General features: G+C 37.1%; 2 protein-coding genes across 4 annotated transcripts; both read right to left on the reverse strand.

The window, feature by feature from the left end:
* Positions 1 to 15,209: 15,209 nt before the first annotated feature.
* LOC115918447 lies at positions 15,210 to 20,695 on the reverse strand. The gene is made up of 6 exons (XM_030978864.1): positions 20,532 to 20,695; positions 18,484 to 18,687; positions 17,814 to 18,020; positions 16,512 to 16,693; positions 16,052 to 16,169; positions 15,210 to 15,214 (listed from the first exon to the last, which is right to left on the reverse strand). The coding sequence occupies exons 1-6, from the start codon at positions 20,602 to 20,604 to the stop codon at positions 15,210 to 15,212; spliced, it is 789 nt and encodes a 262-aa protein (XP_030834724.1). The 5' UTR covers positions 20,605 to 20,695.
* Positions 20,696 to 23,147: 2,452 nt separating this feature from the next.
* On the reverse strand, positions 23,148 to 55,915 carry LOC115917872 (probable serine/threonine-protein kinase DDB_G0281745). 3 transcript variants are annotated; one of them, XM_030978389.1, is made up of 19 exons: positions 55,768 to 55,915; positions 54,340 to 54,511; positions 50,736 to 51,002; positions 45,931 to 46,112; positions 44,641 to 44,734; positions 41,580 to 41,924; positions 41,048 to 41,158; positions 39,407 to 39,475; positions 37,375 to 37,479; positions 36,359 to 36,618; positions 35,619 to 35,789; positions 34,166 to 34,370; positions 31,804 to 31,917; positions 31,225 to 31,415; positions 30,764 to 30,886; positions 29,717 to 29,828; positions 27,780 to 27,876; positions 26,822 to 26,921; positions 23,148 to 25,320 (listed from the first exon to the last, which is right to left on the reverse strand). In XM_030978389.1, exons 1-19 carry the CDS (start codon positions 55,780 to 55,782, stop codon positions 25,243 to 25,245), a joined length of 2,811 nt encoding a protein of 936 aa, XP_030834249.1. In that variant the 5' UTR covers positions 55,783 to 55,915; the 3' UTR covers positions 23,148 to 25,242. The 3 variants fall into 3 exon arrangements, with proteins under 3 accessions (XP_030834249.1, XP_030834247.1, XP_030834248.1); XM_030978387.1 differs by having other exon boundaries at positions 34,184 to 34,370; positions 55,768 to 55,892; XM_030978388.1 differs by lacking the exon at positions 39,407 to 39,475 and having other exon boundaries at positions 55,768 to 55,892.
* Between the last annotated feature and the right edge of the window lie 16,174 nt (positions 55,916 to 72,089).

Genomic DNA, 72,089 nt, shown 5'->3' on the forward strand with positions numbered 1-72,089 from the left:
TCTACCTCTCAACACCTTTTGTGATATACCTCTCTCCCTCTCTCTTACATTCTCTACCTCTCAACACCTTTTGTGATATACCTCTCTCCCTCTCTCTTCCATTCTCTACCTCTTAACACCTTTTGTGATATACCTCTGTCCCTCTCTCTTACATTCTCTACCTCTCAACACCTTTTGTGATATACCTCTCTTCCTCTCTCTTCCATTCTTTACCTCTCGACACCTTTTGTGATATACCTCTCTCCCTCTCTCTTACATTATCTACCTCTCAACACCTTTTGTGATATACCTCTCTCCCTCTCTCTTACATTATCTACCTCTCAACACCTTTTGTGATATACCTCTGTCCCTCTCTCTTACATTCTCTACCTCTCAACACCTTTTGTGATATACCTTTCTCCCTCTCTCTTACATTCTCTACCTCTCAACACCTTTTGTGATATACCTCTCTCCCTCTCTCTTACATTCTCAACCTCTCAACACCTTTTGTGATATACCTCTCTCCCTCTCTCTTACATTCTCTATCTCTTAACAACCTTTGTGATATACCTCTCTCCCTCTCTCTTACATTCTCAACCTCTTAACACCTTTTGTGATATACCTCTCTCCCTCTCTCTTACATTCTCTACCTCTCAACACCTTTTGTGATATACCTCTCTCCTCCTCTCTTCCATTCTCTACCTCTCAACTCCCTTTGTGATATACCTCTCTCCCTCTCTCTTCCATTCTCTACGTCTCAACACCTTTTGTGATATACCCCCTCCCTCTCTATTACATTCTCAACCTCTCAACACCTTTTGTGATATACCTCTGTCCCTCTCTCTTACATTATCTACCTCTCAACACCTTTTGTGATATACCTCTCTCCCTCTCTCTTACATTCTCAACCTCTCAACACCTTTTGTGATATACCTCTGTCCCTCTCTCTTACATTCTCTACCTCTCAACACCTTTTGTGATATACCTCTCTCCCTCTCTCTTACATTCTCAACCTCTCAACACCTTTTGTGATATACCTCTGTCCCTCTCTCTTACATTCTCTACCTCTCTCTTACATTATCTACCTCTCAACACCTTTTGTGATATACCTCTCTCTCCCCTTCTCTTCTATTCTCTACCTCTCAACACCTTTTGTGATATACCTCTGTCCCTCTCTCTTACATTCTCTACCTCTCAACACCTTTTGTGATATACCTCTCTCCCCTTCTCTTCTATTCTCTACCTCTCAACACCTTTTGTGATATACCTCTGTCCCTCTCTCTTACATTCTCAACCTCTCAACACCTTTTGTGATATACCTCTGTCCCTCTCTCTTACATTCTCTACCTCTCAACACCTTTTGTGATATACCTCTCTCCCTCTCTCTTACATTCTCTACCTCTCAACACCTTTTGTGATATACCTCTCTCCCTCTCTCTTACATTCTCAACCTCTCAACACCTTTTGTGATACACCTCTCTCCCTCTCTCTTACATTCTCTACCTCTCAACACCTTTTGTGATATACCTCTCTCCCCTTCTCTTCTATTCTCTACCTCTCAACACCTTTTGTGATATACCTCTGTCCCTCTCTCTTACATTCTCAACCTCTCAACACCTTTTGTGATATACCTCTCTCCCTCTCTCTTACATTCTCTACCTCTCAACACCTTTTGTGATATACCTCTGTCCCTCTCTCTTACATTCTCAACCTCTCAACACCTTTTGTGATATACCTCTGTCCCTCTCTCTTACATTCTCTACCTCTCAACACCTTTTGTGATATACCTCTCTCCCTCTCTCTTACATTCTCTACCTCTCTCTTACATTCTCTACCTCTCAACACCTTTTGTGATATACCTCTCTCCCTCTCTCTTACATTCTCAACCTCTCAACACCTTTTGTGATATACCTCTCTCCCTCTCTCTTACATTCTCTACCTCTCAACACCTTTTGTGATATACCTCTCTCCCCTTCTCTTCTATTCTCTACCTCTCAACACCTTTTGTGATATACCTCTGTCCCTCTCTCTTACATTCTCAACCTCTCAACACCTTTTGTGATATACCTCTCTCCCTCTCTCTTACATTCTCTACCTCTCAACACCTTTTGTGATATACCTCTCTCCCTCTCTCTTACATTCTCTACCTCTCAACACCTTTTGTGATATACCTCTCTCCCTCTCTCTTACATTCTCAACCTCTCAACACCTTTTGTGATATACCTCTCTCCCTCTCTCTTACATTCTCTACCTCTCAACACCTTTTGTGATATACCTCTCTCCCCTTCTCTTCTATTCTCTACCTCTCAACACCTTTTGTGATATACCTCTGTCCCTCTCTCTTACATTCTCAACCTCTCAACACCTTTTGTGATATACCTCTCTCCCTCTCTCTTCTATTCTCTACCTCTCAACACCTTTTGTGATATACCTCCCTCCCTCTCTATTACATTCTCAACCTCTCAACACCTTTTGTGATATACCTCTGTCCCTCTCTCTTACATTCTCTACCTCTCAACACCTTTTGTGATATACCTCTCTCCCTCTCTCTTACATTCTCAACCTCTCAACACCTTTTGTGATATACCTCTGTCCCTCTCTCTTACATTCTCAACCTCTCAACACCTTTTGTGATATACCTCTCTCCCTCTCTCTTACATTCTCAACCTCTCAACACCTTTTGTGATATACCTCTCTCCCTCTCTCTTACATTCTCAACCTCTCAACACCTTTTGTGATATACCTCTCTCCCTCTCTCTTACATTCTCTACCTCTCAACACCTTTTGTGATATACCTCTCTCCCTCTCTCTCTTACATTCTCAACCTCTCAACACCTTTTGTGATATACCTCTCTCCCTCTCTCTTACATTCTCAACCTCTCAACACCTTTTGTGATATACCTCTGTCCCTCTCTCTTACATTCTCTACCTCTCAACACCTTTTGTGATATACCTCTCTCCCTCTCTCTCACATTCTCTACCTCTAAATACCTTTTGTGATATACCTCTCTCCCTCTCTCTTACATTCTCTACCTCTCAACACCTTTTGTGATATACCTCTCTCTCCCTCTCTCTCACATTCTCTACCTCTCAATACCTTTTGTGATATACCTCTCTCTCCCTCTCTCTCAGATTCTCTACCTCTCAATACCTTTTGTGATATACCTCTCTCCCTCTCTCTTTCATTCTCTACCTCTCAATACCTTTTCTGATATACCTCTCTCTCCCTCTCTCTTTCATTCTCTACCTCATTACTTCTTCTATTTACTGCATCTGCGTGCTAATTTTTAAAAAAGAGATATGTTGACACAATTTGCCTCTCAAATGTATTTTTGGTGGGATACTTCTTCCCGTTTAAGAGCACTGCGCGTGTCTCACTTCACGGATCCATTGGTAAATTTAAGCGCATCCATCGCAGTGTAGCGAGCGTGCCTAGCCCCCGAGAGACTAACTAATAAATGATCTTGTTTAATCTTTTCTTCTCGAATTTGTCCTCTAACTCTTGAATGTCAAGGATGCCGATTATACCATGTTTATATGTTATTCGTTTAAATCAAAGTATATGATTGGAATCAATGACTGCATGGGTGAGAGGTGTTTGTAGCTGTGACATGGAGCATACTGATAAAGACAAAAGAAAAACACATGTTTATGGACTAAGATTTTAGGTTCAACCTTCAAAAACTAAAATTCAATATTTATTCAATAATTACATCATTTTCAATATTCGCCACCGCTATATATATTACTGTTCTGATGCATAGACTAATTAATGAATTCTTAATCAACTCTGACTAATATTTCATCAAATACGAATAAATCCAACAGATTTGTATTGTTTGCTTGGGGACTAAATTATGTTAAAGGGATAGTTGAGTTCTGTTTTCAGACCGCAAATGCCTTCAAAGTGGATGGGTAATGCTTTTATTCCTGTCTATGTCATTTCTAGTGCCCTTTTAGAAACTCAAATTGTTATGGAGGTAATTTTAGACCCCAAAATGTGTACTATTATACCAATTCAGTACCACTTTAAAAAAAAAATATGGTGACCGTTAACTAATTATTTAATTAAAGAAGCTGAGCGAAGGTTTCAAAAGGCTTTCAACCTTAAAAACCTTGGTATCATTGCAAAGTTAATGTTACAATCTTTCTAATGGTTCAAATTTAGTTTTCAAAAATTGTTACAGATTTGACTTATCTGCTTTTAAAAGTGGTGAAATTACTATCCGATTATTCCGCCCTTGATCGACCCGCTATTGTGACATACGATTTGTGACGTAGGAGGTTGGGCACATATGAGCGAGAGTGCGATCCTCAAGCTCTGACACAACTCTCGCCTGCATGCATTAGAGGTATACAAACGCCACTCGTACGCTAAATATCTGATCAAAATGTCCGAGCTCGAAGAAGAGGTTTTACTTGATTTAGAATTCGAAGTTGATGAGCACAGCTTCACAACAGTGGTACTGGTAGTGATAGTGATGATGATGATGATGATGATGATGGGGATGTAGGAAAGATGGAAGAAAGAGAACAATTCGCAGAAGACGGCGTCGATGCTGGTGCAGGTCAAGTGAAAGCATATCAGCGCAAGCTGGCTGAGCTGCCAGCTGCCGCTCAGTTCCCCCGGCCCCGCTCAACTGGCGATCGATCTGTCATGACTGGGCGAGACATTTTCTAATTTTTCGGGATGTGTGGGGCTTTTTGGCAAATTTCACGGATAATAAAACAAAGATGACTAGATGTGAGATTATATTTGGCGAAAATCAATTACAAATTTGCACCATTCATAAATAGAACTGCAGCTGCAGGACATTAAATGCAAAAGGACGCTCGCGATTCACTCATCATGGTCTCCGTACATAATCAACAGCAATCACTATCACGCCAAGGCATGATGACCGAACATATACAAAACATCTCAGCAAATTACACAAAACGGAAGGGTATTTGGACAAATCGAATTGCATGATTCACCCCTCGTATTATATTACATAAATATTATTCTGTAATATTATATGTAATTATACATGATTTCTAGAGATTGTTATTCCACTTTCTGGTCAGGATATGAAACATGCAAAGTCTGGATAATGTATACGTATAGCTATGCAAAATACCGCACGCGAGCTGTGCGAGAGGCGAGCTTGAGGCCTAGAATTGCGATCGTGCCCAACCAGGGACGTCATAATCGGCCTACTGCGCGAACAAAATGTTCAAGCCAGGAATTGTAGTTCTGAGAAGGTTCTTGGAAAAAGCTTCTTACCGCGTTTTGTTTATATTTACAAGACTTTAGAGCAGAATGTGTGTCTTCATATTGGTCTACGCTATCCGGACATGTATAATTTGCCCATTTTGAGTGATTATGTGCAATTTCCTCGCCAAGCTACTTTAAAAAAAAACCGATGCATGGGCCTACTGGTTGTGCGTAATATAACCAACATGAAAATACCAACAAAAAAGCCAACATCGGAATTGGCTGAAATACAACGTAAAAGGCGCTATTTCGTTTTTTCAACGGATTTTTCAAATTATCTAATATTTGTAGTGGTACACAAATATTAGAAATCGTTACATTTATGGATATTTCAGCCGTCTCTGAACCGATTTTCATCAAACAAAGATGATTTTGTCATTTAAATTGTATGTTTTTCAAATTTGATACTCAGTTTTTCATTATCTCTCACAAAAAAATATTTTGTGTAGCGCCCTCTGCAACAGAACTCATCTACCCCTTTGAGTTCTAAAAGATAATTGCTAGGTTCAATCATTGTATGATTTAACTAAGTTCCAAAAGTATAGGGGGACTATCATAATTGACATAGAAATATATTTTTTTATAATAAACCAACACGCCGTTAATATATCTAAGTTCCAATATATCGATAGGGAAGTTATGTACTAGGGAAGTTATGTCTCTGATTTATGTTTAAAAGTAAGGGGAGAACCTCGTGCAAGCCTTTAAACGTATATATATATATATATATATATATATATATATTTCTATCCAGATAATCTAGTTTATGCGAACGTGTGAAAAACTTATTTAGCTTAACGATAAAATGACTGAGTAAATTCACATTTATTCCTCTAAAAATGTTTTATACAACAAATGAAATATCGCATACTCGAGGTAAATCCAATAAAGTCCTGGGTACTCAATTACAAAAGCAAATTCCCATTGGTGCGATATAGGATAGTTGTCAGGGGTTAGTTGTCCTAGATGATGGTTGTCGTAGGTGGTAGTTTTTACGGGTAGTTGTCCTGGGTGTAGTTTTCCGGGGGTAGTTGTCCTACTGAGTAGATGTTTGGGGGTATTTTCCGAGGGTAGTTGTCCTAGGGCAGGCCTTCTCAACTGGCGGCGCGCGAGCCACTTGTGGCGCTTGCGGTCAGTCGGAGTGGCGCGCGACTGTTGCAACAACAACACAAAAACAGAAAGAAAGAAAATATTTTAGAATTAAATACTCAGCTAAATCAAGAAGTTGCAAACGAATTTGAGCCCAAAATGCAAGAAGAAAGGGAAATTTATCGTTTTTTACCATTTTATACGAATCTAAACCTAAGGTCTGAACAACAATTAGCTTACGATGGGTTACCAATTTTAACATTGCCAATCTCTGGAAACATCTTGTTTTTGTTTTTTGATTTTCACTTTATTTTGTCATTTCCCGTGTTTATTGCAAACAAAAAACTGCATATAAATATACACCCAGTGTAATTGTCCCCAGGAATCGTACTGTTTTTTTTCACGGAGCCTAGGACCTACAAGCATTGCTTTCTATTTAGGCTCCATCATATTTCTTCCTTTATACAACTTAGTCTTTTGTATTATTCTTTTCGTTTGTATAAACGCATCCTAAAATGAGTACAAAATGTAAAACGCCAAATGTAATGATGTATTATACAACATGTGAAATATGAAAATAAACTGAAACTGAAACTGAAACATCAATATGAAATTATGATTGATTATATTGTGGAATGAAATGGTGTTAAAAATGCCCCATTTGGGCCTTTAGAAAGCCCTAAATCCACCAGCTTCAGGGGGCTCCGCCCCCTGATACCCCCCGTTAGGGCTTCGCCCCTGGACCCCACCCATGTTCGGTTCGATCGCTACGCTCACTAGTAGCACAGTCAACCATACAGGGTGGCACTTCAACTACAAATTCTTTTCGTTTTGGCACTTCTAATAAACTAGTTGAGAAGGACTGTCCTAGGGGGTAGTCGTCCTAGAGGTTGGTTATCCTAGGGGTGGTTATCCGGGGGTGGTTGTCCAGGGGGTAGGTATCCGGATACGCTGTTTTACATCAGATTGGAAGCATGCAATGATCCATCACTGCTGCAACATCCGAAAGTAATGTTCGATCAAATTATCCTGCAAAACAAAAGATATATGAATGGTCAACAAGATTTCAAATAGACTTCAAGACTTCAAATATTTCAATCATTTTTCATAATGACGACCGAATTGTTAAGATCATCATCGATACACTGCAGCTTTTTCTGGTCATTTAAACTGTTAGCAGTGTACGTGCAAGAAAGATAAATGATTATTCATTTCTTCAGATAAAATGATGTGCTTCCCTCTGCTCAAATCTAAATTAGGATTTTTGACTTACACATTTCCTCCGTTTTCTTCAGCCTTGATAGAATTTACTGAATTATGGAAATTTGGCGGATATTTAACATGTTTGAACTTTGTGATGTACCACTGTTCAATCAATTACCAAAAAATGAATGAACCAGTAAAGTGTAAATGCATCTATATTCATTTTGTATTTGATGTTACTTTATATTCAGTGTCGGCACCAGACGTGCAAATTGGCGATGTTCCTTTCAAATCTTAAATCCGAAGTATACAAATTATGAAAGAAAAAGGTATACATGGTAGTATTGTCAGTTATAAAACTGCAAACCACAATGGCCTTGGACAATACATTTTGAATTTGAATTTGAATCATGATTAAAGACTGAAATTATAGGAAAAATTATATGCATGTATATATACATGTAGATGAAGAAACCAAATACAGATGTCAAGGGAAACGATAATAAAGGCGCATTCAAAGACTTTTGTTGAAAATTACAAAGTGCCAACCTAAGAAAATAAGACAAAACTAAAAAGCAAAAGGCAAATAAATAACATCACACACAACAACCCAACAAACAGCACGGCAACAACAGAAGAAGAACAAATGTGGAGAGAAAAATGATTCGATTACTAAAAATAGTAAATGAATAGATAAATTAATTAATTAATAGATTTATAAATAGATAACCGAATAAATAAATTTACCATTTAATACAAATAAACGAATAAATTGAGATCATTTAAAGTCGTTACTATTTATTTTCTCGTATTGATCTGCCGAGGACCCATGTAAGCAGTGGCACATAAACGATCCTGTTAAGGGTCAGTTAAGGATTTTTTATAGCTTAAATCCAATAAAACATTGCTCATTGCGCTTTTAATGACAAATTAATGACAATGAAAAAGAACAGAATAAACAAATTAAAGTAATAAACATTCAGTTATTGAAGAGTTGAGTTTTATAATAAGCATACATCTATGCAATTGGATTTTATAAAGCGTAAATCCAATTAAACTCATCATCATACCTGTACATACGGGAGGATCATCCGACCATTGACCCTTTTCACATGTGATTTCCTTAGATCCCACCAAGCGGTAGCCATCTTCACATTCAAATGAAACCGTTGCACCAGATGGAAAGATATATCGGGGCTGCTGTCTTGGACCATCTAGTAACCTCCCGTGCTCTGGGGCGGCAGGGACTTTGCATGCAGCTATAGAAAAACATAATTTCACTTAATAAAATTCTCTTTTGAGTTGTTGCATTCTTTAAGTTGCATGCTTAGGACATGCGTTCAATCACTTTCAAGCAATATCAGATAATTGTAATTACATTACACCATGGGCACAGTCTTAGTTTTATTCCAGGCTTAATTCTTCTTTATGTTTATGGCAATGTCTCAAAACGTCAGATGGAGTCTGTGCAGACTATAGAGTGCCCCTACCCGAATTCATACACATCTGCCCCGTGTACATGTACGTGCGCGTGTGCATATGCGTGTGTGTGTGTGTGTGTGTGTGTGTGTTTGTAACCATATACTACACTAGAACTGATTATTTTCCCATTGAAACCATGGGGCACATGATTATTCACATCTCACTAGTTAAAAAGAAGATTTGGGGTAATTTGGTTTGCAGGTTTTGTGGAGGGGAAAGTTTAAGCCTTTTAAATGAACCTTTACCAAATTTAGCGTATGGTGGTGGTGGTGGTAGTGCGGAGTCGCTCATTATCTCGTCCTTACTTATGCTCGGATGTAAACAGTTGTTTGCATTCTTGTTGTTTTTGTTTTCTTGTTAGTTCCTCTTAGTTCAGCTGTTTACCCAAAACAGCTAGAGAGTGAGTTTTTTTTTGTTATCTCTCTCTTTATGTATTTATTTACATTTTCTTTTATTCGAGGGTCGTCATAGAGAGGTGGGGAAGCCATGGGAGTTTTGTTTTAAGGTGTAAGGTTAATTACATGGGTCTTAGGTCTGGTGTGTGCAATGTAAGGTGGTTGTTAGTGTGTGTATGTTCCTGCTCACATCATGTTATAACCTCACTCCATGATTTTTGAGGAAAGCAGTCGTTATAGAGGACCGACTGTCACGTTCTAAAAGACTTTAGTAGACATAGTATTTTTTCAGGCAACACGTGAATTGGGTTTAGTGGTATTTGTGTATAATTATGTCAAATTCATTAGATAATCTAGTTTATTCTTGCAGTTGATGAAAATATAATAGGTCCACCACGGCCTTAGAAATCATCACGTTTTATTGTTACGAATGCGTCGTGTGCTTATAGTTGTAGATTTTGGCTTGGAATCTAGATGTACTTACTTCGATTTCTGACGGTAGGCAGTACCATTTGTTTTGTTTACGATGATAATAATATATCAACAACGAGTCCCTGGTTTATTTAAACCCGGGTTTAAACCTGGGTTTAACTAAACCAGACTTCAAAATACGGGCCAATATATTTTCATTTATGAGACCCAACAGATGTTACTTATCGATTCAAATTAGTACATTAAAGAAGTAAACATTTTATCAGGGTTAGATTAAAAAAAGGATTTAGACTTAAACTGTTAATTTTGCATGTTGTTGATATTTTTTCAATCAGTTTTAGACATTACCAATTTTGCAACTGAACCATTATATAAAGTTCCTGAATCGATTGTTATATAAAGGAATTGATCTATATATAATTGTGTTACACTTTACTGAGAATACGTGTTGGAGGATTTGTACAATCTGAAATTCGTTAAATGAATATGGCACAAATCTTGAATTGGCACTTCAGTCCCCAGAATTTTTTTTACTGGCAACAAATGAATACAATTTACAAAATTGATTGCAAAAAAGTATAATATATTCATTTTTTCTCCCATGAAATTACTCAGCTATTTTACATCAACTGTAAAGATGAGAAGTAGGGGTAAGGGCTAGATGAACAGATATTGAAAGCCTATTACTATTGAGAATCAATGAGGGCGTAGTAAACTGTGTTGGATGCTGTGTAGTTCCATTCCCAGAGGTGGGACATACATCGGAGTAGTCGTCACAACAGTTTCCATTATCCACACACATGCTGTCACAGTAGCAACCCTCAGCATTACACGAATGCTCGGAGTTCACACAGCAGCTGTCTGAACAGGATCCGTTTCTTGGTGCTGGGGATAAAATTATCAGAATAGTTGGTTTCCTACATAATACATGCAAAAAATAAAATACTGAAAATAAAACATGGGCCTACCATAAAAAGTGTGTATTGTGGTAGTCCAATATCATAAGTTTTAACATTTTAAGCACTATAAAAAAAAATTACACGAAAGAGACAAAGATGTATATGCATGTACACTTTATACAATTAATCCTATAACCATTGAAATTCCTACTACTTGTAGTGACTAAATATGTGTATGGGTGTGTGTGGTGCGTGGTGTGTCTGCGTGTAATTGGGTTCTTATGAATGTGATTTTACTTCTGGGAACTAACCTTTAGCGTTAGCATATAAACTCCGTTACTCGGAATCAGTTTAAAGACGAAGACAGACAACCGACCTTACCTCTAGCCTATCTCTTAATCGTTTTTAGACATATTATATTTATATTTTTTTGTTATATTCATACTATAAAATTTAGTTCATTGTACCTTGAGTGTTCCGAAACAGACATTTATATTGTCACTTACTGCGTTAACCGAGGACACGTTTCTTCGTTCTAAAATGTCTAGATTGTATGTAGCCTGTGGCACATTAAAGAAATAAAAAATAAAAATTATCTATGGACAGTTCAGGTTGAGACAATTTTTTTAGACATGTACTGGCAATGATCTGTTAGTAAATGTCCCTGTGTCACAGAACTATTTCATCAAATTCAAACCACATTGATAAACCTTTTCAACAATAATACCAGATGTAAAATATAAACAAAGCTTACCGCAGTACTCATCAGATGAATCTACACATTCGCTATATCCATCACATGCGGCAGACCTGTGAATACATTGTCCGTTCGTGCACTGAAACCGACTCCCATCACAATCTAACAAGGCAAAATATTCGAAAGAGATATAACATTTATTAGAAATTGTACAGGTCTCAAATGGTTTTAACTTCTTAGGCTAAATAGTACTTCTTTTAATTTCTGGCTTTTAATCTATATTGGTTTTTATGATGTAATCCTTCGACTTGATGAATCGAATGTCAACTAGACTTGAATTCGTCACTTGGACGAATTAGGTGATACGTATCCTCATGTTTTACATATTGAAGAATGTATTTTCACGATTTCATTTCTTATAAAATGCTCCTCCTATTATGGTCTATCCATATGTCTAGTTTCGACTGTGTAGTATTGATCATTATGGATCTATGGACGATAAACCTTGGTACAAAACCTCTTTGTACCACTGTTGTGAATTCGGGCCTATAGGTTGCAAACAAAAGCAGTGAGGTGATTTGTAAAATGCTTTTCCTTGTCTCCACTAAACCTTTATTTACTCAATTAATACTTTTGAATGTATTCGATTTGTATACATTAAGCCATTTTTATGTTTTCTTGTCAGAGATAGATCTTGCCATTATCCCTGAAACGCTATTATTCCATTAACTCATCCACTCCCACTGTCCTCGATCAAATGCATATTTTCACATCTGATATCCAAGAACTTCAGTTTCTCAAAAGACTATTTACTATGCAGGTCCCGAAATATGGAATGCATTGCCACCTAATCTAAAATCTGCATGCGCTTAGAACGTTTTCAAGAGACAATACAAAGAAAGGCTTTTGCAAACTTATTCACATTGAGTCACGTGTTGTTTGTTGTTTATTCCAATGTTAATTGTTATATCCCTGTTTTTTTTTAATATAAATATTATTATTCTGCTTGTATTAACTTTACTTCTCACCTTGCCTTTCTCTCCTTCAATTTACCTTCCTCTCCCCCCCCCCCAAACCCCACCCTCTCTCTCTCTCTCTCTCTCTCTCTCTTTCTCTCTCTATCTCCCTCTCTCGTTTCTCTCAGACCCAGCTGTTTATGTATTATCTCCCTCTTGTTGTTGTATATGCAACAGTATACAATGCAATTTATACATCACAATGGGGTCGAATTCACAAGATCTTTAAATAGATTTTTAATCTGATCCCTCTCAATTTGTGTTACTTGTGCTGTCAACTACTGAGTTAACTATGTCCATCTTTTTATACTTGACATACGTGTATGCGTTAATACGCAATTTTATGTATCTGTTTTTATATATTGAGTGAATAAATGATTTTAATTGAATTGAATTAATATTTAATAAAAGCATAGTCCCTGTTTCTCACCTCCAAATGAAGTAGACACTATCCAGATGGAGAAACCCTGGTCAGTACCAAACGCATCGGTGGAGAACTGCAGCCATATATTAGGATGGATTGACCAATAGTGATCCGGCAAATCATCAGTAGAGTTATACGTCAAGTAGAATATCTGCGTACTCTCTTCAAATACTTCTGAGATCCCCGTGTTAATGCGAACGTAATCACGGATTGAGTGCAGTCTCACATTCCAGAATGTCATGACGAACTGGCGCCCGTGGACACTTTTGACATGCCACAGAAGGTTCTCGAGATTATTGTAGTTATTAGGGTAGTTAGGAGAAGAAACACGTATGAGTTCACCCCCTCGCATATTGTAAGTTGTATTCGATGGAAACACGTCTGAAAGTGTAATGAAATAGGTACACTAAAAAAATACTGGTAAAATTGTTACGTATTAAAACTGGTTGTTAAAACAAATAACCTACTGTTGTGTAAAGTGCCGTGATTTAGTAATAATGTGGTCGGTTAAAGCTAGTTTCAGTTGGTTGGTTAAACAATTAACCAACATTTGGGTAAAATGCCGTGGTTTGGTGCGCTTAGTTAACCAAAATATAGAATTCCTGCCATTCGACGGTTGGTTAAAATTTATGATCATGTGACATGAAAAGTGCCAATAGACAACGAGAATCACGCGTCGCAGTTTGCAACGAATTTCATCAGTAGAATGGTATAGTAAATATTCGTTTAGCTTACCTTCAAACACCTTAACTATTCCTTCGAACTCCCAAGATAAACATCTTTTTGACTACTGACTCCATTATGACATCCCGAGATGAAATTTGTTGCAAACTGCGAGGCGTGGTTCTTGTTGTCCATTGGCTCATTTATTTTCACATGATCATTACTTTTAACCAACCATTGAACGGCGGAAATCCTATATTTTGATTAACCAAGTGCACCACACCACGGCATTTTAACTAAATGCATGTTAATTTGTTTTTTAACCAACCAACTGAAACTAGTTTTAACCAACCACATTTTCACCAAACCACGGCATTTAACACAACCCTTGGTTATTTTTTTTAACCAACAGGTTTTAATACATATACGTTAGGCTTGCGGTTGCACCATGCGGGAGAGGGGGAGGATTGTAAAAGTTTGAATACGTAAACATTTTACCAGTGCTTTATAGTGCAGGAAGGGATATTAAGACTTGGAGTGGAATGACAGTACAGGAGTGTTCTAAGGTGGCAGAAAACAAAGATGTTTTGGAAAATGTTGCAATCGATCTCCGAGCTGGGAGAAGTTAACCTGATAGATAGATAATAAAATGTCATGTAGCATCTTTCTTTTGTTGTTTGATGTCATTAAATAATACCTCTCTTATCATTCTATGTCCTAGCTTGTCTGCACATTTTCTTCTCGCATTAGTTCCTCCCTGCAAAATGGTATTTACCAAGTTATTATTCCACCTAGTTCCATGCCCATATGCCCAAACCAATACTAAAGGGTTCATGCTATGTGAATTGTAATCTCCAAATGCTGTGGTGCATTTGATGCGCCAGAGATTCCTTTTGATGATCTGGCACTATATCAAATGTATATATAGCATAAACATAACTAATCAAATTTGGAATAGGTAGTATAGTTTCTCCTGGCACTAGGTAGTAGATGAATGCAAGAATGAAGGAAGGATATACATACCTATACCGCCATCTATGCTAGGACACACGTCTTCGTAGTCATCGCAACAGTTGTCATTCCACTCGCACCAGCTATCACAGTAGCAACCCTCAGGGTTACAAGAATACTCAGAGCTCGTACAACAGCTGTTTAAACACGATCCGTTATTCTTTGGTGGTTCAGTAGATTCTGAAGAAAAAGCAAAACAACAACCCCATGACCCATATTCTGAAGTCTGATTTAACTATGAATCTAGGTTTAAGTCTAGTCTAAGTCTCGCCTAACTCTTAAATTAAACCTAGGTTCAAGTCAGGTCCAGGTCTATTAAACTTTGTACATATATATGTAGTTTAAGTCTGGTTAAGTCTTTTCCGCACAGAATTTGTTTATATGCGCTTTTGTATAAAAATATAACATGGAAAGAACACACAAACTTTGTTTAGTTTAGCGATGCTTGTCGTGATAAAAAAAATAGTAAAACCTGACGAGAAACGTCTATTTAAAGTAATTTCGATTCTTAAATCTCGAAATGCCATCTTTCATGTTACAAATCCTAAACTGCATGTAAAGTGAATGATAGAGTGCGCATACTTGGTCAAAACTACACCGCCGCATTTTCTTGTGAAAATGACACAGTCCTTAATCGGATTTTGATGAGATTTCAGGCACACTTATTCTTTAGAATATAAGAATCGAGATCAAGCAGTAGTGTAATACGACAGAAAAATATTGTCACTTTCAAGTAAAATGATAGATGTGCAGAAATAAGGCTCCACATCGTACCTGTACATACGGGTGGATCATCCGACCATTGACCCTTTTCACATGTTATTTCTCTAGATCCCACCAAGCTGTAGACTTCTTCACATTCAGCAGCTATAACACGGTATGGTATGGTATGGTATGTATTCTCCAAATAATTTTTGTTTATAATTTCTTTTTAAATACCAAAAAAATGAAAAGTACATAATTATACAAATCAAGAATATAGTGAATGGCTAAACAACCCACTCAGCTTTGTCAATATGAAAATTGAATGAAAAGTAAACTAACAATAAAAACAAAATACAGCAATACGGTGAAGTGAAGGACAGCATTTTAATCAATTATGTCTCTTAATTTAATTAATTAAAAGCTCCAGTGTGGGTATATGTGCGTTTGTACGTGCGTGTATGTACATGTGTGTGTGTGTGTGTGTGTGTGTGTGTGTGTGAGAGAGAGAGAGAGAGAGAGAGAGAAAGCGCGCACATGTATAAATTTTGTTCTGTATCTTATTTTTAAAATCCTCAATTAATGTATTGAAATGTGTCTTTTATTTTTGTCTACTCGCTGTAATTATTGAATTTTATTATGTATTAATTGACTAAAAAGTGTCGGTGCTTAAAATTCACCTCCTTATTTCTGTTTCTGTTCAATAATTTGTTATAATTCACATATTCAATTGGAATATAATTTATGTTGAATGGAATCAAATACAAAAATCGCGGGGAAAAAATATGAAAGGTTAGCATACCTTTAAACAGCACATGTACGCTGTGAGATGATGACGACCCACTGCATGTATACATGCCAGAGATATCAGTAGACATTGGACTCAGCTCTATTTTATGAGTATTCAACCTGTGCCATTGCTGAAAGGTAATAGGGAGATATGATCAACTGACATACATGTACGTATACTCAACTCACATGAATTAAGGCGCCGAATTTAGAACAGGATCCATGTTAATCTTCACAAATGGGTAGATTGTATTTGCCTTTTCTTGTTATTCCCTCTCCGTTTAAACTTTGGTATATCTAATAGATCGACAGCCCACAATAAGACCGAGAATGTAGGTCTTGTATGCTGTCGGTCTGTGGCCTTAGTATACTTTCCTGAAGTCACTAATGGTGGTGTTTCGTTGTCTGATCCCCAAGCCTAATGTTAACCATGTTGCTAACCCTGAAAACGCTTATATGAGAAATGAATTTACCGGTAACTCTCCGTCATTCACGAGAGGGGTTGTCAGCCGAGGAGGTCTTAAGCTTAGACTTGTGAGTCTGCAGAGTACATTAAGATTCAAAGGATTTCCACGATGCACGTGAACCACGACTGTCCCATTACTAGCAACCTCATGCGATGCGCCGTAGAATAAGACTTGTGTTTGTACAGGTTCTACGAAGAAACAACATTGAATCATTGATTATTAATCGAGCAATTGGTACATTCTTATTCTTCTGCAACATAAATGAACATAGGCCCACCGCTTTAGTGCAACAGTGATCAAAATGGTCCGTAGTTATGCAGTAAGATCCCCTTGTTAGATCCGACCTTAGACCTTAAGTCACATTTAAAAGGATAACTAAGACATCACACTAACTTCGATTGTTTTCTCTCACTCTCTCTCTCTCCCCCTTCCTTTCTCTTTCTCCCTCTTTCTCTTTCTCACACATACACATTCAATTAGTCTCTATACCTCTCTGAGTCCTTCACTCAGCACAGCCTATATCTCCCCCTTCCCCTCTCCATAAACTATCTTTAATACTCTCTTTCTTTCTCTCTCTCTCTCTCTCTCTCTCTTTCTCACATTCTTTTTTTTTTCTTGCTCTCTCATGTTCTCACCCCAGGAGGTGGCTTGACCAAGTGGCGGATCAGGATTTTTCAAAAAATCGCGCCGTTTTACTGTAATTTTTTGTTTCTCTTTTTTCCCCTCCCCCCCCCTTTTTTTTTACTGGCCGCCCAAGGGGAGAGGGGTTTTTAACCGCCGAACCCCCCCCCCCCACCCTAGAACCCTGCACCCATTCTCCTCTTCTTCTTGCTTGCCTTTCATAATACCCGTTACACACTCGAGGCATCATGCTAATCAATCCACGATAAATTAAAGCAAAGTTTCCACTACTAATTTTACATTCATCTTGTGTAGGGTGTCATTATCATTTGATGCGTCAGGTCCAAGACTGCGCCAGTCGCTGACGCAGCCCCATGTCTGATGTCTCGCGCCCGCAACGGGCAGATGAACCGGAAGCTGTAAAATTGCATTAAGGGTAAAACCAAATAGGTGAGACCCTTTTTATTTTCTAAGAGGGCCTGAAGTTTGTTACTGCAAGGTCTTCATAGAAGAAACAAATATGTTTAATTACTATTTATTGTCAGACTTTAAAGACAGGGAACTAACGCTGTTTGTTGAATATTACGCCTTGCTGATACCCAAGAAACAAAGACGCGATTTTTGTTTCATCCTTTTATTCTTTCCTTATTTGCTCAAAATCTTCGGTTGAAGCGCGTTGATACTCACGGCATATTGGTTCTTCCCCGGTCCACTGTCCTCCTTGACAAGTTCGTCTTTGATCACCAATCAATCTATGCTTTCCAGGGTCTCTACATCTAGCAACTATCTGGGTGCCATTGGGCAAGGCGGGACGGTTATAGTAGCTAGTCATTCTTTTATCATTCAAAAACTGGCGAACCTGTCCTATGTTCCTTGGTACCGAACAAGGTTTTTCTGGAGCAGGACGCCACAAAATACAAACAATATTGAAATTAGTCGAAGGGCCTTAAACATTTTGCTCTAAATTGTTTTTCTTTCTTTTTGTTATGCAATATGCAATTGTTTGCAATAGTTTATGAAATATATACTCGCAGTTCAGCTGAGGGGATATTTTTTATCCTTGTGTTGGGTAAAAATGTTCCAAAATTCATCTCCTTAGAGCCGAGAGTAAGAAATGATAGGTGAGATAAATTTGTAAGATATCCTTTTCATAAATCAATAATATTTGGATGAAAACTTTAATTAAATTCACTTTAATTTTCCTTTGAAATGCTCTCGAAATCTAAAGAAAAAGGACGCTATTAAACCTGATTAAGCCTCACCCTACCCTGCCCCCCCCCCCCCACACACACACCGTTCACTAAAATTCGATATCAGTCATGGAATTCCAAAGTAAAAGAAAAGAAAAAAAAATTACCACATCGAGGCCAGGGAGGGATCCATGTTCCATTAGAGCATTGTGACGTCACAGATTGTTGTGCGACAGCACCCGAATCGCATCTTACTGAGACTTGAACCCTAGACCCACTAGGAACACCCGCCGACGAGGTGTTACCGCCACCACCTATGACCGTGTAGCGCCCCAAACGGTCGGTTTCAGGCATGCATGGCGATGAACCAACTAGGAAGGATATAAATAGACACATTTATTAACAAACTTAATTCTCCAAAAAAGATATAGGGCCATGTATGTCGAGGAAGTTCCGCCTTACTATATGTCATGGCGTGTTCATACATAAATTTATCACATAGAATTGTTGCCAAGTATTGGTGTGGTATGAAATAAAACACAGATTGTGTTGGATCACATACCTGAAATCACACTTGTACGGCATCATGCACACACACACACACACACACACACACACACACATACACACACGCACTCACACACGCACCCGCAAACACATGCATTTTTTTTTTTTTAATTTTTTTTTATTGACTCAAAACAATACAAATTAATGTTATAAATAAGTTGTTATTCCTTGACATAATTCAAAACATTTTCATTACATAGATTGTACAATTGATGAAAAAAAAATGAAATCAGTTGTAACATAAAACAAATAACCCCTTCAAACCAAACACATTTCTCCCCCCCCCCCCTCCCCCCCCCCCCACCAAACGACACACACACCACCCGTCCACACTTCCGCCACACACGGTTCCTAGCCTCCTCAGAATACCACACCCACATACACATACCTCACACCCACACCCCGTCACACACGCGCCTACCTTACACACCCTCACACACACACGCACACACACACACACACGCACACGATCTACGTACTCAAGAATAATAAGAGCATTCATCATATGAAAAGCTTGATTTCAAAAGGAGCTAAATCCATATTTTATAAAAATTGATTTTTTTTTTTTTTTTTTTTTTTTTTTTTTTTTTTTTTTTGTCTTAAAATAATGATTTCTTACATGGGGACAAAATGCACGATATCACATTCTAAAATTTCACTGGGAAGTATGAAAAAATGTAGGTACACAATCATGTTTCATTCCAAAAGGAGATCAATCCAATTTGGTTTCATTCCAAAAAGGAGCTAAATCCACTTTGGGTACTTCTGAGTAAATCCCCTTTTTTATTTCTCCACTTTTCCTTTAGCCATGTACCTTCATGATGTAATATATATTAAAGTTGCCGCCAAGGACCAATGATATATGATAAGTAAAAATATCTACTAGTTATTTCTATTTTTACCATTTTTTTTTAGATTTTGTGGATTTAGCTCCTTTTGGAATGTAACATGGATTTAGCTCCTTTTGGAATGAAACTGTGATATGTTAAGTTACTTTCTTTTCAAAACTTTTTTTTTATTGTGCTTTCACTATTATTATTTAAAAGGAAAGGTTTTCTGATAAATTTGAATAAAATTTCAGTGACTTTATTGAAAAAATATGAATTTGTTTAGGTACAATAACATGTTTTATTCCAAAAGGAGCTAAATCCACACAAAAAAAAATCAAACAAATTTCGTAAAGATCTGAAAAATGGTAGATTTTTTCTAATCATATCTTATTGGTCCAGGGTGACACCTTTAACATATATAACAACAGGAAGATACATGGCTAAAGGGAAAGTGGAGAAATAAAAAAGGTGATTTACTCAGAAGTACCCAAAGTGGATTTAGCTCCTTTTGGAATAAAACCAAATTGGATTTATCTCCTGTTGGAATGATTGTGTACCTACATTTCAAGATCGTAGAGAAGGCCCAAAGGTCTAGCAGAGGCAGATACCATAATCATCATCATCATCATCTTCTAGTGTGCTTTCTTCCCCCACATGAACATTTAATTTAATGAAATATCTTGGATTGTGTTTTTGTTATTAGCTTGTTCAGCTAATATTTTATTAAAATGTCGGATGATCTCATGTGCACACCCTGAAAGTATTGCATGAAAATTCACTTCTTTAAAACAGATAAAACAGATAAAACTTCTACTTACCGCAAACTGAAGTTAGGAATAGTTGAACATAGATCAACATTCGGACAATGTCTTCAAATCGCTTTCCTTCCATCGTGGCCAACTGGTTTGACTGCTTCGAGGTAAATTGTGAGATTATATCTTTTGTTAGTGAGACCTACTTGATGGCATCGTGCTTATCAACGTATTATGTTTATTTATGTTGTGTTTCATTTCAGGATGCCATTGGCATGTAACTTTTTTGAGGTTCCGGTTCACTTTCCGATTCTTTGAGGAAGCGAAATGAAAAAGTGATTAACCCTGAAACCTTTCACCACCTCCATGACGCAATAATGTAGTTAATAGGGACTTTTAGATTTGCGTGGACTGATACGTGTGACGTCCATTCAAGGCAGTGCATTAAAAGGACGTCGATCGTAGCATAGACCTATTGTCTTGGTGCGAATCTAAAAGTCCCTATTTTAACGCGTGAACCGTCCCTATATATTTCATGCCTTCCTATGTTATGGTCTACAAACACAGACCCTGTATTTGACACTCTATTACAATCATTAATGTGTCTTGAGTGAGGCCTATTTTTAATTCAGTGCCTATGCATTAAATAATCATATGTGATTGATACACGTCTGTAAAGATTACAATACACACACACTATAGGATATACTAGGGTGCTTTGGGGGCTAAAGCTCCCCTCACGTGCGGACCCAAAAACAAAAAGAAGAAAGAAAGAAGAAAAATAACGATGAATGCTGAACAAGAATCAGTAGATAATTCGTATCTCGGTAATCCTGACTTTACTTGAAACAAAGCATCAAATGAGATCAATAGGTACCCTAATGTCAGAATAAATAGGTAAATAAAGAAGAATTGATATTAACTGAATGGGGCTTTACTCCTTAGCTCGCGTGTCTTTTTGTTTAACCATGAGGTGATTTTTTTTTTCTAGAATGCCGACCAGCTAAGTTTAATTTAGCCCCTAATAGCATGATTAGAACGTATTCTATTTTCTTTAAATACTGTGGAATGCTTTCAATAGACTTGAATGTGAAAGACCTTTTGTAGTCCCTCATGTGAATTGGAAGGCGATTTTATATGTGATTTAATTTGATTCGTTTTATACTGGTGCGTTGATTTAAACAAAAAGCATACACTCAAAAAAGTGGCGAAAGGCTGAATCAAAATGAATTTTCAAAAGATTAAAAAATTAAATATAATACATTAAAAGTTTGATAGACAAAATACAGTAATTTGCAATTCATTAAAAACAAAGCAAACAAATTGTCAACAAGAACATGGAATAAGACAGGGACATGAAAAAGGCTAGACGAGATAAATCTTGAGATAGAAGAGGGAGAAATATATTTCGTGATAAACTTTCCGAACTTGGTCATAAACGAACAAACAAGCTCTTCCTATCTTGCTAGCCTATTGTTCATTATATTTCTTTATGGATAAGTAATACTGCATTACTGCATGTGTACTGCACAGGTCCATTGATAAGGCCCAAAAAAATTAATTTGGTTGTCCTCGATTGCTTTTTTTATATTCTTTATAATTTCATTTTATGTGTGTCTTTTTTTTATCCCCCCCCCCCCCCCCCATTTCGTTTTTTTTTTTTTTTTTAATATATATTTGTCCATAGAAAAATTAAAAAATCATTGGGATGTCAAGCATTTAAACAAACAAATTAAATTAAACACTTTAATATGGTAAAAGAATATTTCAATGTACAATGAATATCAAGACCAACACAGAAAGTATTTTTGGCTTTGAAATACAGTACCTTTTAAAACCCCACTGTACTACTTATAGCTACTTGCGCCCTCTATATAGCAAACAATGACAAATGCTAATTTGATGAGATAACCACCTGTCTAGTGACCTTCCAGGGTGGTTTAATCCCTCCTGTAAACTAATACAGGTGGGCTTTAAAATGAGTTTATGAATGCTCAGAACCTGATTTGAATGAACTGCATTTTGACATAGTAAAATAAAAATGGCAATGTTAATAAATACAGAATTGCGTACTGAAAAGACGAAACTGGCAACGGGACGTATTTTGATCCTTGCAAATTGCAAAAAATGGTATTTTGGGCATTGAACATTGCTCCCCCCCCCCCCCCCCCAAAAAAAAAAATAAAAAATAAAATAAAATAAAATAAAATAAAATAGAATAAATAAATAAATAAATTTAAAAATAAAAGAAGAAAACAAAATATACGAGCGGCCCGAAAATGACAAGCGGGCGGACGAAGACAACCAATCGATTTTTTTTTTTTTTTTTTTTTTTTTTTTTGGGGGGGGGGGGTGCTAAATTTACGCACAGCCAGTGCGTTCATGCATTAATTGCACGCCCGAGTAAAACTATGTCCGGTCAGTTTATTCTCTAAACTGTTCAGCAGTCTGTAGGGAAATTCATGGATGCTGCTTCGAACCATCAGAGGCCTAGAACCTTCATATGTTGGATTTTATTTTTAAAATTCTCATTTTGTACATCGGGTCGCTCTCACCGTAATTACTCCAAGTCCTTGTTCCATCTAAAAGGACCGAATTTCTATGGAAACACTAAATTTGTCTTGGTTACTCTATTTTCGAAAGCAAATTTCAATTGTACAATAAAAAATGAGCTCAAAACGATTTGAATTGAAAGACTTTATTATATTTTAGACTTTATTCATCACATGATAATAACACTAATCATGTAACAGAGCAACGAGATGACTGCCGTCGTTCACAAGACAAATTACTTTCATTTAATACTGTAACAATAGCACATTTATACAACATTGGGGCAAACTTCAGCTCGATATGCATTCATCCTTTAGCTTTGAAAGTTACAAAATATAAGGGTTAATTACCCCCGCGGGAAGAATCTATTTTTTTTGTAAGTATACCTTTTTCTTAAGGGCTATGTTAAATAGTCATTTTTTTTGTAATAATTAATATGAATAGAACCTTTCTGTACATCATAATTTAAAGAAATGTTGTTCATAATTATTAAGTCATTACGCTGAATGAAGTGGTGTAAGGAGTTACAGTGCAATGTTCCTAAAGGTTATCTGCAGGTTAATGAAACAGCTTGCTAGGAACAGTTATGCGCTTCAATTTTAGAGCAATTTCTGAGCAATGTTCAACATATAGTCAAGTCCACTTTCTAACTGTATTATCATGAAAGTTGCCAAATTAACTAACTTTTAACTTTTATATTCATGTAAAGCAAAATCCAGCGGGCAAAGATGTCCTTTTACAGCCGAAACTGTGCAAAACCATAGCCATAATTTATTGAAACATTTTGTACATAATGGGGAACGACATTTTGGGGGCTGACATGGACCCTGGACTGGACCCCCCCCCCCCCCACCCCCTCACCCCTCTACCTTAAAAACACACCGAAGCGTGCACAATAAGCCAGTTCGTAAATAATATCTGCGCATGGGCAGATAAAGGTCATTTGTTCCCAAATTGTAAAACCCATCGAGACGAATACTGGTATCGTGTTCATGAAAGTTATGTAATCAGCATTCATTTATGCATCGACAGAACATTTATCTGATACACAGGTGGAACTATATCTCAAGAGGCAAACAAAAGGTATTCATGAAGCACCTCTATCACTTCGGCAGTGATTATTCTAAAATGCAGAAGTGGGATGGATCCACCGTGTAAAAGATCTGTGGATGTTTGGGGGTTATGCGTTCCGAAGCTGTTTACGAACTGGCTTGTTGAGAGCATTAATACTATAACTGGGCAACAGGTAGTAGAAGGACCTTGATTAGGGACTTTTAGATTCTGCACGACGAGAACGTGGACTGCCCTTTTTAAGGCAATGTGACGTCCTTTTAAGGCACTGGCAGTGACGTCACATTGCCTTAAAAGGCAGTCCGAGTTCTCGTCTTGCAGAATCTAAAAGTCCCTATTATCGATGTTGACCCTTATTTATATACACATTTTATACCTTTCAGTCTCTAATAAACAAGGTTTGGTTTTACAGCTAGATAATCTTGGATAGTTGTATAGCATAAACCATGAACATTCAAATAAATATATACATCTTAAAATACTTTATAACTAATTTGTATGGTAGATACTACTTTCGTCTATCGAGCCGGAAGGACATTGGTTCTATGTAAAAGCACGAATATACACTATTTAGGCTCCCAACCTGACGATTACGTAATGCGAATTAGTTCTATTTACATTTTGTTAGATCTTACATATTTACACTTTGTTAAATACATTATAAACTGTACAACTATAAAATAGATAATAAATCTGTTTTGAATACTTGATATTGCACATTCATCACGTTATATTGGGATGCTGAAAGCATAATTTTAAAATCACAAAGTAATCATTACTTCATGAATTAGGCTACGTTTCGTCAAAAACTCGGGTGTATCCTTTTCCTCTTCAGATGAAAATTAGGTCATTTTATCGGCTTTTGATTGGGTGACGAGGATGACGCATGTGTCCACGTGATCTGGTGATCAAGCCACTGACTTCCATTCACTATAATTCAGCACCTTGCACGCTCGTCCAAATAACTTTCTTTCTGGTAAGGAACCTTGAAATCTATGACGTCGCAACATAATAGTTTCGATATGACCAAGAACCGTACGAATTGGAACTTTGCGTTCGCCCGCTGAAGGGTCCGGTTTCCATTTAACAAAAAGGAGCATGACGATAATTCTTTCATTGTCATTAAAGCTGGTTATCTTAATGTTGTCATTGTTCACTCGTCCGGTGTAGAGTTTCCATCATACGTGTATTCATATAGACGCTCATCAAAATCGTCAAGTACGAGGTAGTTCTAAGGAGAGAAAAGATGACATAAATTATTAGAAGGGGTAATAAAGAGCCCTCGCGCAGAATTTCCTCATTGAGGCCTCTTTAACTTTGTAATAAGTGCCCCTTTTTATATCTGATATTATGTGCCTCGTTTATTTTTACACGTGCCCCTATCCTTTCTAATTATTGCCATTTTCCTTCTAATAATTGTCCCCTTTTTCATTCTCATAAGTGCCTTTTTCATCTCTGGCGAGTGTCCCTTCTCAGAGGCGAGTAGTGCCCCCTTTTCGCCTCTTTTAAATCCGATTTTTACTTTGGCAAGTGCTCATTTTCTTTTCAAATAAGCATCTTTTAACATTGGATATGTGTCCCCTTTTCCTTTCACTATACAACGTGCTCCTAAATTAAAGCGACTAAGAGCAACTTTTTCTTCAATTTCACCAAAAGCTTGCTAGCTACATTCGCTCGCATTTTAAGTTAATATAATTTTGTTTCTTCTTAAAGGGAATCCAACCTTGATAGCAAACTTGTCCAGAATGAAACAAAAAATCAGAGAAGCATACTGATGACAGTTTGAATAAAATCGGACACAAAATGAGAAAGTTACGAATTTTTAAAAGATGCAATTATTATAGGTATGGGGACTTCAAAGTTGGCTGAATTGATGATGTCTATGTGATGTAGTGGCGTAACACTTTCCCATTTGCTCCAATACACAAAAGGACCACAACTTTAACTTTTCTTAAATGTATAACTCGGGATGGTCTGTTCTTTTTAGAGGACATGTAATAATGTACTATCCCTGATATATTTTGAGTAGTGCCCCGAGGGTGAAGGCACTTGGAAGAAAAAACAGAAATAAGTGATATATTTGTACGCGGCAAACGGGAGAGTACTCCGTCACTGCGTCACAATCCAGTGACAAAATTGCCGATTTGAGTTTTGCACAGCTGTAGTGATCTCATATTTCAAACATTCATAACTTTCTTAATATTGGTCGGATTTATTTCAAACTTTCGCCATTCTGTTTCTCTGTTTTTACGCTTCCATTCAAATGAACTTATTAGAAGGGTTGGGTTACCCTTTTAACACCTTTTAAGTCTTTCATGATAAGGATTGTTTTTTCCTCTTTATAAGATGTAATTTTTCACACTGCGACCTCACAAATCTTAAAACTTTTGCTAACTCGCTTCACCCCCTCCCAAATGAATATTCAGATCATCACACCTAAATGCAAAGTATGATGCTTAAGCAATATATTGGACCATGTAAAGAGCGAAACAAACAATGAAGTCATCCCTGATAATCTAATCACAATATAGGGGTAAAAGGGCCTACCAATGTCATGTATAATTTCGATTTGAGGTGCCCCCTTCTGTAGTGCCCCTTTTTCCAGAAAGTGTCCTTTTTGTTGGTGACCTCCACCCCCCCCCCCCCCCCCACTTTGAAAGACGATCCGTCGCCCCTGCATTACTTTACATAAATAGACCTGTAAAACTAATCCAACATAGATAAAAGCTTACCCCAGATTCGATCAATATCGTCTCTAATCGATGTCTCAGTTGGTCGAAAGTTGGTCTCTGCTTGTTCTCGTCTCTCCAACATTCCAACAGGATAGAATATCTAAAGAAAGACAAATAAAAATAGAAGGACGAAATACAATATGGCGAAAATCATTTAACGGCAATGGAAAACGCCATGAAAACAAACAACAACAACAACAATACTTTTGGATGTGATTAATTTGAGATTCTTTCTGACCAGTAATTATATGTTTCTTATTTTTTACAAGAAAAACGGTAAGTTTGGACTGACATGACAGAATCAACCATCTTGTTTTTATACTATTTTGATTAATGTTCGCTTGGGACATGGGCTGCTTTTATCGAATACTGAATATTAACAAATAATGTACCTCGTCAACCATGTGGAAAAAACAATGTACTCTGCACTCCAGAAATTCCTTCTTACTGGTGCCTATTTAGCATCCTGGGTGAAGAGTGGCAAACTTAGGTTGATGTCTTGCCAAATGACATTGGTCTCGCGTCGTGGCTGTTCTCTATCCGTACGTCTTAATAAAGCAATGTACGTGCCCACCCGCACACTAGCTATAGAGTTAACACCTAAATTACTCATACCCCTTGTAAATTTGATTTTTTTTTTTTTTTTTTTTTTTTTTTTTTTTTTCGTAACTCAAGAATGAAGGGTAGACTGGTTGAATTCGGGCCTCTGTTGAATACTTTTAAATTTTAACTTCAATATTACACATTATAAAGAAACATCAATTGAGAACAAATCCACTTTTCAAAACTTGGTAAGGGTGTGAATAATTTACCTATGTATGTACAACAGAATTACTCACGAAGGTGAATTCGTGGGTAATGGTGAAATTTGGCGGATGAGCGAGCCCACGCACTCAGAGGTAAAATATTTAGGAATAACCGGAATCTGGTCTAGACTTAAGTTAGAGACTTAACTTACATTTCTTCACTGCAGTGTTCTGGTCTCGGCATCCTGTAGCCTTTCTGGAGGTCCTTGATGAGCTTCTTACTCGGGACACCAGGGTACGGGTATGATCCTACAGAATAAATTTTGTTTTTGTCAATTAAATTTAATTATTCAACACCATTGAAAACAGTGAAACAAAATATATATAAATGTACAATACAATGTCAATATAACATATATATAAACATGACATGAATTCAAATACATTTTCTACAGCGATATAAATTACACAAATTCCAAAAATAGTTATTAGTAAATTTAATGCCGAGAGTAAAACAAGAAATTATTAATTACAATGAGTTGTGATCAATGGTAGAATATAGTCAAAATAGCACATGTGCTAGTCGAGGCTGACTCTCAAGTTTAGGAATAAACGAAATTGATCCGACATAGCATCATTTATCAAACGTCATCAAGACAGATAGAAAATAGCTGTTTGTGATGAATATTAAGACCCTATCCAATGTTTTTTAAAAGCTTTTTATCAATGGAAAGCTGAATAAACGTAGAATACAAATATGAAGGAAAACAAATATTTTTTCCTTTCAGAATTGCAGTAAAAAAAAATGAAACCTTATTTGATTTGATTTGATTTATTTATTTCTGTTTGATTTTCTTTTTCTTTTGCATTTTTACAAATATATAACAAACAAATATTGCAAATTTACACATGACAAAAGAATATATGTAGAATAAAGTAAGGCTGGGTGTAATCAAACAGGAGGGTTGACAAAATAAGCAAAGCTTGATAGTATGACTACCCTCAAAGGATACATAATAATACAAATATGAAGGAACAAAATATTGGTAAAAGGGGGAAAAGACAGAAAAAAAGAAGAGAAAAGAAAGAGGGGATGCACATCAATATTCACAGACTTATGTGGGAGTTGGATTTCAAATTGATATATAAAGATTTTAAAAAAGAAAAGAAAATGCAAATTTGAATACTGAGTGGCCAACTTGGGATACAATAGAATGGAAGACTCGCGAGGTTCGGACAGTAAGAATGTGAAAGTAAGATCAGCCAGCTGGTTTTAAACCTGGGCCTGCGAGTCGGAGCCTTGAAATGTTTGTTTAGAAGACAGTGTTTATTCAGTATCCCAAGTAGGCCACTCTTTATACATACGTTTATTCATACCAGGTCATGGAAGGTTATAATCAACGTTTCAATGAATGGAAGCAAAAAAAGTAAACAGTACAGAAAATCATCGAGTTTTGTAACGATGGGTAAACGAGGAAAACTTTTTATGTAACCCTTCAAAATAGCGGGTCAACAGGGGTCAGCTTTGCCGCAGTTATGAGACGAAATAACAGGTGAACCCGAGTTGAGGCGATTAGCCGTGCTTAAGTAATGCAAAGTCGTTGTAAATATGCGTACTCAATAAAAGATAATGCCATCAAGTCGATATCTAGTTTTTTAGGTCGATAACTTCCAATTTTTAAAGCTTTAGATTTTCGAAAAAACATTATATTTCATCAATTCATTAGGAAACAGTGTCTTATTGTTTGCATACGTGGGTTGACGTTCATAAGGCTAATTGCCCTTTTTGTTAACCCCACATTCCCATAAGCTTTTGTTTGCTCCTTCCCTTTGTAATATTCTTGTAATCGATCTTTTATCTGTATATGGATGTGATGGTTATTTTACATAACTGCTAAGAAAGCATAAATGCTTGCAAGTAAGCGACCAGAAGGCCGACGGCTTTAGGTCCTCTCCGAGGGACCTGGTAATGGGGATTAATGTCTTACCAAAGGGCACTAGCCTTGGTACCGAGCCCGGGTCACCGGAATACGAGACCACTGCTCCACCGACTGAGCTATCGCGCCTCCTCATGTTTGTAACTGTATGTTTCTTTCATTTTTGTTTAATGGAGAATTTAATAAATGAAATGAAAAAGAATGATACGAACCTATTGTGACGATTTCCCACATAAGTACACCAAATGACCAGACATCGCTTTGTATGGTATACACGTTATCCAGGAGAGACTCTAAGGCCATCCAGCGAATAGGTACGCGACCCTGAAAGATAAGATTATAAGTTAGGGTTGGGTTCCAATTGGGTGCTAAAATAGGCTTAAAGTGACTCGGTAACATTGTTGAAGGCTGATGAAAAAAATGTGTATTTTTGGTATGAAATGTTACTTATTATATTCCTTAATACCGTACTTACCCTCTAACAGGCGAAAATTCTAAGAAAATTCTCAAACTACAAAGATATTTATGGTTTTCTTTGAAGGTGTCACCGTGCTACACACTCTAACAGTGATTAATAGCAAATTATCCCAACATTTTGTTAATTTTTCCAACCGTTTTTCCTTGAAAGTAAGACTGAAGACAGGCTTTTAAAAATATTTCAGCACTGAAATGTCTGGAATGGTATAGAGCAAATTCATTACTTTGTGACGATTTACATTCACCTAAAATTTAATTAAAATGCAATAATATAGTTGGGAGATTTAAGGATTCGATCAGATCAGTTTTTGTTAATAATAATGGTCCGTTTTCACTAAAACTTTTAGATTATCTTCAATTGTACATCTAGCATTGAGATCACTACCTTAGCACCATTTTCTCTCATCTGAACAATGTTACCAAGTCCCTTTAAGGTACGGGTAAGGTAATGTGTTGGGTCCAGGGCCCTGTTTCATGAAACTTGCTATCAATACAAAGTTACAATAACTGTTATAAGCTACTGAAATCATGGCATCTGATTGGTTGATGGCAAATTTGTTATTGAAATGTCATCATTTGTTATTGATTACAAGTTTTATGAAACAGGGCCCAAATTTGAGGTCAGGTAGAGAAAATTACCGAGGAGCAAAGGTCGTTAGTGTGGTATGTCGAATTTTTGTCTTGCATGCTGATCATTTATTACGCTTTTCTTTTGTGAAACAACAGCAACAACAATATCATTATTATGAACAACAACAACAATAAAAATCACAATTTCTTACCTGTGTTTTTCTTTGGTAGACACCGCCATTCATGACGTCACGTGCTAATCCAAAATCAGAGAGCTTACATACTCCATCACGTGATAAGAGGATGTTACGTGCAGCAAGATCTCTGTGTATACACTGCATAAGAACGAAATACAAATATTTTGTGGTCACTCCATACCCAGGAGAATAATGGGATCCTTTGAAAGGAGAATTATGTTACTTTTTTTTCTTTCAAAGAATGTGAAGTATAAAATAAATCATAAAAATGGCAATGTTAAGCAGTGCATGTTACCGTGTGTGTCGATTATATTTCTTTTAAATTTACATAAAGTGTGGAAGAAGGAAGCACCTATGTTGTTTATAATATTTTACTTCATAAAACACTAAAAAAAACTCATATTTTACCCACATGACTCTAATAGTTTATGACAGTAAAAAAAGGTACGATTTCTATGTTCTAAAGTGTTGATTACCATCATGGAAGAAAGATACGCCATTCCATTGGCTATCTCATATGCATATCTGATGAGATCCGTGGGTGAGAGAGTTGTGCGCATGCTCGTTCTGTGCATCTCAAAGTCTTCTACCCGTTGTCTGCTACTGCGCAGATGCGAGAGAAGGTTGCCGTTGGGCAAGTATTCCATGATGATTAACGGTGATTCGTCTAAATAAAGAGTAATTAAGAGGGAAATGGTAATAATTTGTAACGTGAGCTTACATTTACAGAAATGTATCATATTTTAGAGTATACAAATTGAGGAATTAAATAAGATATATTAACAGAAAGTTCGCTATTTTTCGTTACAAATAAAGTTCACTGCCTATGAACATAAAACTAATTTGTTTTTAACAAAACTGTATGGACTTAAATGAAGAGCTTAAACTTAATTGTTTTTTTTAAATACATAGACGATGCTGAGGATAAAAAAGGGACGTTTCGATGCCCCACCATGGCTAAAATTAGGTCATATAATTGTATTGATATAAAATACACACATTCACCGAAAATGTTGTCTCTATGCTAATTAAATCTTGTTACCATGGCTACTTACATCCATCTTTAGTACAGCATCCAAAGAGAGTAACGATGTTAGGATGAGGTTTGAGTAGTTTCATGACAGAGAGTTCCTTCAGTAAATCTTGATGATCCAGACCCGTTGCATGCTCTGGTCAAAAGTAGAAACAAATATATGGGTAGAATGCATTCCAATTGACTCTATCACCTTCATGGTTTCACTGTTTGACAAAGTATTGTATTAAAACACATTTTAAATATTGATAACGTTTCTTGTAACTCCGCAGGGGGTGTTTCACTAAGAACAAGATAGACTTTAAGATGGACTTAACTATGGCAGGCCATTCATGCCATTGATTGCTCTCACCATTATGATCTTTAGATAATATCTTTTCCTTCAATAATGAATTATCAAAAAATGTAAATTCTGTAGATGTGTGACCATGATTTGTACGTCCCTAGAGAGACCAATGCCAGTAAATGGTGAGAGCAAACAGTGGCATGAACGGCCTGCCATAGTTAAGTCCAACTTAAAGTCTATCTTAGTCTTTGTGAAACACCCCCCTAGGACTAATAGTCAATCATATACATTGGAAATCGATTCTCATTTACAAAATTGTTTATTATTAAAAGCTATGAGTAATTCATTATGCATATTAAGTTATCATTATGGGTCTACGACTTATATATCTATTTTCTTTTGTTAGATTCCCTTTTAAAGACATGATTAGTACTACACTACACTCCAATGGGTGCAAGACGAAGAGTTTTAGTATGTCAGTTTCCCATTTCTTTATTGCGTATTCATAAAGAGTTGATGTTATATTATGTAGTTCTTATCTGTTTTAGGGAATGCATATGGGCTGAAATTGATTTAAAAAAGCGAACTTTTGATTCTGTGTTATCTGTCACATGCCTAACCCGTTTTGAAGAATATAATTAAACCGATAAATATGGAGACCTTAAAGGTACTATGTCCCTTTTGCAGCCAACCTCAAATTCTGTAGAACTTTGCAGGAATTATGAATATGTCATGTATGTCCTATCTGTGAAATTTAAACGTTAGCAGTGTCCTCATATTCAAATTATGCAAGAAAACCCGTTTACTTGCTAGACTTCACTGTCAGACACTCAGTTGAGTGACTGACTGGCTTTTTTCTCCTTTGGTAATAACATACATGAAAAGAGTTGTAAAGGTTACATGAGCATTTGTCTACATCAATAACCCACTTCTTGTAATGGCCAAGATTAAACTGATTGAATCTTTGCGCAGCATAAGACGTATGACCATTCGGTACAATTGTCTGAAAATCAAGACTATTACTTTTGGGCTCTATAGCCCTAAAGTCGATTTGACAACTAATAATCATTATTTTCCCACTTGAAGACATTTTCAAGCCCCACCTTTTTTTAGGGAAGTTCTAAATAAGTATTATCTTTCAAATGCAGTTGGAATTTAACTTTTTCATTTTTTTGGCCTGGAAATGGGACAGTGGTACCTTTAATTCGCAGGTCTAATAAACCAGTTTACTTAAGCTATGGTCACAAATCAGAGCAGCGACTGACCGATCAGTAGCCTGCTCGGTCGCTGCTGGAATTAGGCATCGCCCAGCGATTAGGTCTGTGCCCGGGCGGCGACCGCCCAGGCACCGAGCGTATTTTGGGCGGCGAGTGAAAAGTGAGCAGGCACCGCCCAAATTTTAACTCCGCGCTAAAACTTCAGCGGCGACCGAGCGATGCCCTAAAAACGAGCGGTGCCTGGGCGGCCGCCGCTCGGTGGCCGGGCAGCCGGCGGGCAGAATTGGTTAAAAACTCGCCGCTCGGCCGCCGAGCAGGCTACTTTTGGGTAATGTGACCATAGCATAACATATTTAAAGCTTGCCCAATGCTACCCGAAATAGCAACAAATAATGTAAGCAGATTGGATTCCAAGTATTGTAGTTCATTCATTAATAACAGGTTAATGGAATAACTCGTCACTAGGTCCCCAGGTAAGAAACATACATAAATTTGAATATGTTAGTAAACCGGTCTATTCAGATTGTGTGAATCTCACTATGAATATGACGGACAAAGAAAGAGGACAAAATATACAGTTCCTCAGGTAGATAAAGGAACACCCCTTTTACTGCTCTTATGTAAAAATGTGTAGAACAGGTGTCACATGCATATTCACCTTTTTACACATTTTTATATAATAGCAGTGAAGGGATGTTCCATTGTCTACCTGAGGAACTGTATATTTTGTCCTCTTTCTTTGTCCGTCATGTTCACAGTGTCTATTACCTAATAATGGGAATGAAATGGATGAATCCGGTATAAATTTAATTTGGAATGAGGGAATTAGAACAATTTAATTGGGAATGAGGGAATTTAGAAGTCAACCAGTTAATTCTAACCTAACGGAAGTGGAGTACCTTTGAGCATTTTGATCGCGACGACAGTCTTACAGGCCGGTTTGATGATCCCCTCAGCGTCTCCACGCACAACCTTCCCGAAAGAACCGGTCCCGACCACCGCTCCAATCACTAACCGTTCCCGCGGGAACTCAAACTCTTTACCCATCGAACTCATAGAGCCAGAGTGAACGCCAGTTTCATAATGCTAGAGGGGAAATGAAAATGAAATACAAAGATCATTTCTCTATTTCAATGTGGGGTCGTGTCAAATTTGTATACGCCAAATAAATATAATTAACACATTTTTGATTTAAATATAATGATGATGATTAAATTAAATTAGGCTTCTGTTGCGCATTTCATCTTTGGAGAAAATTTGAATGCGCTTTACAATAATAAAACACCAAAATTATAGATAACTACTAATTCATGAACTAAAGAATTGTCAGAATAAGAACACAAGTAACCATACACTTATCAACATCAATTATAGAGAAACCAAAGCAAACTATGACAAAGTATAGTATAATTATGTAATTTAAATGATATACCAATTAGGATCTTCCATAGCATATATATAAATGTAATCTACGACGATTATTAAATGTTTTCATACTCTTCAAATAACATCTTGAGTAGGAAATAAATATCAGAAGATGCATCATTAAAAATAGATACCAGGGGTGTTTCACTAAGACTAAGATCAACTGTAAATTGGATTTAACTTTCGCAGGCCATTCATGCCACAGGTTGCTCTTTACATTGGTTTCTCAATTATGACCTTGATATGATTTTTTTTCTTTCAATAATGAACTATCAAAAAAGGTAAATTGTGTACATTTTGTGACCACGATTGATACGTCCCTTGAGAAGCCAATGCCAGTGAATGATGAGAGAAAATAGTTGCTTGAACGGCCTACCGTAGTTAATTAAGACCAACTTAAAGTCGACCTTATTCTTTGAGAAACACTGTGTCGGTATTCGAACCCTCGACCTTCGCATCTCCAGTCAAGCGCCTTTAACCAATCGACCACGACACAGAATCGATAACGGCCTATGTAATGTTTTTGTTACGCTTTTGAGGCATTTTGTTTTAATTTATCGTCTTATTATCTTTTTATATCATCACCCAAGATATATTAATGGATCCTTATTGTGTTATCAAAATTGCGAATGGAAATGAAAACGAAATTTTGTTGGCTTTTAATGTACAGCTAAAATAGTGGACGAAAATTGTAAACACAAACAGTACATTGTCTGACACACACGTAGTTATTTTGTTGTGTTTATATTAATAATAATGATAGTCCATTCTTGTATAGTGCATAATACTTAGTCTATATGCGCTTCCAAAGAGCTTCGGGATTATTACCCTTAGCTTCAGCTCCGGCTACCGATATCGGCGCACAGTGCATTTCAAGGAATACTCCTACCAGGTACCCATTTACCTCACCTGGGTCGAGTATGGCAAATGGACATTGGTGCCACGGCGGGACTTGAACTGCGGACCTTGTGGGTAAGATATTTGTTTGCTTACATTCACTACACTGACAGGACGCATCTGTATGGATGAAGACTCGCTATAGATGGATCCACTAAACCGATACAGTTCCTCTTCCATCTCCTGTAATGAGAACGGGACATGGTTAATAAATAGTCATGGTATGAGCTGAATAGGGGTTATTCACATTACCTAATGTTTCAGCCTTCACAGTTATTTTATTATGTTATTATTTGCATAAAATGTGATACATCTTTAATTCATGATAAGAACAGAACACTCAACTCAAAAGCCGAAGACTAAACCAAATTGTGCATTTAACATTAATAATTATAATTAGTTCTTATCAAGCGCTTTTACAGACTACTAATCAGAGCGATGATACAATAAAAATGTATTTAAAACTATATCATACATACTTATAGCACTTTAACAAAATATTGATATAAAAGGTTAGGACATAATAATATCAGTCCAGAGATATATATTAAAGTTAAACATAGTGTGGAACTCAATGTATTTCATTCAACATGTTCTGAATTATGTTACTTTGATCAAATAATGTATCATATAATGTAAAATTATTTGCATTGTTTTCACTGACTTTCAACTGTTATTGTTATTCTATATCAAAACTGAAAGGAACCCTTCGTCAAATTTCCAACTTATGAGAAGTCGGCAACGGAACTCACGTCGGGTGGATTTCGCTGGCGCCGTTTCTGCCATTTCAGTAGCGGCATTGATGAAGCAAAGAAGATCAGCAAACCGCCGAGAAACATGGCCAAGATGGCGCCTACGATGATAGGGAAGGGTGACATCCCTTTCTTCTTCTTCTTCTCTCCCTCCGGTACGGTTGGTAGCGCGGTAAAAGGGTCATACCTACCGGGGTTCCTCGCCCGTACATCGGGGTCCATGTTGGGTGTGACCGGTAAACTAATACCAGAGGTGCTAGCTAGAATCGTTGAGGGCGGTGCATTTAAAAAAGAAATGTGATGAATTCATACTGAAGACTGATAAAATAGGTATAACTTCAGAATAGACGGACAGGAGTATATTAACAAATTAAAACTAAAATGCCATCTAAAGCCTTACTGAAGAAAGCTTTACTACTAAAAGGCAATAGCATAATTAACATGCATTTCAATTTGCATAAATTGATTACTATATTTCTGTAATGGTATGAGCATGTGTGACTATTTACTATCACATTTGCATGTAAACTTATATTGCTAGCAAAACTAAATTATATTGTTGCATAGAAATACAATTCATGGTGATAATATGGAAATGATGCGAGGAGATATTTGTGGCTAGAGTGATAGGTTTTCAACAATGAAACAAGATAAATCAAAGTAGGCTTAATCATGATCGGATATTTCTTTTATTGTTAAAAAGTTCAGGGTCACTTTATTTTTGCGGCCAAATGGTTAACTTGAAAAGTTATAGAGTATTTGAAATTACTGTATTTAGACCTTTTTAAAACTTATTGTCAAGAATGTTTCCCTCCTAAAAGAATGATAAAGAACAGCGGAGTAATATCACTTTAACAGCGGAGGAATATTATTTTAAAAGTGCTTTATTTAGACGTTATAAAAACTCCCGCATATTAATTTGCCTCCTAAATTGATATGTTTGGTCTTTCAAAAATAGCATATAAATATGAAACAGATATAAATCCCGAGGAATTAAAATAGTTTAATGTGTGTACCAGGCATTGGGTATGATGCAGGAGCAAGCGGAGAAGTCATCATAGATCGTGTAGGCCCAGCCGTTCGAAACGATGTAGGTTTTACTGGATGTTGCTGGCCAGATGCTGCATAAAGATCGATAATTATCATCATTATTTTGAACATATGTAAGTTATGCACTCTATTCTTGTTCATTTTTATTGAAAATTTTATCGCACAGTTTCGAATTCCGTCCTTGTTTATCCCAGTTAGTGTTACCAAAATATAATTTGTATCATGTAATTATATTTGTATTTTCCATCCAAAATTGCTTTATTCCTGATTATAGATGAAAATCACGTTTGACATAACTTCGTGGTATTTCAAAACAAAAGCACGTCCTTATGGTATGATTTAAATGTTTTGCTTGGTTTAATCTTTTTAGGTCGTTACTGTCAGCGTTCAATGAAATGAAGTGAAAAAGAGAACAAAAGAATGAAAGACAAAGATATATCACAGACTCATCAACAATTAAATGAAAAACTCACGTAGGCAATTGTAGACACAATATCACTATAGAATTTAGATGAGCAAAAGCATATTGTAAAATGGGGAAATTCAAATTTTATGAAGAGATAAATTGTCCCAGATATAAGTTAAAATTCGAAATACATATTTAAACATGATGTCAGTAACCTTTGATGACAAAGCTGAAGATTAATAAAAACAAAAACTTATTGCAGCTTGCACTTTCAAAGATGGTTTAAGCCTGAATCGTTATCTAAAACTCAAACTTTGCATGAGTAGTCAAAAGAATTCAAAATAAAGAAGAAAAACGGTTACTTCGGTCGTAGAATTTGACATTATTTGGAAAAAAATCATGATCTATAAACAGAAGGGAATGTGAAAAGGTAACTTTTTCGTTTGTGCGTTGACTGTTCGTCTTTTGGTCAAACACGTTTAAATGTAGACAATATAATCTGTTTGAAACCTAAATGGATTCCGATTATATATCCATCTCGGAATCCAAGACTAGAAATATTTCATCACGTAAGTGTGAGTGAGTCACAGTACAAAATAATAAACAAAATTGAACAAAACTTCACTGACGACAGTTGGGTGACTATTAGACAGATTAATGTACAGTAATAACAGGACAAAACAAAGAACAAACAATACTCAACAATGTAAAAATGTTCTGAAACAAAAACAAGCTTTTAGGGTCAGGTGAATTAGTTGACTCAAGTGGAATGTAGACAAGATGAGATGATGTAAAGATGCTGTAAATTTATGGAGAAAGGGTTTTATTAGTTCATGCTATCAAAGTGAAATAAAGAAAAATGATTGTTAATGGTGCAGAGTTAATGCCTGCAAAAGTGCAAAGGGAAATGATGTGCAAAAATGATAATTATGTTAACTATCTTTCTCATAGAGCCAAAACGTCGGTATATCGTTAAAGCAACCATAAGCCTACTAAGAGAAATAATTATTGCTGCAGAGTAACCTTTCTTATGAAAAGATTTTCATATATTATTTGTCATTTTGGTGTTTAAATGCAATTCTTTACGACGACTTGATATTTTTAAATCACCATTAATTTTTCAATCAAAGTCGGGTAAAATAGAAACACAATTACGGAAAATAACAAAAGTAAATGGCATGATGTATAACTATAATCATCGAAAATGATATCGCGAGTGCCATTCGTCTGTCCCAAAATGTATAGTCAACAGGGGATCTAAAAGATCACGACGTTTCGTGTGCCGCTGCTATACTTCGGCAGGTGATACAATATATTGTAAGCAGGCATGTTTTAGATCCCTTGTTGACCATACATTGCGAGACAGACGAATGTCACTAGCGATATTATTTTCGATACTATATCCGCAATGAGTAATATATTTAGCAACTATAATCATGTTGAATAGAAATCAATCCGCTTTAAGCGTGGTGACTGTAGTGTCAATTCCTACTATTTTTGCTAGCATTTGGAATACTATTCAGATCTTCTTTTTTTCAATGATAGTAGTTAATTGATGTACATGTTGATGCAAAATGAGTAATGTTGTATACCAGTCGAGAGGAGGGGTACGGCTAGGGGATTAGAAAGGTTCGATGCCCGAACTACGGTATGCGATGGAGCTACAAGAAACGACAAAAAGAGATGCAAACAACTAATCGTCAATAAATTAGAATTCTAAACAACATATACGGTACGCATGCAATCGTATCTACCGCTTGTCTATCTATATACTATTTCCATACAACTTTTTGATATAAATTCTGCCATAGCATTTGATATCAAATTTTTTATCTAGTGCTAAACAATTGCTAGCAAATACAGTCAGTCATCACAGTCCAGTATATCCGCTACATGATGTCTGTTACCAAGGGAAATATTCTCAAGCTGATAATTTGTTTATTACTTTACATCTGATAAATGAACATCTCATGTCTTCATTGTATTGTATTTTTGGAACCTCGAATAATTCATAATCAGCATCAGCATCATCATAATCAGTATCATCATCATAACAATGATGATAACGATGATAATAGTGATGATGATGATAATGATAAATCCAAAGACTTCTTTTGTCAAATTCTCGGTTTCCCATGGTCAAAAAAGATTATCCCGTAAAAAAAAAATAAAGGTTTTACCTGAGAATTAGCAAAAAGTATCAATGAAAACATTAGTGTAAGAAGAAATAGATATTGAGACCTAAAAATATTTTGCAGAAATAGGTAATTATAAATTATTATGTAAATAAGTTGCGCGAATATTACTTCTGTGATTGTGTGGCATGTGTTTTTTTGCAACAAATTCTTTTAATGTAATTTGTTAATTATCGCACGTTGTTTTTTTTCTCTACAGAATTTGACCATATTCAAATGTTACCAAATTTTTCTTCATATTCACAAAAATGGGTACAGACATCTTTTTTCAAATATATGATTTAGCACATTTTCTTTTGTATACAGAATTTGCTAGATTAATATCAAAATGTGGAGGGCGCACTGTTCGATGGCAAAATTGTGCTGCCAAATAGACAAGAAACTTATTTTTATATCAGTTTATTAGGAGTGCTAGTGGTTAGAAAGGAGGATTATCTATCAGGCATGCATGCATCTTACGTTTCCAAGTTATAATTTCTGTCACGTCAAATGTTATTCAAGAAACAAACACAGTTTCACATTGGATTCTACTCGAACTCAATTACAATTTACAAGGATCTGAACAGTAAGGGTTTACTAATGAAAATATATGAAAGCAGGGGGGGGGGGTGTTTCATAAAGCTGTTCGTAAAGTTTTACATGACTGTACTAACGACTTGAATATGAATTGCCAGATAGGAAGCCCAAATTTTCTCCTGATGTTTTAACAAAGTGTGACTATATTTCCAATAATCTCAATTATATTATGGCAAAAAAATGTACTTTCATTAAAAATGTTTGTTATGGTACGAATGCTAATCTACATCTGCACAGTTCAACTTTAGTTGATGCAGTTAAAAATGATTGAGCATCCCATTTGGCATTTCATATTTAAGTCATTCGTAAAGTCATGTGTAACTTACTAACAGCTTTATGACAGGTCACATTCAACATTTCAATTGCGTAATTGACAAAATCGACACAATCAGTACAGTATACACTTCACGGAATCAGTGGCAACATGGGGATAGTAAGTCGTTTACTGCAGTATTTACATACCTGTAGCGATTCGTAGCTCGGAGAAGTTACCATGACCGGCAGCATTGCCAGCGGATATTCGGATGAGGTAGGTCGTAAGGGGCCGAAGATGAGTCAGGACCAAGCTGTTTCCTAGAGACAAAAAAATACAAAGGAGCGTCAGGAAAATATCAGAATGAAGCATGACTTTCCAGGTGTAAAAAGTTAACCTTTTTTGTTGTTGATATATCGGACAGTTATATTCACTGCCCCAAACATACAGTAAAAGCATGCTCTTCTAAAAAAAGCTCCTGTCGCAAATTCATGCCACAAAAAATTATAAACACCAGTTGTTAAATTATTTTGTTAAAGTTCCTTGAATGATTATTTCAAACTTGGGTAATAAAATTTGGTAAATTGATGGGCAATTTGTTGACTGTTGGCTATTGATGGTTACAGTCAGAAAAGTGTTTTGCCAGGAGAAATCAAGAATAAAAGCTTAATCCACCTACTATTAAAACCGGGAGATACATTTCCTTTTTAAATGAAACCGGTCCAATATTACAATTCTTACCAATATCAAATCGTCTAACTTGCACCTGGGGTGACACATAAGGTTGTTGGATCTGGTCGAGTGGCCCAGCCTGGTCCTGGACCCCATTCCCAGTCTCGTAAAGCTGCCTTTCCTGTGGGAAGTCCTGCCTGATCAGGGCTGGTCCTTCTTCCTCCTGGACCTCATTTAGTAGGAACTGAGCTGGACGACTCTGACGTAGATTGCCCATCATGACTGGGTGATAGGTCACCTGATAGTATAGGAGGGGGAATCCCCGGGCTGTCACGTGAGGGGGATCGAGTAAGATCTGAATAGTGGTGTCTGTTATCATACCAGGCCGAACATGCCGGGGAACGGGAGGTGGATCTGAAAACAAAAAATATTTCTCATTATTACTTTTAAATTCTGTAAAACAATTCATCATCACTGTACTTATATTAAGAAAAGTATATGTTCGTGATTGTAATATGTGCAGCGCCATTAGCGGCAGAGCCTGGTGGATACCGGCGCTATAAAATATCCATATTTTTATCAACATGGCTCATATCTCGAGCACATCAATGATAACAACCCTCCAACCCAGAACAAGGTCGAATGAGCAACAATCGGTAGGTGTGGAGTCCTTTTGACGGTGTGACTATGGTTTTAGATTTGTAGGAATGTGGTTTATGACGCTTCCAATGGTAATGACCTATGGCCCGAACATTTATGTCGTCAATATTTTGTGAAAGGGTTTATGCTTAGCAAATCTTTCTTAAACCTCTTGTTAGGTAAATAATTTGACTTATCATTATTAACAAGGATAGCTATCAGAAAGATGTGTCTGGGACTTGCACATCAGCGCTTTAAACATGTCTCATGTGAGTTCATGTGAAGTATACTGCATCCTTTACTTTCTGTTAAGAGTTAGGAGCTTTTTGTACATGTTGTGAATATCTTTCAAGTAGCTGACAGACTACATTACATGTTATATTTAGTACATGTAGGATACAGGCAGGTTCCTAAGGGAGCATCACTCACTGATCATGTTCATTCTCTTAAGTATCTTTCTGCAAAAAGGTGGAAGGGCCGGTTTCCAATACAGTATAATGTCCAATCGTGTTCCTTATGTTATGCAGACTCATATCTATATCAGGGGGACGTTTCACTATACTTGTCATCAGTGACAAATAACAGATTTTGTTATAAGCTACTGAAATCCTTGCTTCTGATTGGTTATCGGCAGATTTGTCACTGGTTTTTGTCATTTGTCATTGAAAAGAGGCTTTGTGAAACAGGTCCCAGATCTACAATCCACATCTACTTGCGTGTATGAGCTGGATAATCTAGCGGTAACACAAGGGGAAAGAGTTTCTATTCAGAATAAGTTGGTTGAACATAATTCAAACAAGGATAATAGATACGAAAGAAGAAGGCAATTAGTTTGTCTTAGCTTCTTAGACATTTGGAAAAAATTAGACTTTCTAACGTTAGTTTCATTCTCTCTCTCTCTCTCTCTCTCTCTCTCTCTCTTCTCTCCCCTCTCTCTCTCTCTATGCCTCCCTCCCTTTCTCTCTCTCTCCCTCTTTCATCAGACTTCATACTGCACGTAGTTATAGGGGTTCTTTAGAAAGTAGTCCACTAAAATATATTTTGTTGGCTTAAATGGCAGTGCCTAATGGAAAATAAGAACTAACAAAGTAAGTTGATGAATAAATAGATGAAAACGTAACTAAATAAATGAATTGATAAATTAATAAATTAATGTATGGATAAAAACATTGATAATTGAAAATACATGAATTCAAAAAACATGCATGAATGAATGAATACATGAAGAAAAACGGATAAAAAGAAAGAAATGAAATTCGGGGCATCTACATGTACCTCCCTTCTCACACAATAATTACTATGGATTGACAACTCTGCAAAACTCTCTTTGTTACGTCACAAGCCGAGGGCAATGGACGGTGAACAATAATTTCCATGTACTACTGGCAAGGGGCCATAGAATGATGTCCTTCGAGGGCGTAGCTAAAGGGACACGGGGGCACTCCCATGGAAATGGAATGGGGGAAAATGGAGAAAGGTGACAATTAAGGGAACAATGGAATATAACAAAACTAGAGAAAAAAGAGGGAACGTGCGAAGAAGAAGATAGAGTCAGCTAGACCGCAAGAAGGCCGTGTGGCTATGCAGCCCCAACGGCCATGGAATGTTAGGCTTCCTGAGAGTAATTTCAATTTGCAAAGAAATGTCGGCTTGCATCCAGGAATATAGATCGCATACTCGATCTTGTTATTAAAGAACAGGTCAGAAAATGGCTTAACTATTAGCAGTTATGGCTTTCATGCAGGCAGTCGACGATAGGATCTCTCCTAAAAACCTGCTTCTCCTTTTCGACGGCCTTTTAAAGTCATTTAATCAGTTACGCAATGAGACCGGTGCCCCCACTCTTTAATGATGCTTGAGTCCCCTGCCCCCATTATACTTTGCTCTGCTCCATAGTAACATATCACTTGAGATAATTACATTCTGTCCAAAAACCTTTGCGCATGCAGGGCCGTCGCTGTGGAATGCGCTCCCTGAGGGATTCGTAATAGCAGATCAGTTAAAGTGTTTACAAATATTCTTAAAACGTATCTGTTAAATTCGGCATATATATAATTAATTGTTCGGTCATTTGTGTATGTTCTATCTTCCTTCTCTTCCTGTGTTCATAATGCAGTTGTTTTTATGAAGCGACCTCTTTCCTTTCTTTCTGTTTCGCTTTTGTGATGTTGGACTGTGGATCACAGGGTCCGCGGTTCGAGTTCCGCCACGGCACTAATGTCCTTTGGCAAGATATTAAGTTACGTCTGCCCCAGGTGTTAAATGGGTACCGGTAGAAAGGAATTCCTTGAATGCTGTGAGCGCCGAATTCGGCTGCCTAGCAGAGCCGGGTTAATAGGTGGAGCGCCTTGAGCAATATTATTACTATTTTCACAAGCTTTCCTGGGGCATTTGATTTTGAAGTGGATTCTGCGCCTCACAAATCTCGTATAAAATTACACTTATTATTATTATTATACCTGGACCTCCGCTGCGTCATGTTCGTACATACCTGCTCTTGAAAGGACAATGGCGTGTTGGCTCCTTCCCAGTTTATTCGACGCATGACACCTGTAGGTCCCGAAGTCTCTGCCTTGGGGCGTTATCTGCATGAACAACATCACAAGATCAATGCTTCATTAGGCCTATATATATATATATATATATATATCTACATTTGTCATTTAATCTTTATTTGCCTCACCCGACGCAGGTAAGTGGGTACTTGGTAGGATATACCACTTGAAAACACTGAGCGCTACGTTACGACAGTGTGCAATGTAATTAATATCCTCCCTTGGAAGGAGTGTTATGTTATTAAAGACGTTAAATCATGAACAAGAACTGAATCTTCACTATTGTTATGAAACTTATAGAAAGTATAGGCCTACTAACGACCGAAATATCATTCATGATTCAGAAGAAATGCGTAAAGGACGATTTGGCTCAAACACGAGAAGAAGAAGAGAAGACCAGAGTGACCTGCTCAATGCAATTTACTCCCTATTACCATTTTTGCACCGACCATGCCGACGGTACATTTTATGAAACACATGTGGAGTATTCTTCTCAAAAGTGCAACCAAAAGGTATTCATGAAGCACATCGATTAAATTTGGTACTGATTATTCTAAAATGCACAAACTGGGACGTCTCTATCTTTAAAAGATCTATCTGGGGGTCATGTACCATGTGCTAACTGGGCATGTATAACTGAAGGCCAGAAGGTTTAACCACTCGGGAATGACCAGTCATAACAGCAATGACCAGGATACTAACAATTAGACGAGCTAAAAATACAATACACAGGACAAGACAAGATACCTGTGCTGTCCAGAGGAAAACATATGGCCCCAAACTTTGTCACGGCAGGGGAATAATAGTATACATACCGTGCACCTTTTGTCGTTGCCTTGTAGTTGATGAAATTGGGGGTAAAAATAATGTGTTAGGTATTCATGATAAAACATGTCTAATTTGAATGGATAGGTGTAGAATCCAATCTTTCGGGAGCCACATAGGAGTCTCTTTTTCAGGAGTTGGATCCACTCCGAATAATAGGAGAATTCAGACGAAGTAGCACTTGTAAAGCTATTTTGGAGAATAGACACCACTATTTTTGTTTTATTAATGCAAGAACCCACGAGCTCCCCCATCCTCCAAAAGAAAGGTCTTTTAGAACCGCACACGGGTAAGACTTTGGTGAGCACTCTGGTGTAATCCTTGATCCCGAGAAGGTCTAGTGTAAGTTTGTGTGTGTGTCTATTGTTGTAGTTGAAATGCTGTTATTAACAGGTGCTTACCGATAAGGTGCTAACACCATCTTGGTATTGTCGACTAGCTCTTCTCGTGACCGATCTCCCATTTATTGTCCACGTGATGAAAGGTGGCGGGAAACCACTCCATGCACATGTCATGTTCACCATCCGAGAGTGGTAGGCGTACACATGTGCGTCTGAACGATCCGTCTGCAGGAATGGTGCATCTGTTGGGTATATGAACGGAGAAATGGCAATTATCTGTCATGGTTTTAACTTCTTTAGCTATGATGATCGATGATTGTTTGACCTGACTGTTTTGAAATTATGTATATACCTGTGAGTAAACAACCAAGAGACTGACGGCTGTCTGTCCTCTCCGAGTGACTTGGTAATGAGGATTGGTGCCTTACCAAAGGGCACGAGCGCATTGACTTGGTTTTGAACCCGAGACCTCCTGGTTGCGAGACTACTGCTCTACCACTGAACCATGGCGTTCCTCTATCTTACATAATCATGACTACACATGAAAGGTTCCATTATTTCACCTGTATATATTTGTGATTCACAAAAATCCATAAAAAGGGACTTTTAACATTTATTGACTGCATATTGTGGAAAGGACAGGAGAATAGGGTGAAAGAAATTTCTAAGCCATCTGCTGTCCTGCTTAATAAAACATGCAACAAAAATCACTTAAATAGAATAATAATTGTAGACAAATATTTATACGCGCAACGAAGTTCGTTGTCCTTGATGTACGGTGGAAGCGGCGTCATTAAATACCCCCGATTGTGTTTGCTAAAAATAATCATCTTCATATAGACTATCAACTATATATAGAACATATGAATATCGATGTGACCCGCGTGGCTGCATAAAGGAAACATCGTTGACAGACAATGACTTGTAGAACTACAATTACGAATCATTGCATAACTCTCTACTGCGAATGATGACGAAGTGTAAATTAAAGAAAGAAAAACACAGTAACCATCATTATAATCGTTATAATCGTCATTATAAACAATAAAGAGCCCTCTTCATATTTTGTTTTACCTCTTAAATTATCGTTTACACATAGAAGAAAATATTTCACGTAGAAAGCCTTGTATATCTCTTTAGAAATTGAGGCAAATGCTGAAAATGTGAAGATGTAAATATTATTATGAGGAAATAAAGAAGACCAGAAATTGTTATTGTACCCACAAAAAAATAATCATTATGCTCGTTGCACACGAGGCGTCTACCTGATTGCGTTATTACCTTAGCGACTCACTCAAGTGCTCGTAGGGGGAGGGGAATGCAATAAACTACTCATTTCTTTCCTTTTCCTTTACGTCAGTCTCACACAGCGTAAGGAACACCGCGCCAGTGGCTAACGCAGCCCTAAGCCAGCTGTTGACGCTTCATGTACAAAACACAATTTACGGATTGACTTTTTGACTAATAATTTCGGCGAACTAGTACATTATGAAAGGGGGATTAGTACTGACCATTGCCATTATTGCCCGAACATGTTATTTTTTTTTTGCATATTAAAAGTTATGAGGTGACAGTTGCCCGAATCTGAGGTGATTTCAACGTTGGTAATTTCAAAGTCGGGGGGGGGGGGCGTATCCTTATTATTGTAATTATTAATCACCATGACCATGGGGTAAACGATGGTACTATTTATATGACTCTTAATATGCTCAACAAAAATGCGATGATTTTCAATTTTGTTCATCGCATTACAAGTCAAGATGCATGAGTTTTTGTCAATATAATACGAAGCCGATACCACACGCCCCCCCCCCCCTGTATTGACATGATGAGCATGTTGAAGCTAGTTTTGAAAAATCGTTCAAACCTCCCTGTCATAAGCACTTAATATCAACTTAATACCAGCCAGACAGTACTACAGGTTGTAAGAGAGTCCCTAACACCCACGAAAGGGGCTCAAGGAAATCAGAACAAGATAGACCACAGACGGAGGGTGGAGTACGCCTGTCCCACACCGTGACGCATGCTTCCTTACTTCGTGATATTAACTCAAGATAATCAAGATAAACGACAAATACTTAGAACATGGGTTCTGCCAGAATAGGGCAAATTTCTTCGGGTTTTTAGAGATTTTTGTCCAGAGATTTTACATGAATATCAATGATTTAAAAATGACATCAGATAGACCTTGAATATAAATTGAACCTGATTAAATTATGTTTTTCAAATCGGTAGGCAAAAATGATCGCTTAAAACTATGATGGCCTTGTTGAGCGCGGAGACTTTTTAAACTTATACCTGCCAGAATTTTACAAGAAACTTGACCGTTGAAAAGCCAAATGGTTGTATTTTGGCCATTTGAGGCGGTTTCTCTCGTCACATGTGAATGCGGCTCAACGTGTCGCTCGCGAAGCGATCACATTGTATGTTTCCTGTACTAATTGCTTGATTTCCTTACGCTCTGGATGCAAGGGCGGCCTGTAAACAGCTGGTGGTCTAGAGTCATGGGAGTTTTTGTCTTGTGAGACACTGTGTAGGTCAATTGTTTTACATTTGGAGTTAATTGCTCCAGGAAGCGTTATCTTTTCAATAGACCTGTGACCTGTTTACCCGCCTGTTTACTATAAATGTATTTCAATTTATGCATGTTTCTTTCCAGAATCCGGCCCTGATTACAATCTATTTAAGTCACCTGCTATACACAGTAGCATATATAAAGACATGGCAGATGGAATCCACTTTGCATATGTTGCTATGCCAGGCAAGTTGTTCCTATGTTCATTTATATGTTGAAGCAAGATTGTTCATGTGCATATAAACAATTATCCTATATGGACTCAATAAAGAAATGAAATGAAATGAAATGAAATGAAATATATTAGATTTTGCTGCCTGTCCAGCCTCTAGCAAGCTTTCGAGTCGTAAAGAGAAACCTTCTTCAAAAAGTGTCCGTAAATTTAGTTAACAGGTCTATTCATGCATGATTCTCTCCCGAACTCGTGGTTAGCAACTATTAAATTGATCTGCTATACACCATGGTATCTATATGGATATAATTCACTGTGCATACAATAATTGTTGTTATGCCAGGCAAGCATCAGACAAGCTTTTCATTTGTCAAGAGAAACTTTTTTTCAAGAAGTACTAGAACCAGAAATCTACTGCGATAGAATTCCCCTTCTTTCAAGGAAGAGGACCGAAATATTTATATTTGGATAAATTATTGTCCTAAAATTGATTACATTGTAGTATTTGAGGAACAGGTTTTTTGTAATAAGATATTGAAAGCAGCAATCAAACTTTATTGAACAATCACCAATATTGACTCGAACAAAATGACTACAAAAGCGCATTACATTTGAACCGGCATATATTGCTACCTTCACTTTTCTATACAATCCTTGTCATAATGGAGGGAAGTGTAAGGAGGAAGCGACATTTAAAAGGACAATAATGCAACAATACATTTGACAAAACGTTAACTGCTTTAAATACGTTAATTACACCCTTTGAAAATGTCCCCCCCCCCCCCTCCTTCCTCCTCCTCCTGTTTGTTGTTCTCTTCTTCTTCATATTGTTCTGCTTATCATTATTATTATTGTTATCATCATTATCATCACTATCATCATCTTCTTCATTGTCATTTGAAGGTATTAATAATATTCATTCTTGAACTTCTTTTCTTTTGCTTTTTTCCTTCTAATTTCCTCCTCCTTCTTCAAAATCGTGACTATTATGATGATAATCATCCTCTTCTTCAATGTTTTGTCTCTTTTGTATCTCTCTCCCCCTTTAACCTGTAGACTCCTAACTTCTCTCATTCCCATAGACTTAATACAGGAGTCACTCGGTTCCCGTTGACAATGGGTTAATGTCATTATATTATTTTACTATTACTTTTTTCATCTTTTTGTGACTACTCTTGGGTATTAAATGTGATATCAAGACGACATGTAGATGCAATCACGAGATGACAAGAAATCTTATACTAACCCGGCTACTGGTCGGAATCCAATCGAATTACATTGTTTTAACTGCCCTACGTGACAATGATACAGCAGTCATGGAAATCATATTAATTGTGATGAAGGCTTTTAATTTGATGATCTTATTACTACAAGATCCCTTTCTATATGTACGTGACTGCAAAGTAAAGTTATCATTGAAAAGAAAATCTGAGGTTTGATACAAGAGGGAATTAATACTTCGGTTTCAGTTTCAAGATGATGAGATAATATCTTTCTACAGATTATTACACAGTGGCTTTACGATGAATGTTTGGCTTATATTTCTCAGATTTTCATAAAATGCATAATGCGACATAGGGATGATCGTTAAACTCTCTGTGGGAAATAATTTGAAAATAATACGAGTAACCAACCGCGCCATGCAACAAGACAAATTCATTAATTACGAAACCAGAAAATAACTTTTTTGAACGACAATAGAGATATAGGGGTGTGTGTGTGTGTGTGTGTGTGTGCGTGTGTGCGTGTGTATATGTGTGTGTGCGCACGATTGTGTGTATGTGAGGAAAAGGGTGGCGATGCATGAGACTTTATTTACAATAAACATTTCTTTAAAACGCATTAAGCTTCCTTTTTCTTCATGAATGTTGATTAGATGTAAAAGGCCGTCAGCCGTCTTGAAGCGCACGGCCTAAAATATTTTTTCAAAAAGCAAATTGCAAGCTTTTTACTTACTGCTGTTTGACCCGTAGCGATTACATGGAAATGATTGATGGAATATGAAAACATGACAGTAGGAAACCCATCATAGTGGGTTAATTTCTAGAAAAGAGCATATTCCCCTTATATTGTTTGGTTTTGTACGTCATAGCAACTCCTTCGTCATAGGGTACTTACGTTTCACATTCAAGCTCATTGGTTTTGAGATGACCGCTAACGAGTTCCTAGCATCACAGACGAACCTTCCTCCATCTGATATCGATGAAACTGTTACTGACAGCACCGGTCCTACCGATACCCGACGACCGCTGGGAAGAAGCTGACCCGGATTTGACCTCCTCCAAGAGATAGCCGGCTCCGGATCTCCAGTTGCGTTACATTCTAACCGAACCGTAGAACCGATTGTGGTGGCGATTGTAGGTGTCATGTATGCAATGGCTGGGGCTGTAACAAAAATGAAGAAAAAAAATGATTAATAGCGCCTATGATATATGATTTATTTTTTGATTTCATAAAACTTCAACCGTCCCAAAAAATGTCATGCATATATTTACAATTTCATATTATAGATGTATGATTTGTTTCAATTACTTAGAGTTCGTCGACGTGCCTAGCCTAATCCACTGGCTATTCTCTGACACTAATTTTGTTAGGAATTTACAAAAATTACCTGCATGGTTGTATTTCTATTTCATGTTTGGTAAATGTGGTAATGATTATCTCACAAATGTTACAAACGCGCAATTATCAAGTTTCGTATAAATTGATGCAACACCCTGAAATTTATTTACTAAGCAATAATTAATTGAGGGTTTTCCCCTACTTTGTCATGCATTTCATCAATTTACAATGCATCGTTGGTTTCCCTTGTTTTTGCGGATTTCCCGTGGTGTGTTATTACATCCTCATAATAACCTTCAAAGTCTACACTAGCAGCTGAATCAGTTTTATTTCATCTCTAAAACTTTGATGCGAGGGGATTAGTTAATCACGATCATTCTATCCAGCACTGTATATCAAACATTATGTCTGAATTCTGGCTTAACAATCAAAGTACACTCTGGAAAAGGTCGTGTTTGGAATTAAGAATAATAAATATTGTAATAAATGAACAATGCTTCATCCATCAATATTCATTATTACTAAAATGTTACCCTTTTGAGCAACAAGAACATGATACATGCATTAAAAGGAAGTACCATCTGTTGTAAATAAATACACTAAACATAGTGTATTTCTATGTAATACAGTATTTCTTTATTTGAAATATATACACCTAAAACTTCTTTCCTGTCTTCACATTGTCGTGACGAACAAAATACGTGACGTCTTTCGGATGGTGACGTTAAAATTTGGTCCCCAGATATTACACATACACACGTACTGTGGCGTGTCATGAAATCATTACCATGTATTTTTCTATTTGACTGAGCAAGGGTACAGAATCACTCTCGTTATCACGACATATCATCAAAGTATCGCTACTTCTATGTGTCTTCTAATTGTGGTACTTGCTATTTCCTGCAATCCAAAAGTGTAGAATAAACCATTCAGCCTTCGAGATTGCCTCTACTTGACCGACCTCTACGGGGTCATTCGTTAATCTCCTGTCAAATAGGGATCTTCTTAATCTCACATGAAATACATTCCATGAGCAAACGTATGACGTGTAGCAACGATGTGTCACGGAATGAATCGAATACCACTTTGCATGAGATCCCTTAAGATGTCATCATGACCTACAATGTGATTCACCAGCTACAAACATTCATCATTAAACCTTCTCTTAATCTACCAGTATCATGGATGATCTGTGAAGGGAAAGGTTTAAGGGCACGGATTAAAGCGCCTTACCTGTTACAATTTTGGTATATATCCTAGTCAACATTGATCCGTGCATATGGATAAGGGCCTCCGTTTCTTCCTCATAATGAGAATAATAATGTGCTTTTCTGGTATAGCGCATAACACATTATGATGTAACATCTGTGTACGCTTCCAAAGGACTTCACATAGTATTATCCCGCCCATAGCGCTTACTGTATTCAAGGACTAAATCATACCAGGTACCCATTTACTACAACTGGGTGGATCGTGGCAAATGCAGATTAATGTCTTGCCAAATATGCGGCGAGATTCGAACCCGGTAGCTCGTGGTTCCCAGTCCCGAGACTTAGTTCATACATTAAGTGTTGTTAGGTAGGTCAAGCCACAATGTTTGTCCGACTTAGCAACGACTATTTTCAAGTTGCATACTGACGACTAATATGTAGTCAGATGTAGTCAGATACTAGGGAATGTAAACATTCTCTGCTAGATAGCGTGTATAAACTTAAATACATTATTATGGCCTATGACTATCGCTTGCATAGTTGTTCGCTGTATCTAGCGTGTATATTGCATTGTGGTTATGTTCTAGTCTAGTATCCCAGGGTTTCATTCTGATCTTTATCTTTCTTTTCTCCGTGCTTTTCCTTTTAGCTCCAGGCACTTAACTTAACAACCAAACAGGGGACAGATTTCGAAACGTGTCTGGCGCTCTCCCCTTGGCACACGATTCAGAAAGACCGGTAGTACGTAAGCAGCTAGGGAACACGTTTGCTCTTATCCATAACATGTTACCTCACCCTCGTGAATGTAGACCTTCCTGTAATGAAATAGAGGGGGTAACTCCCTCCCACCCGTCATTCTCCACCCTCTTCTCTTAGAGAACTAATAAATAAATTGTGTACTATGTGTCATTACTATGCTATGCCATTTTAAGCATTATTTTTACACTCGTTTTCATAATGAGATAGAGTGGGCGACCCCATTCCCCCTTAAAAAATGCTTATGTTAAGCCTGTTCTATCAGGGAAACATTTGCCATTTTCAAGTTGTTGTTTTTTACTCTCCCTTTATTTCTTACAATCCAGATCATAACAGTTTCATGCAGGCTATATTTCTAACTTCACATTAATTTGTCCTGAAACAAACAAGGAAACAAAAACGCTAACTAACAAACAATCAAACAAACGATAAAGTTCTAATATTAGTTATCGGTTTGATAGAATGCATTAGTTTTATTTGAAAGCATATGTGTTTTTGCCGCTATATCATTCAGAATAATCGCAAAACTTGTGTATGCCTATAAGTTACGAGCCTTACACCAGTACTGCGATCTCGTATTTCGAAGGTAAAGCAACCCTGCCAAAGACTCAATTATCCCAAATACCTATAAACCCCCTGTAAATTAAACAAAACTTCCTTGATGTATTTTTAAGACAATGTATACCTTACAAACAACCACTTCCCTCTTACAAATGTTTCGCCTGATACTTACATGCATTGAAGGAGTATGGACCTTCTATGCTAGGAGGAAAAGTCGCAAACGCTTTTCACCCGATTATTGCCGATTAATGTTTACACCATCTGGTAATGCATCACTTCAATATAACACACCTAAACACAATCCATAAAGGGGGTATCTCACTGAGCGGTGAATGCTAACGAACGTTGCGAATTTTTGCAGTTGGCGACTATTAGCGACTGTTAGCAAATGTTAGCGACAGTATTACCGAAGATTAGCAGCTATTTGCCAATCCTTTGCTACTATTTATTTCTTTTTTAGGACCTTTTACGAACCCTGGCGAAACCCCAACTCGCTATATCTGCAAGCATTCGCCGCTCAGTGAGATACCCCCTTAAAGGAAACTTTTTTTCAAAGTCTATCCCCATGTAGCTGAACTTGTTAATACTTAGTAGATTGAAAAAATTTGATTAAAACATTATGATAAACTTACCACCAATGCGTAATTGTGCTATCGCTTGTGTGGTAACGCCATTGGTCTGTATTTTACATTTCCAAGGTCCTGCGTCATCTACATGTGCATTGGTAATCTCCAGGGTGAACTGACCCCGAACTGAGATGTCGATGGAGTATCGCTCTATCGCTTCTGCCTTTTTCGTCTTAACCTGCAATAGAAACAAATCAAAATCAGAGGGGGGAAATGCGTTTTTCACAGGCTTTACTCCTTAACACTCAATTAACACAGCACAATTATTCAACCAATATTATGTCATCGAAAGAAAATTTGTTCATAAACATCATTAATTTGTTTTAGGATTTCTTTAGGCACATCGACATGTGCATTTGAGATCTCCAGCGTGAACTGACCAGGAACAGAAGTGTCAATGGAGTATCGCTCTATCGCTTCTGCCTTTTTCGTCTTTACCTGCGATAGTAACAAATCAAAATCAGGGGTAAATAAGCCTTTCGCAGGTTTTACCCCTTCATAAACTTATGCGAGAAAGGTAAGTAAAAAAAAAAACCTGATAAATATCAATTGATATTGGATGACAGTATAGTACTCATGCTTATCGTAACCTCCCATTATCCCCTATGAGACTCATTTTGTGCTCACTGCGATTCTTATACACTCGGGTACTATTTCTTCAATTTTTTTTCTTTTGTATAATGTTTTTTCTTTCTGTTTCTTCTTCAGCCACTAAGAAATTGCCATGGATATTAAAATTGTTTATAAATCAGTTGTACTCATTTAGAAATTTGGCCCATTCTTCGTAAAGTTGCAAGCACTATACACAGAAAGATGTATATGGGACTACCCTATATCTCTCACAGACCATGAGAGAAAAAAAATAACCAAATATATGAATTAGTAGGCGGTTTCCCGGCAAATTTGTTATCATCATGTATTAGTCAAAACATATTCTTTCACATGATTGGTAATGAGAGCTTCCATTTCATTTTTTGAAATTGGGGCGTTTCCAATACTGGTCTTTACCTTTAACATGATTAATTTGATTGGGCCTTTCTTCTCTCACTATTAACGATCCAAACGTATATGTTATCTGGTCACCCCTATGTCTACCTTTTAAAGCTCATCGATATATCAAGATTAAAGGTTAATAATTATTGTAACAATATTTTATTGTTTTCAGTTCAGTTTGTTTTATTAGCATGTCGCAGCCTCAGCTGAATTACGTGACAATTTACAATTAAATTAAAAATAGATTCACGATACAATGCATTTATGTATCCAAAAAAAGGTATATACACAATAGATACTTTACATGTAATATAAGTAATATTAGTTAATCTATGTTTATGAACATGTGTATATGAATATGTGTTTTGAACAGTAAGAACAAATAAAATTCATGAATTTCACAGAAAGAAAAGAAAATGTGGATGGATAAAGGTTACTTACCCCACTGTCTACCATCTGGAGTTCATTATGATACCATGTAAAGGAGGATGAATCGACCACTGTGGATGTATCTCTGCAAGTTAGTTTGATGTTTGCTCCTATCTGAAAGGGACCATTACCTGGCTTCGTATTAATGATTACTGCACCTTGTGCTGTAGAGAGTTAGAAGGAAAAAAATGGTTGAAAGTTATCATTCCAAAATACGTCAAATGAGTAAGTGAGTTATTATTAGTTTGATTGTATTTACCAAGGGGAGCAACATCAGTATCTGTTTATCACGTGTCTGTTTTAATTTGGCAGGACTTCAGCAGACACTCGTGTAATAAATGGTCATTCTTCATTTCCAAATAGTATCTTTTTATGCCAAGGACCCACTATTTGGAACAAACTACCTCCTAAACTTAAACAGTTTGCATCTTTAAACAGTTTTAAGCATCATCTAACACTTCACCTGATACAGAAAATTTGAATTTGACAAACGCAATTTGATGTGTGTAATTACCATTGTAGTATTGTATTTTCTTTGTCCCCTTTTTTGTTTTTTGTTTGTACATTTTTAGGATCATCTACCTGATCTATCTGATGATCCAACCACTTCGTAATTTCCTTTTGTGTATTTTCCATTTTAGTGGTTTATCTATGTTTGCAAGAAACTATTGTATTCTTTGCCTTTGTATGTTTTTTATGAAAGTGGTGAATAAATTCAATTCAATATCATCAATCGTTGTCTTTCAGTTTAGTATTTAATACTCCGGTTGTTCTTTTGTGTTTAATGCAGATGCTTTTGTGTAATTTCATCTTTCGCACCACTGCGCCTTGAGCATTTGAGTTCAAGTGAGTTCGGCGTCTCTTTAAAATTATCTTGTTGTTATTACTATTACTAATATTATTTTTATATTTATTATCATTATCATCATTATAATTATCGTAGTTATTAATATCAATATTACTACTATTATTATTGTAGTCATTATCACTACTACTGGGGATCCCTGCAATTATTATTACCCAACAGGTGTACCTATTATATACGTGCGGTCTACCCCACACCATAAAGGCTCTCTTCTAACGCTGCTCCTAATCTAAGCTTGGCCCAATGCTTTATCGAATTGTGTTGAAGTGTCATATTGTTCCTGCAGACTTCTTAAAACTTGAATTAGGTCTACCCTTAATTTGCATTAAAATATTTCTTTATATTGCAACGAACAAGTTCAGTTGTGACCTGTTTGTCAGATATGTCAGTACAACAAAGTACTACCACTATGATGGCATTTGCCAGGAGAGACAGAGAGAGATTAACTACATCCCCTCTGTCATAGGGCACTTATCCCTTCAAATTCAGATAGTCCGAAAATAATTGTCAAAGCTAAGACAATAGACGGGAAGGAAGGAAGGAAGATGGGTGGTCCCTCGATGACACACAATGGCCATCTTTGTCACATCGTCTGGAAGACAATCTTGAACTTGAAGAGTACCATATATACAGTTTACAACTAAAATTAATTATACCCCTTTTAAATTTGATGCGTTTTGTGTGTACCGTAAATCAAGAATGCTGAACTGCATGGTAAAATTACAGCCTTTTAGATGTTATCTTTGATATGTCACATTCTCAAGACACATAAGTCGGGACAATTCAGTATTTCACATACTTCAAAAATTACAAATACTTGGTAAGGATATTAATAATTTATTTGTTAACTGTACATAGCCATAGGCGTATTTAAAAGATAGAGACAATGGCCATTGGCACTGTTCGATGGGGCGGTGGCGGGATGGGTTACTCAACCGGTGTTTGCTCCACCCCCCCCCCCTCCCTACAAAGCGGTATGGTGTACCTTACCTAATAGAGAAAACAATTCTGCATCTACCTCTCTGTAATCTAAGTATAAAACTGGGAACAACCTACGTATAGACAATATACCATACATCATTCTATGAAACTCTATGGGATCTACAGGTAGGAATAGGAAGAAATCGGAAAACAATATTGGCATGAACACAGCCACACACATTGATTATAAGAACCTTTCAGAGATCTACAGGTTGGAAGATGTATGAATCGGGTAACAACCTTCGTATGGACACAACCCCACACACCATTCAATAACCCCCTCAAAGTTCTAAAAGTTAGTACAGGTATGGTGCGGGAGACATCCATACGTGCAGACACAGCCTCAGTCCTCACGATTATTGGGCAAAAAGAATTTCCGTTTCGGTTTAATAAAATTTGGAGTGGACTATTAGGCTATTATTATTATTATTATTATTATTATTATTATTATTATTATACACTATTCTATGAACCTATCTCGGAATAGGCACAGGACTTGGGGAACAACATTCGTATGGACACAACCTCATGTGCCTGCACCATTCTATCGTGATTCTATGAACTGGAAATAGGTATGATTCAGAAAACAACCCTATGTATAGACAGAATCTCAGACACCGTTCTATGAACCTCTAAAGATCTACAGGTAGCAATGAGCATGATAGGTATGTTTCGCCGTTGCTATGGTGACGAGCTATTAATATACCGACTGGTCAATTCAATCAGGAAGGATAGGGGAGGGGCCAGTGAGAAGACGATGAAGGTAAGAAGGGTGTATGTCATCTTTCCAGGTTGGTGAAACATCAACAGATTAAAAGTGCATAAAGAAATCGTCAAGAAGATCACCCAAATGCACTATTTGCCGAGAGTGCAGAAAACAAAATATTAGGAAGAGAGATACTAGTTAAGAAAATACCAATGTATATGTGATAATTTTGTATCAAGAAATCTTGGAACAGTGATGCTAATCATACTTAGGGTCAATAGGAGCTACAATAAATATGTTTCATACAATTAAGACATTTAGGAATGAATTACAATACAGACGTTTAAATTATAATGAAAAATAGGAGAAAGGTATGCGGAAGACGTTTACAAAATGAATATTTGAAAATATCAATTACGAATAGTGTAATGACTAAGAGATTGTCTTAACATGTTATGTCCTCTACACACAAACAGTATAGAGGAGCAATATGTTTCCAATCACAGTATAGCAATACAACATTTAACATGATCGCAGAACTTTTTAAAAACTTAACATAAGACAATTTCACTAGCCTTGGCCACCACCTTTTGAAATGTGTGAAAATTACAATAGCGTATTACGTAATCCGAACAAAAAAATTTGGGGATATGAAATAGAGTATTAACATTGCCCTTGTGTTCATTTCTCGAAAGTCTTTGCGATCTCACAACTTCATAGAACGAAGTTAAGCCCTCTTGATATTATTTTGTTTCTTCAGGTATAAGTATAATGCATCACGCCGAGTCATTGGATGGAAGTTAGTATCCTGGAGACTTGTGGTGCTTCACCAAACATGCGATGCACAGGGGAATGATACCCCTCCAGGGAGGTGACTGAAAGTTTATTTACATTTGCATGACGGATAAATGTCCAGTCATAATATCAAGAGTAATGTAATCATTAAGAACTTGTAACTATCACACTAAATAAATATTCAGTCGCTCACAAGTTCGTTCGTTCGTGAGATCCTTAGATCAAGATAGTTATGTAAAGTTCTTTAATTAAAATTAAATTGAATTAAATTAAGTTCTTCCATCGCCTGATTGCTGCAATTGCCGTTTCATTAAACAGGTGATAGGCCCTTTTCGAAATGTAACCAAATTTATTCTTAAGTGTCTCAATACGAATTATTCCATTCACCTTTTACGATTAATTGCATTTCATTAGTCAGAACGGAAATTGCATATATTACGTGTTGTTACGTAAGGCAATCCATGATGTTTGTCCTACCTAGCAACAACTAATGTATTGAATTTGAATTCTGACTATTGAGTACATGTATTCGTAACAGATGAATGAAATAATTAGTATCGAGGCGCTTTACAAAGGCAAATGCATAAACTTGGTTACATTACAAACATAGCCTATAATGGACGGTAAAATATTTATACAAATAGGCCCCTGGTGACAAAATCTGATTTAAAACCCCAAAGACTAAGCAGATGTAGAAGAAACATGTTTGTGATTATAAATATAGTGACTAGTCTCATAACGATATTGCAAAGTGTGTAATGACTCTTTGGGGGTATTTTCTTGAGTAGAGTACTAAAATGTTGTGCAAATCATGTTCTAAAAATATCTCAATTTTAGGCGGCAGTGAAGCAATTTTATGCATGATTGTAGTTCTTATTGATAGTTGTCCTATACCATAGACTTTTATGTTGTTGTATAGAATTGTTACATGTACTAGGTATAACTATTTTCAGAGCGGCAAAACGAAAACCATGCATGGCAAAACAGGTATAAAAGACACCTGTTTGAAGTAAAACCAATTGGAGACTTGCAAGACTATTGCTGAATCAAATTACTTTTGATTATGCTCGATATTTACCAGCTGTGTTGTACAAGTCAACTAAACCTTAAAATGGTCGTGGATACAAACAATTTCCTGTCTTAAAAAGTCTAATTGATTCTAGTTAGATTCCTAGGAGATTTGTCAGTGCGAGACGGAAGGGAAGTTACGAGGAGCTCTGCAAGATGGAATGGTTCGAGTCATTCATCCGATGTCTTGGGTATGTCATTTTGAAGAGATGACATGCCGTGTTCCTCCGGACCCCCTTGTCTTCCCCCTCCATCATTTCCTCCTCCTCGCCCTCTACCCCACCCCCCCCCCCCCCCCCCCCCTCTCTCTCTCTCTCTCTCTCTCCCACTCATTCAGTCCCGGTCCCTAATTTTCCTTTATTGACCTTTCTAAACTTTTAAATACCTTTTTCGAGTCCTAACAAATTATAATTCCTCTTCTTCATTTGTGTAATCTCTCTCTCCCTCTCTCTCTCTCTCTCTCTCTCTCTCTATTTTCACTCTATCTCTCTATCGATCAATCATCAACCAATCAACCCGTCTATCTATCCCTTATCTTTATCCCATGATCTAGTACGTGTCTTTCCGTCGAAGTTATGATCAAAACGCATCACAACTCTAGACGCCATCGCATAGTAGGCATCTATCATTTCGCTCAGTCCGTTGACTATTGAAGAAGAAATCGTATCTACTTCTATTTTATACAAATCTAAACAAAACAGCATTTTTTCATACTAAACGATCGACCTCTAGAATACTCCAACCGAGGCATTACGTTTCATTAAGCCTTTAAACCATATAAGAAAAGTCTGCGTGTGCTTAGCTCTGTCAGTTTCTGGCTGTGCCAAATACACTGACTAGAGGTTGAGTTCTGGGAAGAGGTGAAAAATAATCAGTGAGCGTTATCATTGTTATTATGCAAGGTGGAAGAACGTCAGATTAAAAATGTTCTCTGAAAAGCATGGCTCTTCAAATGCCTTAATATCTTAAATATGGCGTGTAACAGCATAAAACTCGGGACGGATTTTTATGCCACATCTTCGTGTAGTCCCATATACATCTTTCCGTGTACAGTGTTTGGAACTTTACCAAATTGGGCCCAATTTCTTTATCATTTTAATGATTCCAGAACCTTGCTGTGTACACCGATGATCAACTTTTTCTGATCGATTTCACACTGTTTCTTTCACAATGCAATCGCATGATCAGAACTCAATCTTTATGTACAGAACCTATGCAATATGGTGTCAGCCTAGTCTCACAGTGCAGACACTGTTACACGCATTGACTGACAACGGTTTGCGTCTGTAGAATACACTCTGGCAGGGTAATGATTGGTGCCTCTCGATACTGAGAGGAGAAGGGTTAATAAATATCGACAAAGGAAATGGAAATTAGTCGGCTCTTAACCGAGTCTTAGTGGATATTGAAATAATCTGTTCGAGGAAGACATTCGTAACATAATCTAGCATTTATTTAATATACTTACTGTTTCTCCCCTAAAGCTCAGGGTATCCCAATTGCGGTTTACTGTATTATCCTTTTAAAAAACGATGTATGAAATTTTCCACAAATTGGCAACTTTTGCAACCTAAATCGGTGTTCTTGCTTGCAGATTTATAATGTTAATATAACATGCTTGGTTGGAATTCACAAATCTGAATGTTTTTGACAAAGATGTCGTTGAGTGTATTATAGCCCTAAAACGTCAAATATTATTTCATCAAAATAAACAAAAAATAGTATGTTTTTAAAGTGTGATGCGCTCACCTAATACAGGACATTTAAAACTATTTCTTGGTACTACAGAAAAGCTTTTTCAATGAAATGTCATGAAAAGTTAGTGACATACATCTTCAACTCAATATATCCATTTAAATCAACATAAACAGAAATGTTTAATAACGGATACTTAATTTGTCAATGAGCTTCAATCGAACACTGAGATGGAATTAAATTATATTTCACATTGAATGTCTTTAATGCTGCATTTACAGCCTCTATAGGTTAACGCGATTTGAGGTACAGGCATAGAAAGATACTTAAACCGGTATGTTGTTTATTCGCAATATTCATGGAACTCTGTTTCCACAGTCATGTAAGCGGTCATATCATCATGATCATGATAATCATAATGTCCTGTCAATACGGGACCGCGGGGACAGTGAAATCAGTTATTAATCTAATTCTACATCAATATAGCAATAAAACAGTAAGTATGATGGGGGTTGTGTGTCCAGACGCTTGACAGAAATGAAGACATCGCTTTTGCCTTTGAATTTAACCAAATGTATGCAAGAAATAGCACAAGTCATCATAAACATCTATCCCTTATAATATTGTCTAACATAATATTTATTAAATAGTGCGTGTAAACTTCTTCAAATTTCTGTTTTATATCGACTGTCCGTTAAGACACCCTTTCTGGACACAATACGTCTGGGTATATCTTGTTATATCAATCACAGCATGATTATTAGATTTGTTCTATTAATGTCTGGAAACGTTTAGACGTATATGAAGAGTTTAATTCCAAAAGGAGCTAAATCCATTTTTGTAACTTGAGAGAAAAAAATTCGTTAACCAGATTTGTACAGGCGTCTATGGAAAAGTGATATCAGAAGGTGCATTTTTTTCATAATTGCTCCCGAAATGAAGGTACATACTTTTGTTGAAAGACGGGTACTTAAAGGTACTTTGTCCCTTTTGCAGCCAACCTCAAATGCTGTAGAACTTTGCAGGAACTATGAATATGTCATGTATGTCATATCTGTGAAATTTAAACGTTAGCAGTGTCCTCATATTCAAATTATGCAAGGAAACCCGTTTACTTGCTAGACTTCACTGTCAGACACTATTGAGTGACTGACTGGCTTGTTTCTTCTTTGGTAATGACATACATGAAAAGAGTCGTAAAGGGTGCATGAGCATTTGTCTACATCAATAACACACTTCTTGTGATGGCCAAGATTAAACTGATTGAATCTTTGCGCAGCATAAAACGTATGACCATTCGGTACAATTGTCTGAAAATCAAGACTATTACTTTTGGGCTCTATAGCCCTAAAGTCGATTTTACAACTAATAGTCGTTATTTTCCCACTTGAAGACATTTTCAAGCCCCACCTTTTTTATGGAAGTTCTAAATTAGTATTATCTTTCAAATGCAGTTTGAATTTAACTTTTTCATTTGTTTGGCCTGCAAATGGGAAATAGTACCTTTAAGTGAACACAGTTCTGATATCAATAACTCAATGTTCACCAAAAGTGGATTTAGCTCCTTTTGGAATTAAGCTTTTCATATTTTGTCATACAGTTGCAAGTGTATTTGAAATAAATACTAACATGGATGACTGACAATTAATGTACACCATATGTGTTTATCAGCCAGACAGGTTAGAATGACACGTATGACGTCATCAACAGGTGCCGGCGATTAGCCCTAAATAAACCTAAATCAGACAATCCGATAATTTGATCATCAAAAATACTGTCACCAATTATCAGATTTCAGATTCTATATTCTATTTATAATTTGAGGCTATTGTCGTTTGACGTTAGTCGCATGATGACCATATAGAGGTGTCGTGGTCGAGTAGATACGTCACCGGACTGTGGATCACAAGGTCCGCGATTCGAGTCCCGCCGCGGCACTAATGTCCTTTGGCAAGACATTGATCTACATGTGCCATCTAGACCCAGGTGGTGTAAATGGGTACTTACTTTTCATGACCTTTTAACACTGGGTTATTGTAGCCTCGTTTTAACTATTTAAAAGATTATTTATATTATTGTGTCGCTCCAATTTTGGGTATTCTGAGGAGGCTAGGAACAGTGTGCGGTATACACTCGACAGGCCATTGCAATAACTGCATAGGACGTACTGAAACTGTAAACCACTTTCTCACTGAATGCCCAAAGTACATAATAGAAAGAGCTATACTCGTAGAAACTGATTTATCACATCCACAGGAAATCATGACACTACTTAAACTTTCAGAAATAGTTAAACAAAAAGCAATAGTTCGCTTTGTTTTAAGAACAAAGCGGCTGTATCAAAACCATTAAATTGTTGTTGATGTTTTTTGTTTTTTGTTTTTTTGTTGTTTTTTTTTTTCTTCTTCTTATCTTCTCTTTTCCTTTTTCTTGCACCAATAAAGCCCACAATACTTGTAACTAATTTGACCTTTTACTTTTTCTAACAATTCGGTGATCACCTCCAACATCACATGCTAGCTGGCACCCCCTCACCTATGCCGGAGTGACCTAGGTTAAAACCGAAAGTCTGCGAAATATACCTCAAAGACTGGTAAGATGGCATTTTGAAAAGGGTGGGGGTAAGTGCGAAGTACACATGTGCATACGTGAGGTGATATTTGAACGCGCACGTGCGCGTAAACACAAGTACGTACGTACAACTTGCTAGGCCGTCGTCTCTTTCCAAAATTATTAATTTATTGAATTTTCTCTCTAAAAAAAGTTATAGAGTCTAAAAAGAAAAAAAGAGGAAGGAAAGAGGATGGAAAGAGAAAGAATCCTAAAAATAGCCATTTATGACATGAAATTGTACATATGTATATATATAAATAATTCATAAAAATAGTGTGTGGCAAAAATAGTCAACTGTGACTGATTGCCAAACAAAAACAAATCAAGAAGAAGAAGAAATATGTGTGGAAGCGTGGTCGGATGGTGTGTGTGTTTCGTGTGTGTGTGTGTATGTGCGTGCGTGCGCGTGTGCGTGTGTTTTTGTCGTGTCGTGTGTGACATGGTGGGGGTAGTAATGTGTTGATGAGAGTGTTGATAGTATGTTTAACGGGCGAGGGAATGGTATTTTGTATTTTTGTATCTATTAACATTTATTTCCTTCTCAACGGTACAATATGAAACACAATGTATATATATATATATATATATATAAATTATATATGTAACAATGATGTCAACATAGAGTTTACAGTAAATAATTCAGATAACAAAAGGAGGCGAAAACCCGAAAAGCATAGCGTGTGCTGAGAAAGCAAGAATAGACAACAAACAAATTCTCTCAAGTTTACTTTAATATTCTTGATCATATTATATGAAAAATTTTCCTAAACCGTTTATGAAAATGTACTTTTGTTTTCTTTTTATTATTGCAATGTATGTTTGATCCGAAATATCAATGTACAATGTACCCAGTTTTGTTAAGAATGATTTTTACAATAGGTATTTTATTTGAGAAAAAATAAGAGAGGGGGAGATAGAGAGTGTGTGGGGAGAGAAAGCGTGTGGGGGGAGGGAGAGAACAACAAAAGAGAGAGAGAGAGAGATGAAGAAGGCGGTTGTGGGGGGGGGGGGGAGGATTTCCCTCAGTCTATCAGGAAGCTGTTCACCCCTCATAGCACCTCTCCGAGGTTGTGTTGTGTAATGTATAATGAGCGGATACTGGTCCCTTGGCTGTCTCCTGTTGTGCATGTTGTTAGGAATAGGATATGATGGAGATCCTGTGTTGTTCATGCTCATTCAGGTTGCCATTGTATTCAAAATGTTATTTTATTTTTTCTTCCCTCCTTTCTCTTTTATCTTTCTCACATTCAACCTATATTCAATCTTCTCTTCATCTCTCTCTCTCTCTCTCTCTCTTTTCCGAACTTGTACTGAGGCATTACTCTCTCTCTCTCTCTCTCTTCCTCCTTCTTCTTCTCCTTATTTCTTTCCTCTTCTTCTTCTTCTTCTTCTTCTCCTTTTTCTTCTTCTTCTCCTTTTTTTCTTCTTCTTCTTTTTCTTCTTCTTCTTCTTGTTCTTCTTCTTTCCATTTCAGACCCTTTAGCCATCATGGTTACCCTAAACACAATGAAACTCGCTGAATATCTGTACTTTTATTTGATTTGTATACATGTTTTATCTTACGTTATACGACATATTTAGTTTTTTTTCATCCAGAATCCCTTTTGATAATCCTTTATAACTTATTGTACAATGATACATCAATTAAGTATTTTTGTCATGGTTGCCCTGGTAAATGGCCGAATAAGATACTGGATGTCACAAAGATTTTAAAACTGTGAATTTTTTCTTGGAACTATCACAACATTCGCCCGAAACAAGAATAATGTTTATTCACTTCATGAGGATGATGGATTTCAATTTCCGAGAATGCTGGATATTTCAATGCATAAATCCAAAAACATATCACAAATTTGATATGAGGAAAAAATATTAGACGTTTCCTCTCAAATGTAGCATCCAACAGCATCATATTGAAGAATCTAAGACCAACGTGAAATAGGTGTCCACTTTAAGGGGGTATCTCACTGAACAGCAAATGCTTGCAAAAGTTGCGAATTTGGGGTTTGCCTTTTTGAATGTCCCAAATTTTGCGAGAAGAAAAAATGTTTGCGAACTTTCATGCAACCTTTTACAAACCTTTGCAACCTTTTACGAACCCTGGCGAAACTCCAAATTCGCTACGTTCGCAAGCATTCGCCGCTCAGTGAGTTACCCCTTTACCATCATCATCACCACACTTGGTTAGCTATCAGTGTATATGTATGCCTTGTACCATAACCTGGATACGATAATACCCAGAAATCGTGGCAACGGAAATGGATGATTTACCATCGAGCCAGCAAAGACTGATTAAATCATAACTCAGTCTATCTGGTAATCAATCGCCATTCAAACTTATCATATGGTTTGTCATTATAGCTAAATATAGCAGTAGGATTTAAAAATGCAGATCGTGTAATGCATACGAACTGAAAGGTGACATACTTTGCTGCAGCTCAAGTTAGATTCCGAATTTGTCTTGTAACTCCTTCTCTTCCTCTTTATCCGCTTCTATATTTACTTCTCAGCTGTATCTAATTTGCACGTTGTATCTTGTATTCGAGATCTGAAAAAGAAAATCTTTCCTGGACGTTGTTCCAAATTGCCATATCTTCCTTTCACAATTTCTGGATTTCGTATGATACATACAAAAGTATATGTATATAACTTATAAAGAGTGTAGTAATTCCACTGCTTAAAATAAATGCTGATGATAATGCATTGGCAGCATCGATGTATCCCTTAACAGTTACAAGGAATTAGATTGAAGCCCCAAGTCGAGCAAGGTTGGTTTGAAATTTCAGCAAGGTAGTTGTACCAGAAATATTAGTCATGAACAGTGTAACTATTGTATTACATCACATCCTATAGATTGCGCCATTTTAAGCGTCATAATGAGTCAACAAACATCGTAATAATATTAACAATACTATTTTGTTATTTTATAGCGCATATTAGGACCGAAGGCCCTTTTAAAGCGCTTTACAATGTACAATGTACGTTTACATAATAATTACTCGAAGTATTCATCTAAAAGTTGGGTTTTCAGCGCTCTCTTAAAAACTTCAACATCAGTCATGGAAAATTGTAATTATACAGAGAAGTAATAATAATAATAATAATAATAATAATAATAATGATAATAATAATAATAATAATAATAATAATAATAATAATAATAATAATAAGTAGAAATTCGTGAGTAAAAGAAAACACACTTTTTTCTTAATGTATATAATATAAAGTAAATGCATTAAATCTATAAACGCTTCTTCTCTAATATATAATAAATACGCCTCGGAATAGACTTTCTAGATAGTTGGCGCTATAGAAATGCCTATTATTATTATTATTATTATTAATGATTGCATGCAGCTTTTTCAATTTCTTGCATTTAACAATTCTAAATGTAAGTTGGATACATTCAATGTTGCTTTATCTTTCAAGCTACAGGGTCGTCATGAGTTAACCTTCTTTAAAGGGCCCATGACATCGAAATACAAGTGCATTCCTGTTGGTGTACAGTCCTGCATACATCTCATATTTTGATATGTAAACTTTGTTTCATAGATATTTAAATATTTTTTTTAAATATTTGTTTTTAAAATTTGCTAAGCTCCACCCCAAAAACCTCCAGATCTCATTCCCCTTGTGGCATCATCTGTCAGTCATCAATGAGCTAACTTGAGAAAGTGGTATGTATCTTTACCGAAGTCGACCATTTGTTACAATACGTAATACAATAGCGACAAGTTGCTATGTCAAGGCCCGGTCACACAGGGAGGACGCATGGGGAACGCACGGCCAGCGCATGGAAAATTTGCAATTTTGGCCAGTGCGTTGTCGTGCGCCCAACTTTTGACACCAAATGCATAGCGTGTTGCTAGCGCGCTGAGCGCATACAGGGCGCATACAGTACGCATACAGACCGTACCCAGAGCGCACATGATAACAACTTCCACGAATGCACAGCGTGTTGCTAGCGCGCTGGACGAATGGTCCACGCATGCACCGCGTTCTACGACGCACGGCCAGCGCATTGGAAATCGGAAAAGGCCGTGTGCCTAACTTTTGTCATGATTTTGGAAAAGCTAGCGAGCTGACACAAAATGCACAGCGTGTAGCTAGCGCGCTGTGCGTATACAGAGCGTGTGCCCCGCGTATGTCTGGCGCTGGTCTAGCGCGCTCAACGCACGTCTGGCGTGCCTTTGGCGTGTACATTCATGCGTCGAGCTCCGCGCACACTTTTGAGCATGCTCAAAAAATCCCGACGCACATAGCGAATGACGACGAATGCATAGCGCTGGTCCAGCGTTGGTCCAGCGCGCTCGACGAACGAGTAACGAGTGATGACGCACGCCTAGCGAACGACAACGCACTGGCCAAAATTGGAAAATTTCCATGCGCTGGCCGTGCGTTCCCCATGCGTCCTCCCTGTGTGACCGGGCCTTAAGACACGCTGTAGCAGCACCAGGAAGACAAAGACAATGATGATATATTGTACATATGTATAGAAGGTAACCCGACACATGCTCCGCCGACGATTGCTCCGCCGACATTTACTCCGCAAAACGCGACAATTGCTCCGCGACATTTGCTCCGCGACATTTGCTCCGACGTCAAATGCTCCGCCGACAGTTGCTCCGCCGACAGTTGCTCCGCCGACAGTTGCTCCGCCGACAATTGCTCCGCCGACAGATGCTCCGCCGACAATTGCTCCTCCGACAATTGCTCCGCCGACAATTGCTCCGCCGTCAATTGCTCCGCAAAACGCGACAATTGCTCCGCCGACATTTGCTCCGCCGACATTTGCTCCGCCTGAAGCGACACTTGCTCCGCCGACATTTGCTCCGCCGACAATTGCTCCGCCGACAATTGCTCCGCCTGAAGCGACAATTGCTCCGCCGACATTTGCTCCGCCTGAAGCGACAATTGCTCCGCCGACATTTGCTCCGCCGACAATTGCTCCGCCGACAATTGCTCCGCCTGAAGCGACAATTGCTCCGCCGACATTTGCTCCGACGACATTTGCTCCGCCCAAAAAGTGTCCCATAAACTGCAAATGCTACTAGTACTACGACAAATGCTTCGCCGACAATATTTTCTTTACACCTATTTTTTTCGTTTCTTTTTTTCTTCTTCATTTTCTGAATGCATTTCTTGAAATAATGTAGATGAAATGAAATGAATGAATGTTGATGAAGTAGGAGGAAAAAGGAGTTACCTAAAAGTCATTTCGAATATACTGAAATAACTTTCCATCTATCACTGTACGTCCCATATAATGTATACTAAACACTCGATCATTACATGTCGTGGGAAGTTTTTAAAAAAAAGTAGAGCAGCAAGCCACATTCCCCAATACGCGCATACCTCCTAGTTAATTTCAAGTAGCTCATCAATCTGTAATGCCTGAAATTACCTCGATCAATGCATCTTACTAGGTAAAATATTATACAATGTAATAGGTCATCATGGAAGTTTAGAAAATAAGTAAGGGGGTTTTACCAAGTGTTGATCTTTTTAAGAGTTTTATAAAGAAACAAAAAGATATTGAATATTTCTCAGCGAAAAAAAGGAACAAGCTTGTTTCGCATTTTAAGAAATGGCGATTTGACTTATGATACTCATGTTGATTTAACTTTTATTCCTGTGCCCCCTCACTCCCCTTTATGCACTGGAGTTCAAACTATGATTTATATGTGTACAGTGTATTTTTTTTTTACTATAATGTTTTTTTTTTTTTATAACTTTCTTGTCCTTTCATTATTGTTAGTTGTTCTTATACACATTGGTTTTTTTGTTTGTCTAATTATTACCAATGACTTGTAAATATGTAATTTTTATATGATTGAAAATTTAATAAACACACAAATATAAAAAAAAAAGTTTAGAAAATAAGGGCACTTATATACGTAAGGAAGAGAACCCATTCAGACGGGAATATGAGATGGCAGCCTTTCTGCTTATTCACATTTATACAAATCATTTTGTTGCAGTTTGATGTTAGTTCTTCATGATAAGCCAATTGCTCTTCTTCCGGTGGCTTCGTGAGTCCCTTAAATTATTTAGTGAAAACAAAGTACTCGAATGAAACGGAGTGTTTTGCACACTAACATATATATATTAAAGCTACATACACTTAACTAAAGGAAAGAAACCTTTAGAAAATGGACTGGATATTATTGAAAATATTATTCTAAACAAGAATGTACTACATGATTGTATTACTTTACGTTTCAATTTCACGAGAGAAATAGAACTCGAGAGGGGGAGCAGAGAAGAAGTGATGGAAATGAAAGAAGACTAATAGCATGAGAGGAAAGAAAAGAGCAAAGAAGACAAGAAAACGGTGTAAACAGGAAAAGGAGGAGCATGGGAGAGAGAGAAAGAGAGAGAGAGAGAGAGAGAGAGAGATAGCCTTGAGCTTTGGATCAGCTAATGAGTAATACATGAAACAGATTTTGAGCGGAGTAATTATCTTTCGCCGGAGAACTTGCGTAAGGAGCTATAATTTTATTTTTTATTTTTTTAAATCAAACATTATGGGGAATAGCAAAAAACGGTTGTCTTTTTTGCTCTTTTCTTTCCTCTCATGTTATTAGTCTTCTTTCATTGAGGTAATTTCAGGTCTTACATTTTGATGAGCTGTTTGAAATTAACTAGGAGGTGTGCGCGTATTGGGGAATGTGGCTTGCTGCTCTACTTTAAAAAAAAAAACTTCCCATGACATGTAATGAGTGTTTAGTGTACATTATGTGGGACGTACAGTGATAGATGGAAAGTTATTTCAGTATATTCGAAATGACTTTTAGGCAACTGCTTTTTCCTCCCACATTATCAACATTCATTCATTTCATTTCATTTACATAATGTCATGAAATGCATTCAAAAAATGAAGAAAAAAAGAAAGAAACAAAAACAACCGTGAAAAAAAAATATTGTCGGCGAAGCATTTGTCGTAGTACTAGTAGCATTTGTATTTAATGGGACACTTTTTGGGCGGAGCAAATGTCGTCGGAGCAAATGTCACCGGAGCAAGTGTCGCTTCATGCGGAGCAAATGTCGTCGGAGCAATTGTCGGCGGAGCAAATGTCACCGGAGCAATTGTCGCTTCAGGCGGAGCAATTGTCGGCGGAGCAATTGTCGACGGAGCAATTGTCGGCGGAGCATATGTCACCGGAGCAATTGTCGCTTCAGGCGGAGCAATTGTCGGCGGAGCAATTGACGGCGGAGCAAATGTCGGCGGAGCAAATGTCGGATGAGCAAATGTCGGCGGAGCAAGTGTCGCTTCAGGCGGAGCAAATGTCGGCGGAGCAAATGTCGGCGGAGCAATTGTCGCGTTTTGCGGAGCAATTGACGGCGGAGCAAATGTCGTCGGAGCAATTGTCGGAGGAGCAATTGTCGGCGGAGCATCTGTCGGCGGAGCAATTGTCGGCGGAGCAACTGTCGGCGGAGCAACTGTCGGCGGAGCACCTGTCGGCGGAGCATTTGACGTCGGAGCAAATGTCGCGGAGCAAATGTCGCGGAGCAATTGTCGCGTTTTGCGGAGTAAATGTCGGCGGAGCAATCGTCGGCGGAGCATGTGTCATGGAACCGTATAGAAGCATGCAATTCTATTATGAACGT

The sequence above is a fragment of the Strongylocentrotus purpuratus genome, unplaced genomic scaffold (assembly GCF_000002235.5).
Source record: "Strongylocentrotus purpuratus isolate Spur 01 unplaced genomic scaffold, Spur_5.0 spur5_scaffold_1, whole genome shotgun sequence".
NCBI lineage: Eukaryota > Metazoa > Echinodermata > Echinoidea > Camarodonta > Strongylocentrotidae > Strongylocentrotus > Strongylocentrotus purpuratus.

What these genes read in the sequence shown, in the direction of transcription:
- LOC115918447 (XM_030978864.1), bottom strand. Translation starts at nt 20,604, where the DNA reads ATGGAAGGAAAGCGATTTGAAGACATTGTCCGAATGTTGATCTATGTT. An exon ending in CCCTCCCTGGCCTCGATGTG is followed by an intron (nt 18,021 to 18,483) that starts GTAATTTTTTTT and finishes GTCCTGCTCCAG; the next exon opens with AAAAACCTTGTTCGGTACCA. An exon ending in TGAATGACGGAGAGTTACCG is followed by an intron (nt 16,170 to 16,511) that starts GTAAATTCATTT and finishes ATTACCTTTCAG; the next exon opens with CAATGGCACAGGTTGAATAC.
- LOC115917872 (XM_030978389.1), bottom strand. An exon ending in ATGGTGTTAGCACCTTATCG is followed by an intron (nt 44,735 to 45,930) that starts GTAAGCACCTGT and finishes TTGTTCATGCAG; the next exon opens with ATAACGCCCCAAGGCAGAGA. An exon ending in CGTATCTTTCTTCCATGATG is followed by an intron (nt 30,887 to 31,224) that starts GTAATCAACACT and finishes GTTCTTATGCAG; the next exon opens with TGTATACACAGAGATCTTGC.